The sequence below is a fragment of the Conger conger genome, chromosome 6 (genome assembly GCF_963514075.1).
Source record: "Conger conger chromosome 6, fConCon1.1, whole genome shotgun sequence".
Taxonomy (NCBI): domain Eukaryota; kingdom Metazoa; phylum Chordata; class Actinopteri; order Anguilliformes; family Congridae; genus Conger; species Conger conger.
The window spans coordinates 19189247-19250754 of NC_083765.1; the positions used below are offsets into that span (position 1 = coordinate 19189247).

Sequence of the window (61508 nt, forward strand, 5' to 3'; positions counted from 1 at the left end):
CAAAAGCTTGTTTAAACATATATTAAACTATGAGACAGTCTGCTAAGGCTATCATGTAAACATTGTAGTCTATGACAGCCTATATGCACCATAAACAAAGAACTGTTCAGATTATTTTACATTACTGTCACTGACAAGATTTTACTGTCTATATGTGATTTTTGAACAATTTAGCATAGCTCAGAGAGTGGAGTTTTTTTGGCCTATTTTGGTTTAATTCGCACAACAACTGTCAACACAATCAAAACAGTTATTCAGATTTTAAGATTTAACTCAAAAACAGCCTTCTGTGGATAAAATTTGCAAAAATGTAAGGATTATGTTCTGGATTATGCATGTGGGCAGGGGACCATACTGAGCATGTCCAGAGTGAGTGTCATCACTGTAGCTTGTTGTTGCTTGGGGCAATTGCCAATGTTAGAACTGACCTCGGTCTCGCCTACTAGTTAAAATGATTTAATGTCAAGAATTACGTTAAAATATCCTTTCATATACTCAAGTGATGAAATGTTTCTGTATCGATTAATCTCGTTTTAATCTATCCGTTATATCGTCATCCTTAACTCTTCCTTCCAACGATTTATTGGAGGTGTTTTTTGGGGAAACTGGCTAAAATTACCCATGCTAGTAACTACGCATCTTAAGAACCGTATAGCACAGTGTTAACTTCCATCGATATAGGAGAACGGAGGGTCTTATTCTCCTAACCCTAGACATAATGAAAGCATTGATTTGGAAACTAAGAGTGCAAGAGTAGACCTACTTGCTTTTGCTGAATTCTAAAGTGTAATATCCTGTCAAATATCCTAGAAAATGCACACACGTATAATAGGCTAAAAACGAGCCCAGTTCGCCATGTCTGTTATGAATTCTTTCGCGAAACAACTCAATTTAGCGGTCACTTAAAGCAATTTTTGAAACGTTTCTCCTCTGAGAATTACACCCCGAAAAATGAATCCGCCGAGACCTCACCTTCTACTGTGCCTCAATAAAATAGACATCAACCTTACTCGATCTGTGTATAATTTTTAATATATATGCAATAAATGTTCACTTTGTTACTTTGAATGACGGAAAATAATATCGGCAAATCTTAATATCCATCCGTTACTTGCAAATGATCCGCGTGCTGGCTCCACTTGCGTGTTGATTAATTTATTTCCCGACTGAGTTTGATAAAGCAATAAGGATGACATTTACTCTTAAGGGGACAATCACAGAGCCCGCCTTTTGAAATCAAGATGACGAAGTTGTTTAAACCTTCTTAAATATTAATTTAATGTAATTAATTTCCAGTCTCGTTCTAGAACACAAAAATCGTTAGGCTGTCCACTTAAATTAAAACCGATGAATCAGGACGTTACTATGTTTCGACGTTGTATTAGACAATAATGCCATTTTGTTGATGAACTATGCGTGTTTATTCTGCCTTGGTCTCCAACAAACGTTAAGCACATATTCCACAAACATACAGGCGATCGCCTGTTACATGACAATATAACCTGTGGTAAGCTACATGTTTGCAAGTGGTCCAGGCCTACTAATTTATTTGTAAACAAAACTAATAATATATAGATTGTAGGCCTAAAGGTTAGGCTGTCAAATATCATAAATGCATTGAAACAATTGCTAGGCCTACGCCAAACCTACAAAATAATGGAAATGGGAGGGAGATGCTATCTGAAGCGTTGGAACTTCTTAGAGACGACAAAGATGAATGCATATTTGAAGCTTGAATTGGAACATGATGAATGTTGCAATGGAGATGGCTGGTCGGAGTGACTTCACGCTTCATCAAACTGTGAGACTCCACCCCGCACTAATAATCTGTCAGCAGCACAGAGGACACACACAGCGGTCACTCGGATACTGCGGATTCCGCTGGCTTAGAGCTCCACACGGCTGCGCCTTCTCCTGTTGTGTTCACTTGAAAAAGCACAATGTTAGAGTGGGAGGCAAATAGACTCGTGTGATCATACACAACCTACAGTAACACATCGGGAAAGTGCTTGGAAACAAACACACATTTAATATCGGACCTCACGTGTGATCATCTTTAAATATCACTGGAAATATTAGGCTAGAAGGAACGAGCCGGTGGCAATCGCATCGCAGTTCTATTTGTGTCAGAATGAGATAATAAAATAAAATAAAATAAACGCATTTTTACGCAATATTGTAGGCATTCGATATTTTCTTCTTCTTTTTCAGATAATGTATCAGATGTAATCATATGCGTTTTTAGATTTAATCTATGGAATTTGATCCATTCGACAAAATACAATATAAAATACTGTTCAAAAACATCACCAATAAGCCTACACTGAAAAAATGCTTAATATGATTTTTCACATTATTCCTTATTTTTAAAGTTTTCTCAAATGAAAAATTGTAAGTTCATAAACATTTTCAATAGCGAAAACCTAAAAATATGGGTGTAACAAATGTATTTAACATGTATTTCAGTGTATGACACATAAATGGTAGGTATAGCCAACTATCAAAAAGGTATAGGGTAAATAATAGCCTACCATATTCTCTTGAAATGCACACTAAATATGCAAACTTGCACTCCGACGAATTGACCAGCCTATATGCAGAGTTTATGGGTTTTCATTGATTCAGTTGTTATTCTGTGTTGAACGATTATTAATTTCATATGACTGCCAATACAATAGGATATGTGGCTACTTTTCTCGGCAGCAGGTTTTAGTATCAGAATTGGTCCGTAGGATTGGCCCACACGGAATCTTTGATCCCCATTCGCACCATCTTGAGGGAGCGAATTCGTTTTTAAATTGTTGTGATTTACAGGCTGCCTTATTTAACAAAACGTATAAAAATGTTAACTGTGCCAATGGTGGTTACACATGGCCTTCCTTTGGTCACTAAAGACTATAGCTACTTTGGGGAACATGAATCTATCAATCACCCCGTTCTCTCCCCCTCGTTTTAAAACTTCCTCACGCTTTTTGTCATTTTCGTTTGTGGGCAACTGGTCCATCCCCTTTCCACACCCTATTTGTTTTGGTTCTTTTTATTCTGCTACAACGGGTGAAAGACTACAGCTTCTTTCGGATTTTAACCGAATTCCTTTAGAGGCTTTGATTTCTCTTTTTTAGCCGTCTTTGACTTGACATGTCAATCGCTGTCTTTTGTCGTATTTTCTAAACCAGAATTCCTCCCAAACACAACATCTGATGGATCAGTTTTAAAACAGGGTGCAACAACAGAGGGAAATGTGCAAAATGAGAGAGAATGTAACTACCGATTTCGTAGCTATTTTCCCAGTGAAAATTCAGACAATTTTTGAAGCGTAAAAGCAAAGGTTTCAGCTTTGGGCCGACGAAGTTATTAGAAACACATATTTTAAATAATGACGTCACAATATAAATTCATACAGCACATTCAACGGTTAGTGTGAAATAACTGAACACAATCATGCATGCTCTCTCTTCATTGCAGCCTACTTCACTTTCAATGAGTTTTCTAGCTTATGTTCACAACTGGCTTATGACAGTGATGTGTTCAGTAAACTACATAACAAAAACATTATCTTGCCATTTCGTTTTTTATTTCTTAGGAATTTATCACTTTTTATATATAGACCTAAATATATAGATATATAATATATATATATTATTTAAATTTTTATATTCTATAAATAAATCATAATTAAATGCCATTTAAAATCCACATTGCGCACGAACAAACGCATACACAATATATATATAACGAATCTATTAACAAATTAAATACTCGTCTTGGCTAACCACTATATACTTTATATTTCCATTATTATTATTATTATTATTATTATTATTATTAGCAATAGTAGTCGTATTCTTATTAGTAGTAATACTTGATATATATTAATAATGTTATTATATATTACGAGTAAATAGTCAGACTTCTGCCACAATAGAAATAAATATTCCCCTCGAACGTTCTCCAAAACATTAGCCTATAGGTTGTTTGAATTTTAGTTAGATGGATATACGTGGCTATACAAATCACTGCTAAAAATATAGGTGTACCATAGTTTGCACAAATATTAACTTGATTGAAATTAAACTGAAATGTAACGTAAAGTCTTTTTTTAGATGTATGTAGGCTACACGTCAGGGTTTTTTGTTTTATTGTAATATATAAATGCATTGCATATATCGAATAGGAACAGAAGTCAACCCGATACGAGGTTACTACAATTAGAAGCCCCGCCTATTGTCCATACAAACATAGACATTTCTTATGGTGTGAAAAAATAATAATCCAGTAGATTGCATTTGTCATGGGTCATTCGGGTAAAATATGAAGACTTTGAAAATATTTAGACCCTTACAAATTACAAAAACCTTCGGGGAAGAATAAACAATAAAAACAAGCAGAAATTGTTTTGTAATTGACATTTTTTGTTTTACCTCTGAGATTTTCCCCCAGCCTGGGAGGTGATTATTTCAATAAACACGCGCAGCTATGGCATATCCCCGAAGTGCGGTATGATCACAGCAGTTCTGCGCCAAGCAGTCTCCAATGTGATTCGGGCAAAACGGCCGCTGTGCACACATCATCAAACTGAAAAGATACAGACCTCGACGTGCGAGAAAGAACCGTAATAGAGAAAGACCACGAAATCTACAAAGACAAGAATACAAGCGATTACAACGACAGCGCGTACTTACAGATAATATGAAATCAACTTGTCTACTGTAGCCTATATTCCGCATGGTCTTCCCTAACAGAATATGTGTCTGCCCTATTTCTCAGAGATACACTTAAAGCAGTGGAAACTTTGCATCGTTCTGCACCATTTTATACATGATGAGCCGTCAGTAATAGGATTATTAAACAAAAACCGTCTCAGGCGCTGGCGTTAACCTTTTTAAATGCCTAATTAGGTTTTTGCACAGAAAAATTAGATTTAACATTGCACTGGCTGCATTTTCGGTTGATGCTAAAACAATTTAAAATGCATTATACTGCTCTCTGCCAATCACCTAAACATACATATTTTCACAAACATTAAAGATATAATATTATCTTTTAGAGAATGCTATCTGCAAGATCTAATAAACTAATTACTCTCTGCCGCTGCCTGTCTCGATTAAGGTGATAAGGGAGCTCTGTCTCTGTAATGCGCCATATGGCGCCATCTGCTGAAAGTAAGAGCAACTGCTGATATTTTGGCATGAGCGACGAGATTTTTCGGGACTGGTCGGTTGTCTCTGATTTAAAGCAGCTACGCAACTATGAAATAGTGTGCTAAATATATTGTCCTGTTAAGCTAAGTGATCGTTATGGGTGGATTATAACTGTAGTTTACTAGGCTAACTATATTAGCCAACAATGACAATAGCACCATCGTCATAATTACAAATAGCATTCGAATGTCCTTATATTTTCACTACTACTGTCAATGGCTGGTTGAAGATGCTTTATAACGATTCCCTTTTAGACAACCAATAGCGTGGTGCAATTTCATGAACGCATCGCCCTTTCGCTTCCGACCAAACTCTCCAAATTAATTTGCTAACATTACTGTGTCCAACGCGGCCGTGCACATTTGTAGCTACTTACCGTGCAATCTAGATAATTAAAGCAGAGAAAGACTGCGATAAATACATTAAACTGATTTCACACCGGAAGCGCGACGTCTCATTGCGCACTCAATACGTTACTCAACAGATTTTCATTGCATTGTTGTATCATTCCTGTAATCACCACTAGATGTTTGTCTAAAATGGAGGAAATTCTGTACATAACATTTAATGGGTAACGGGCTATTATAATATAAGGTCTTAATTGTTTTAAGCAGCTTGAAGAACTAGTCCAGCTTACTGTAAATGTGTCTGCTTCTTATGAATATTCAGATAACTTACCAAAAGACATGGCCCGTACGGGGATCGAACCCGCGACCTTGGCGTTATTAGCACCACGCTCTAACCAACTGAGCTAACCGGCCATAGGAAAACACGAGAACGAGCTCTCTGAAGAACCTCTCCATGACTCCATTCAGTTCCAGGACGGAATTATGATTCAGGTCTATCTCGCATACACCAACAATATTTTCACCAACTTGCACATCTGCGTTTCCATTCAATTCCATCCTGCCCCCAATCTTTGTGCGCGATCAGTGTGTAATGTATCGCTACGCAGACGTCTGGTGCATTGATGGCTGGCTTTTTGGTAAGCTACATAGATTCGTTTTATTTACATAGCATATTCCCGACAATTTAAATTACAGCATACAATGGTCTATCTCAATTGATCAAAACCATATTGATACAAAATACACATATTTATGAATGAGCAAGAGTTCATGATGTTGTAAAATGGCCACGGTCGCTTCGGCTGGCGTGCGCATTGGACTCTAGCTTAACACGCGAGATAACGGTGGCCATGTTCTTCCATTGCTGTCAAGGGATCGTGAAACTACGTCTTTACCAGCTACGTTGAATATTTCCGTTTTTGCAGCGCAAGCTATCCCACCCACCTCCTTCCGGTATCCCTTTACTTTTCAGTACCAACTCCAAACAACAACGTGGGTATTTTGCAATTCAATCTAAACAATTTGTTAGTAGCTAATCTTTTATTAGCTAATCAGTCAATAACTTCAAATACTGGATTTAAAGCGTGTTGACGTGACTATCGTAACATTGCTTATTCATTTTAGCAATGCTTTCATTAACAATGCTTCCATATGCTCCCACCTCCCATCTACATTTAAATGTGCTCCGATATTTTTAACCCGTTAGAGAAAAGCAAGAGTAGTTACGCTTTACACACATCATTGTTTCTGCTAAATATCGAGACCAAGCTTTGCTGCTCACATTGAAAATGAGACCCAACTCAGAAATGTTCATTCTTAGGGACGACATGACTTGCAGATAATAAAGTTGTATAAAATGTTTTGCTTTTAATCATGAAGAGTCATTGGTGAATTAAGCCCGTTAGATGAATGCATAAACTTTAAGGAATTAAAATCTTTTGAGGGAAGTGGTTGAAGACAAAATATCTAAACTGCAGGGGAATAATGTGGATGCTGTAAACATGGTGATGGGTCCTTCAGTGAAGAGGCTGCTTCTTCTTCTTCTTCTTCTTGCTCGGTGCCTCTGGCTTTGTTTCTGGCCTGTTAAAATACAATATACACATGAAAATATTCATGTTAAAATATCCAATATACACATCAACATAATATACACAAAATATACAATTAAATGGCATCCAAAATATGTAGTGGATCTAAAATAGGACATTTACAATGTTCAGAATTCAAAGATGAAACTAGCAACAATCAGATAATAGCAGATTAATGCTGCATTCTGAATCTGCTATTATCCTAAAATCATGTAAATTCTTTGATTGAGACACTGACTTATTCCAACAATGAAGAGCAATGCTTTATATCAACAGCAAAGCACATCTTTCCATTCTGTAACCCTGCAAGACAACTGGCTGGTGTTGTTCAGTGTCACAGTAAAAACCTTCAGAAACATCTCTATAGATAAAAGGACTCAAAGTTATGAACTTACTTAGAATCTTTCACTTGTGTTTTTTTTGGATGTAAAATGACAACTTCCTCCTCTTCACTGTCTGAGATGACCACAACTTCACCTGAATGGGAAACATTAGTTGAGGGAATGTTTGTGTTACTGGTGTATTTATCAGTTCCTCTAAATTAAGCATGGTAATTATGCACTTATTGAAATGTACAAAATAAATATCAAGACACTTTCAAACATACACACACACAGTCTCAATTACACACTTTTGCTTTTCATCGGCCTCTGGTTGTCCTCCTGCATCTCCAGGCGTTCCTCCTCCTCTTCATCGTCTTCATCCTCTTCCTCCCCCAGGCCCCAGGCGTTCTGCAGACACTCCCCCACCTGCACTGCCCCAGGAGCCCGGACCACCGGGGAGGGAACACGCCCGCTAACGTGCTAAGATAAGGGGGTAATATACACCAGGACTGACACACTCGCCCACTCACACACAAATCCCTTCAGTGAAGGATACACCTCAGATAGCGGCTCTGCAGATTGGGACTCGGTTGCCATGGTGACTGCTTCGCTTCCCACCTCGGCATCGCTCATCTCTATCTGAGCGCCATCGCTCTTCAGCACTGTGATGCGCTCCACTGGCATCGACTCCGCAAAGCCACACCTACCGCCCTCCTTCCTACAGCCACAGACACGCAGCATTAACACAGGCACGCTGCACTGACACAGACACGTAGGATTAGCACGGGGCAGCATTAACAGACATGCAGCATTAACACAGTGACAGTGCACGTACTACAGGTGTCGTCGTATGAGAGACTGGGGCTAGCTAGATAAATTAGCTGGTTACAACCTATTTTTATACAGTCTATGGTTACAACCTAATGAGTGAAAACATCATAGCTGTCGACATCCAATGTGAAGTGAGCTAGCAAAACACAACAGTAGGCTGTCAGATTTATTTATAATAGCGATGGCTGATGACGATGGCTGACATTTATGTCTGCAGTAGAGGGGTGCCGTTGTGGTTATGGTCAGAGTTAGAGTTAGAGTTAGAGTTAGACATCACAGTGTGATATGAGGGTCAGAGTCTGGGTCTGGGTCTGGGACTGGGTCTGGGACTGGGTCTGGGACTGGGTCTGGGTCTGGGTCTGGGTCTGGGACTGGGACTGGGACTGGGACTGGGACTGGGACTGGGTCTGGGTCTGGGACTAGGACTGGGACTAGGACTGGGTTACGGTTATGGTCAGGGTTAGGGGTGACTGTGTGATATGAGGCTCAGAGTTGGCCGTGGCTAGTAAGCTCCCGCTCCATACCTGGCTCTCCGGTCGTTTTCCAGAGCTTTGCTGATCAGGTCTGTAATCTCAGACACCTTCACACTGGCAATCTTACTGCATCGCAAGACCTTCGTGGAAATACAATTCAGAAACGGGAAACATTTTACCCAAAATTAACTACACTATTTAAACAAAATACACACTACAATTTCCTGAAAATTATCTACACTATTTACAGTTTTGGGAGTGGCCTGTAGCGTAGTGGTTAAGTGACTGGGACACGCAAGGTTGGTGGTTCTAATCCCGGTGTAGCCACAATAAGATCCGCACAGCCATTGGGCCCTTGAGCAAGGCCCTTAACCCTGCATTGCTCCTGGGGAGGATTGTCTCCTGTTTAGTCTAATCAACTGTACGTCGCTCTGGATAAGAGCGTATGTCAAATGCCAATAATGTAATGTAATGTACAGTGCCACAAAAAATAATTTCCCCGCTTCCTGATTTCTTCTATTGTTGCATATTGCACTGCATGGTTTCATATCTTTAGATAAAATGTAATGTTAGACATGAAGTGAACTGGAATAAAGAACTTTTAAATGTATTTAATAATCACCCCTGCTAAAAAGTAATTGGATATTATCTGGTTGCACCACCTTCAGCAGCAATAATTGCAACCAAACACTTCATATAATCTTATATCAGTCTTTCACATCACTGTGGATTAATTTTAGCCCACTGTTCTTTGTAGAACTGTTGTAATTCAGACGTTTGTAGGCTTTTGAGCATAAACAGCTTGTTTCAGGCCCTGCGACAGCATCGCTATTGGGGTGAAGTCAGGATTTTGACTGGGCCTGTTGTGCTTATGATGAGAGAGAAAGCTGATCACAGCTCACCTGTTCCTTGAGCAGCATGATTCCTCCACTGGACTGGATGGAGCAGATCTCTCTGTGTTTGTTCATAGCGATGACGAGCAGCCCGTCCATTACTCTCTCCTCCCTTTCACACGGGTCCACCAGCAGGTACGTCCTGCACAGAGAGGGAGCGCGCTCAATCCACGCCTCAGATCAAGGCCCCGATACACTGTGGACATTAAATACCCCACCGCAGAGAATACGGACCTTTCTGCAGAGGGGATGGGGTTAGGGGGTTAAGGGTTTGGGTTAGCACTCACCCCTGCAGGTAGAAGGAGAAGCTGACACAAATGGGCATGTGGTAGATACTCAGTGGCACAGGGTCTCGCTCCTCTGGGCTATACTGTAAAGAGCAAATAAACATCAGAACACAAACTTCCTGTTCCCAAGCATGGACCAAGCACACCTAAGCACACACGAATCACACCTGAGTGTGGACCAATCATACCTGATCACACACCTGAGCATGGACCCCTAAAAGCCCCAAAATTCAACCTGTAGCCAAAAGTAATGTACAGTCCCCCTCCAAAAGTATTGGAACAGCAAGGTCAATTAATTTGTTCTTGCTATGGACTGAAGACAATTGAGTTTGAGGTCAAAAGATGTACATGACATGACAGATCTGAATTTAAGCTTAGAACATATCACCATTTGTATCAGACCACCCAATTTTTAGGTAAACAAAAGTATTGGAACATGTGACTGAGAGGTTTCTTGTTGCCCAGATGCGTCCTGTCAGATTTATTGGTTAAAAAATAATAGTTCTGAATGTCTACTCTTGGTTTAGCCTTGGGGTTGGCCTGTGAAGACTGCATCTGTGTTAGAAAAGACGAACCAACAAGGGGAGAAAAGCAAGCCATTTTGAAACTTAGAAAAGAGGGGAAATCCATTGCACATGCTTTGGGGATAGCTTATACAACAATGTGAAATGGCGTACCGAGCAACAGACATCAAACAGACCAAGGAAAACAACAGCCCTTCATGACAGAAATGTTGTGAGAGCTGTGAGGAAAAAACCCCAAAACATCAGTCAGTGACATCACAAACAATCTCCACAGGGAAGGTATCTCAATCAACCGTTCAAAGAAGACTTGGAGAGCAGCAATATAGAGGCTATACCACAAGACTACTCATCAGTAATGAGAATAGAAAGGCAAGATTACAATTTTCAAAGAAGCATGGAGATGACCTCCCCCCATGCCCCCGAAACAAACAACAACTGAAAGAGGCTGCATTAAAAGCATCACAAAAGAAGAATGCAACAGTGTGGTGATGTCAATGGGTTGCAGTCATTGCAAGCAAGCAAGGGATATGCTACCAAGTGTTATTTACTTTCATTTACTTAAATACTCTCTGTTACAATAGTTTTGCTCACCTAAAAATTTGGTGGTCTGATAGCAAAGGTGCTTTTGGAGGGGACTGTATACTATACATACGTATATATATATATATATATATATATATATATAGATTAATTGAAAATGAAGACAGATCAGCCCACTGCCTTCCACACTTAGCAGCCTGAATCCAGAGCCCAGCTGTGCTCGGACTCCAGGGGCCCTGATCAGACACTGACCACAGTGACCTGGTCTCCCTGGATGCCCACGTCAGGCCTCCTGAAGTGGCTCAGCCCAGCGATGGCGGCTATGCTCGCAGCATCCATGAGGTTCCCGTCGTGGTTCAATACGTGCACGTCCACTCTGACCTGCCACACCTGCACAATACAGGCCCGCACCAAAGCCACTGTCTCATTAAACATAGTCAGGTGTGTACATTCTTACCTTTGACTGGGAAATGCATTACTTTGGGAGGGTGAGATATCCCAGAGAGTGACAGTCTTTATTATTCAACTTACCTTTTCACCTGAAACTACACACAGAGACTCTGTATCTATGCATTTGGAGTTTCGAAGGCATCTTTCCAGTAGTCTGTTTAACTTCACAAGTAATTCAGACTGTCTGAAACAAAAAAAAGACAGAGAAAAACTGAAAATGAACCAGTAACCTGAGTTAAATCTGGCTATTTAACTTTTCCATTGGCTGCTGATGTAAATACATGAATATACAGTACCTTCAGAAAGTATTCGCTCCCCTTAAACATTTTGTCCTGTTACACCTTAACATTTTGATGCATTGAATATTTGCCCCTTTCAGCAACATAATAAATTAGATAATAAATTTAATACATTTAAAAAACAAATGTATATATAAAAAAATTAAAAAAAAGCCTTTTATTGACAGACAATTTGCATTTACAAAAATAATCAATACCCTAGAGTCATTACTTTGTAGACAGGCCTTGGGCAACAATTATCAGGTATTCAAATGTATTTATTCTGCAGTTATAACACTGAACACAGGTGGATCTGAAATCAACATTTGTGGACCTTGATCTTTCAGGAAATTGGAATGTGATACAACAGGCCCAATCTAGGTTGTTAACACAAAGGGGCAGAATACTTCCAAAACCTCAAAAAAACTGGACTTAGAGAGCAAAAAAGTAAATAAAAATAAAATCAAGGCAGGAGGAAAATATTCTGAAGGCTCTGTATTCCTGAGGACATTAGGCACAAAAACTCAACAGGCTAGCACGTCTTATTCTTGACTGTGATCTGGTATGACAGTATTAATCCAGCGGGTATTTCTGTGAGACTGGGGGAGACGAACCTGCCGGGCTCAAAGGAGGGGGAGGCCATGGGGGAGAGTTCCAGGGACAGGAACAGGATACCCTCTGTGGGCCTGTTCTCTTTTGGGGCCACCAGCTCACAGGACACCTGAGCCAGAACTCTGATGAGCAAAGAGAGATATGAGAGAAATTATCACATTACGAATTAAAAATACTTCACTTGTTCAAGGATATAACTCTTTCAAAACTGATTTATTCAATTATTTCAATTTAATGACTGCAATGGAAAATGAGATTGCATGCAAGGACATATTTCCTGTAATTAATCATTTCCAAAAAGTGAGAATGTTAACTGTTCACCTCGTCTTTCCAAGGTCAACAATGCAGCACCCATAGTCTGTTCCAAATGCGATCTTTATATTCCTGTAATCATAGGTCTGTCTTCCGTCCAAGCGCTGTAGGACACATAAATAGCAATAACAATAACTAACGCTGTAGTACACATACATAGCAATAACACTAAACAGTGTGCTACTTCACTGTACTAAATTCTGTTACTTATGGTCTTGTTTAAGTTAAAATGATGGGCCAGATTTACTAAGCCTTTTGCAATGATTTTCACATGACACGTTCCGCCTCCAAAGAGCAGGTGTAAACACAGGTGCAAGACAACTATAGAAATAATCTATGCACAAACAATCACACTATATCAACTCCCAGAGCAAGACATAATAAAACGGATTATTAATAATAAATATCAATGATTGGAGCCAAGCAATTAAGGCTCGGTGTTTGTCACAGAAAATATTTATAAAATACTGTATTAAATTAACCAATATCTCATGCGAAGCAGTGGGAAGTGACTGAAATAACGTGCTCAACTGTCATTTGTAAGTTTAAATGATGTTCTGCTTTTAATCGCCTTTGTCCATTGCAGAAAGAGCCTTTGTTTTGATGAATTATCCTCCAAAACAATCACGGAAAAGAAACTGGGAATTAAAGGAACTGCCAAAAAAAGAGGAAATTGCATACGACTCCTGTCACAAACAGCCAGCCATACAAACAGCCAGCCATAAGAATTGCGCTTCTGAGAGAAATAAAAGATGTAGTTACTGGAACCTCAGACACTCCCATTCTATCCCGACAATAGTCAAGCTCATTGCAATGTTATTAGACATTAACTGTTAATTTCAGGCAGACTGCGACCAACACACCCTCGTCAAATGACATTTTGCGCTACAAGCTTCATGTACATACATCTGGCCCTAAGTGTCTTTATTGCGAGGAAGGCAGTTGTAAATAAAGAGCATACAGATATTTTTATCGGTTATATATAAGATTGTTCATCGGAATAATAATGTTAAAGTAGCCTGTAATTTGAAGGGATTTCATATATTAGAGGCCACAGTGTTAACATCCTAGAGATCGATACAACTGATGCTAGCTACATTGACGTTTCTCAAACAGCAATACATTAAAATGCAGTTAACCAGAGTTATCACAGCGAACCATGCCGCAGTTAGCTAAACACGGACTACCTAGCGTTAGCATACTCCTCAAACATAATGTATAGCTCTTGGGGAAATAGTCATTTTAGCCAGCTACCTTGGTGGCCAGCTGGTTAACTATATCCAAATCAAACGATTGGTCATTTAAATTGCAAGTAACCTACACCACCATTTTAACATCAGTTACCTTTTTCTCTTCTATGCCCTTCAATAGAAATTGTCGCTCGCAATTTGATAACGGTGTTTCCCTCATTTTACTAGCTATATAAATTAATAGTGTGAGTAGCTAATGAAACGTGCTATTTACTGTCTCCATGCAAGGAGCGTCGTATATTGATGACGTTCTGGCGGCGCCTTAAATGACATCATAACGATTTGGACATTAAAATTCTTCGGAATCGCTTGTCGACCTTTCAGTTTTGTATGCATTTGACTCAAAAGCTAAAATTGATTCAGTCTAATCCCATATTATCCTCTTCGTATAAGAAATATAAGCATTATAGACACTCTCATTTTTGTTTGCTCAAATAAAATAGAGCTGCGAAGATTTCTGGAGGGAATTCCAATTTTGTACAGCATCTAGCCTACAGGACTGGCCATAAACTGTGGGACAGACAAGCTATAATACACAATACCACGGTCAAGGCAAACAGAAATAACAGGTGATGGGAGATGACATATTGATTTGTATAATTAGTAACTGATCAGACACATTTTACAACTCAAATAACTTGAATTTCCATTATAGCACTTCATTTCACAAGACATAGCTGCAATGAATGGAGATTTTCTAATTGAATAGGTGATTGCAAAAATTAAAATGGCTTTTTGTTAAAGTATACACAAAATGACACAGTTGGACCTAACACACTTAAAATACATGTCAATCTTCGTTAGATATCTTACCATTGTTTAAATCTCCAAATATACACACTTGAGACGTAGGTACATTGGGTCTGTTCTGATGAGGTGTGGTGTATACAAAATGTAAAAATAATACGTGGCAGATTTTCAGATAAATAGAGATGTGAATATAACCAAGTTGTTCCAACTTGGAACTGGTTCCGATTGCAGTTTGTTAGTTTTGCCAGTAGGCAGAGCAGTTTCCCCTCGTACAGGGACCATAAGGGAGAATGCGTAAGATGCCAGCCACAGTCATACACGGACATACAAGCATTTTACTGAGAAATTACTGCAAAGTCTATGCAGGTACAATGCAGGTACAAAACAAATCTGTTGACAAGCACAGCAGTTCCTGTTTTGGCCTAATATAGTCTTTCATGCGGGTTTTATTAAACCGAGTCAAGGCCTGGAGCAAATGGATCAGGCTTTTCTGTTTCTGTCAGAATGCAAGAGTTACGTTCTTGGCTTTCACCCTGAGATACTTAGATTTGTCTTTGGGTATTTATTAACAGGTTCCTTTCATTCACTGCTCTATCGGTATAGAGGAATGGGAAGGAGGACTGTTAACTATTGAAGGGAAGATCAGGACTGTTTCACAAGAATCATGTTTTAATATTTGATAATAAAATGGTCTAAAGCTAATTATTCTATTGTATTTCATAACAAATTGAATCTCATTAATCAAGTTGGCTATTTTCAAAGATTCTTTTTTTGAGAAAAATAACAAATCTGGTAGCCAAGGATGGAGCCCTGTATGTGTGCGTGTGTGTGTATGTGTGTGTGTATATGTGTGCACATGCTCATCACATGCTGACATGCAAATACTTATGAAGTCCAACCCCTGCATTAAGTACACACAAGACTTTCAGCTGACTTTTGAAGACATAGTCATTATGATTGTGATTACGAGTATACCTAATTATTCACTTGGAAAGGATCTGCCAGATATTGAATAAAATCAACACATAATTGAAAGATTGAAAAAAATGGCTAGTGTGATACATTCATTTACATTTTACATTTTAGTCATTTGGCAGACGCTTTTAATCCAAAGCGACTTACAAGTGCATAAATCATTCCTTAGTCAGACAAAATATTAATAGCAGACAAACATAATCTTTATTCAATCTCATCTCTATCTCATCTCAATGCACAGCATGGCATCCACTGATGATACACTTCACACATAGCTATACAGGCAATATTTCACATGTAGCATCAACCCACGTATTGGACCTGGACGTTTGGTGACTGGCTTGGTCTTGGAACTGTATGTTTGGTGGTTTGGTCTGCAGCTTGAAGAGAGAGAGAGAAACTGAAGAAAAGAGGAAGTGAAATCCTCTTGTGAATCAGCTACGTCTGGAGTTACTGTCATGCAAAAATATTGCAAAATTTCTCAAACACATATTCATTGTCATGTGAAGTATGGCCTACCATTAATTATGTAATGTATATGTTCCAGATGATTGGCAAAGAATTGCACTTACTTAACATGTTGTGTAAAATAAAATATATATTAAGAAAACCTTTGTTGTTCCATATTGCCTTATAATACTGAGGCTGGCAGCAATGACAATGCAATGTATTTCATCGTATCACCAAATAAGACAAAACATTTTTGGTCATTTATTATTGAGCACTTTCAGTTTGGATTGTTTTCTTCTTTAAACTCGTCCAAGCTATCAACTTTCCCCACAGCGTAAATATTACCACTTACAGTTACGAACTTCTCCACTTTCATATTGTTATATTTATTGCATTGCTATGATGAATGGAAAAAGTAACACTCCCAAAAAGAACGACATCTCCCAGACTTCATTTCTGCTTTGCGCACGGTATTTACTCAACTGGGTGTGGCAGAGTGTAGAACTAAATGCAGAAAAGTTTTCTTTCCTAATTCTTTTGGCAGCTTTCTGCATCCCGTGGCTGAGTCTGGAGTAGGCTTCTTAGTAGACGCTATTTGGTAGGTTTTCTTGACTTGAGTAAGTAGTAAAATGAACTCAAATTAAGTATTAAACGTTTCAACTTGCGCATACATGAATAGCGGTATCTGTTGAGAATGTGTATTTTATGTGACATCATATACTGCCAACTTATACTGTAACTCATGAATGAACCGAAGTTCTTGGCGATAAAGAATGGGTTTAAACACGCGCAAGCATACATTTGTATGTACAATTACGTGTCTTTTTTAATGCAAAGAAGGGCTCAAAACGTACATGGATAACTTGGAAATGTTTTATTTTTGTATTGTTTTGTGATTCAATATCTTGTTTTCTTTCGGCAGATAAACTACGAAAATGGTAAGTTAAGCACATTCTCTTTGTCGAATAGAATGTTTGTATGTTTCAATATCGTGGCGAAAAAGTGTAGTTTAGTTTGAAAGAATTACGCATATTGTACAAAGACACCGCCCACTCACATTTCTCAGTTTTTCTTAAATACTGTACAAATGAACTGTTAACTTGATAAAAGCCCCGTTTTATGCAAAAGAGATGCTTTCATGAAGTATTTTTTTATTCCAAAACTTTCCACACATTTTACAATAGGTACTTAAATAATGAGAAGGACATGTTTTTATTAAGTTATTCGCATAGACAGGGAATCCATGTTTCGGCTTCCAAGAGTTTAAGAGAGAACTCAGGGTTAGCCTATTTTTTTTTTTTTAAGTATGAACTGATGGTGCTTAGTGCGATTTCAGAGAAGAGTAAGTTAAAACATTGCGGGATAATATGAAATGTAAGATTTTTACACCGCAGTCCGAATTCTTTGTGTAAGTATTCACTTATTCAGACGGCGGAACAGAGAGGGTTACAGATATAGAGATGGGGTCACAGTCCAGGAGTTCCCGTGGCAGGGAACTGAACACCGAGGCAGAGGAGGAGATTAGACACTCAGAAAAAACGCATTGCTCCACAATTTTTTCCGTTCAGTAAATAATAGTTGAAAATGAAGAGTAGTGCGCATGACTCAGGCGCTGGCTGCTCGCCCTTTAGGGAGGCGCCCCGTACTCTGCTCCAGCTGTTCAACGTGGAGCGCTAAGACTGCTGGGAACAATTACACGCGTGTAGTTTACGTTTGTCTTTACTATATGGGTGTGGCTGCGGCTTCGGCAGTCTTCAGCTGTCGGTGAAAGGCAGACGAGGTAACGGTGCCCTAATCACCCTTAATTATTAAACACAGTGAGCTCTTTGGGAGTGGTCGTGTCTTGATACGTATATGAATAAGAGCTGCAAGGTAGATGTAGATTTGCTGAAATGCCTTATCATGTCGCAATGGAAGTTCATTTAAGTACGCTGTCTTCTTTAAAGTTGTATTCACAGTGTCAAGGTAAATTATTCTAAATTAACGAAGGATGATAAATTGGTTTCTTGTTCAGTTCAGGAAATACAGTTCAAGGTCAAAGTAAACTCTACTCGAAACTTATTTTTCAGACAAGTAATTAAAGTACTCCACTGTTAAAACAAAACATCACAAGAAGAAACATTTACATAAAATAAATATAAAAGGGCCGACCTGCATTATGAGCATGAGCCCACAGAAAGGGCATATGCTGCACAAGAATAAAGTTACACTGTTACTGGGCTCTGACTCTCGCTCTTGGTTTTTGCATCTCAAATCCCTGAACTGTGGCCAGATGAAATTCAGTTTAATGTATGGAAACAGTAAATAGTAAATAGTTAATTTACAAATCTGTTTAGTTCTAAGTAGTTTGGCTAAGCTGGGGCTCCCCAAGCTTACTGACCCATTTAACAATCTGATTTAAAGCATTCCTCTTTTTTTCAAACCATGATATAAGAGGAAGACAAAAAAATATTCAAGAAAGCATGGTAGTAATAATACAGTAACTGAATAATCTGTGGACTTCAGTAGGACCTTGTTTCAGGTTTGCTGCTGCACAGAGCGGTGTACAGGGCCTACAGTAGGGAGTAAAGGATCGCAGCCCTGGGGAGAGTTCGTAGGGCAGCAGAGTAAATCACATTTAACCCCATTTACTGTCACCTTGGTCCTGTGACTCAGAACATCAACAGTTCATCCAGGCTAATTAGAATCCAGTTTAAAATAATCCAGATTCAGTTCATATGTGGTTGAATAGTATTAAAAGCAGATTGAGGTGAAGGGTGAGTTTGGGGGGTGGGGGGGGGGTGGGGCTAAACCTTCTAGCCAAGGCTAGAAACCTTGGAAATGGCTTGACCGGCCAAGTTCCAACCCAAATAAAGCTGCTGAAATAAAGAGAATAGTAAGAGATGTTAGGACAAAAATATTAATCAGGATATGCCGTTTCCTGCCTCTTTTAAAGCCAACAGGAAGGGTGTTGTCACCCACTACAGCTGCTCTCAATGACTAAATAACTGGCAATCTCCAAAGTTCTGATCAACAGCTGATCCACATAGCTCTATAATCGAGTGCTGAGAATCTTAAAGCGAATTACAAAATTATGATTATGAAATGGAGAAGAAATAATAAGGGAAATGAAAAACACTGAAGGAACCTGTCAGCATCTGCGAATATATCATTTAAATCGCTTATTTTTATCCACTTTTTTCCTTTCCTTGCTCCTGACCTGGAAATTGATTGCGATCTGCCATCTTTACTTCTTTTTCTTTCATCTGTTCCTAGTTGGGGCAAGAAAAAAGGAAAAAGAGGAGAAAAATAAGGGATTAGAATAAGCCCAGTGTCTTCAACTTGTCTGTTTGGACTATAAAGAAACTGTGTAGGGTCACATGCATGCACAGTTCTCTTCAAAAGCTCGGCCCTCTAGCTTTTAATAGGGCTTCATTATCAGGGATATGTGGACAGCTGGGTGTAAGTCATTAAGAACCTCAGTGCAGTTGCTCTGTGGCACAAGTATTACTACTGCCTGAATGGTGGGGACTTAAGGACATACAGTATGTTAAAGCCAATTTATTTCCAAACCGCTGATGAAAACACTACAGAGGGGCTGATCTGTAGGTTTAATTTATCCATGAGGAACTGAGCCAGCGATAGTTCCTGTTTGTGTCCCTCTGTGTGCTGGAGGCCTGAGAGCCAGCAGTGTGTGCCAGTTTGAGTACACTGTAAACACACACAACCAGTCATTAATGTGTGTGTGTGTGTGTGTGTAAATGGCCTCTCTTGTCCCGCAGGCGACCGGAGGCACTGTGAAACCCAGCAGTCCATTTGATGCCAGTTCCGATGCTGAGGTCTTGTTCAAGGCGATGAAAGGGCTGGGTGAGTTGGTGGCACATTGTGCCTGAGATCCGTCTTCAGCTTTCTGTAATTACATCATTTCAAAACGGGGTGTTACAGTGGCCATTTTGGTTGTGCAATTCTTTGCTGGCACATTTCTTAATCACAGCGTTTTGTTGTTTTGCATTGAAAGTAAACGGATGCTGCACAATAAGCTCATCACAACATAAAACAGTGTGTAAATGCAGTAAAGCAGTCACATGCCTTCTCAAGGTGGGCATTGACACTCATTACTGTATTTTATAAGTAAGGACATTTCCCAGGTTAAAACTCATAGTTAATAAGTAGGTCTTTGTATTTACAAGACTGTTTACTGAAGTCCTGTGGGCACAGCTGGACTTATCAGATATTTATAATTACTGTCCATCTGCAGCTTTGGAAGCTGGCCTTGTTTACAGGATTTCTGTGCCGTCAGACCTGATTAATCTATCCGGGATGATCTTTCCTCACACAGAGCCACTCTTCAGCAGTTCCAGCTCACTGCTGGTTTAGCACTCCTGTTTATTCAGCGCATCCACCGGGGCCCATAATTACAGCTGAGCAGCTCTGGCTGATGCAGCGTTCTGTTCATACTCTACTGCCATCTTGTTTGGTGGTGACCCTGACAGCGAATTGCAGTTCAGGAACACAAAATGAGGGTTTGATTAAAGGACTTACATAGAGTTAAAGATAAGGTGCTTTGTGAGTGGGCCATGGTCCCTATGTATAACCTGATTTGTCAGCACTGAAAAGTCCACTATCCAATGAAGAGAGATTTGTATAACCTGAACACAGTGTACTGTGTTCCCATAGGTGCTAGAATTTTGAATAGCACATTTCAGAAAGTGCTTGAATTTTAAATAAAGTACTAGTTGCTGTCAATAGTGTAATACGTTGGCAATTTCAATGAATTACTAATAAATTGGCAATGGATATGTGCTCTGCCAAGGTAGATAATGTCCTGGCAGGTTGCTATTACTGTATGTATCTGGAATCTGGCACTCATTTTTATCTTAAGGTCTTAAGGTCGATTTTTCTGGTTCTGGCATAGTCATCCTGTCATAATTAAACTTTACAAACCTTATCCATATCCAGGAGAGTGTTTTGAGCCAATTATTTTCTTGTTATAAGCTTTAGGGGCAGGTACAGCCTCAGAAATCCCATTGTTAGATCCTGAAATTGTCAAACATATCTTATTAAGAATTATAAAGATATCTTACTTGGTTTAGATTATAGACTGCAAAAAAAATGTTTGAATTAGAAATTTCCGCCATCTTGAATAAAGTATGCAAATTGGCTGATATACATATTTTGTCAGAATTTATCTTTTCAAGTCCAAACCTCGCGATAATGGAAATATGTACCTCTGAAATGATCTGGAAGATCAGAAAGATCACCAAAGATGCATTTTCAGTGGAACATAACCTTAAGGACTTCCCGGATTACAGCGCTGTCCCATACTCAAGCTCTATTGGACAGGATTCCAGCTGGAGGCTTCTTACGAAAGCAATCAGGAGCTCAAACCTCACCCCAGTCTTGGCCTCAGTTTGGAAAAGATTCAGAATTTATTGATCACTTTTTAAACGCTACATGTTTTAACTAAAACCATTGATGGTTTGATTGATTCTAGACCAAATCCATCTCTTAAGGTATCAAACCAAGTCTTCTAGTCTACAGGGCTCCTCGTCTCACTGTCGCTAGAGATGACTCTACTCTTATCCTTGGGCTGTTTCTGAGTAGAGTTTGCTGGTGATCATTGTAGTTGTGGATGTTGCTGTAGATATTGCTGTGGCTGTTCTGTGGCAGTTACTGCTCTTCAGTTAAAGCATTTTTGCGGCTCATGTTTTCCAGGCACCGATGAGGACACCATCCTGCAGCTCCTTACGTCTCGCAGCAACGGGCAGCGGCAGCAGCTCAAAGCAGCTTATAAGACCCTGTACGGAAAGGTGAGGTCAGCGAGAGGCCACGGTGCTCTTTCCATGATGATGTGATGCCTGTAGCCTCCAGAGATGCGTCAGTCTGTATGTGTCAATCAAGGGCTGATGTCAAACCCTTTTAAGAAGCCCAGATCAATAATAGTTCAACAGCTAATAATCTGGTGGTGAACCCATGTGGTAAATGTCTTTGTTCATGGTGTATTGTCTGGGTTAGTCAAAGCTTATGAATAGAGTAATGATTTAATCAGTTGGATGAAAAAAACTGTCGATCTACTTGTGCGGTGCTGTGACAATGTTAAAGGTGATGTTAATGTAAGTCATTAAGTATCACAACGTTCCAGTGTTAAACTGAATACCCAGGCATGCCCAGATTAAATGTTATTGTTTTCCTCTCTTTTCCTCAGGACCTGGTGGATAATTTAAAATCTGAATTGGGGGGAAAGTTTGAAACTCTGATTGTTGGTCTTATGACTCCACCCATCGCATATGATGTCACAGAGCTGAGGAATGCAATAAAGGTAAAGAATAAAAATGGGGTCTCCACAAATATACTGTCCTGCTCATCAGAGTCCCCACAAATATAGTTTCTCGCTCATCCGAGTCCCCACAAATATAGTGTTCTGTCATCAGAGTCTCATCAAACCTCATGTGAACCAGCTAAAGGTCAGGAATGATGTCTCTGGTTTCCTTCCAAACATTCACTTTTAGGGAGATCCACTCATTAGTGGCATAGCTGTTTGGAAAGTAGACTTTGTGCACCTGCTGGAGCGAGGTGGCAGTAGTCTCCTTCATTGCAGGTGGATGTGGGTGCTTCTTGCTGCTTTAACCTCTATCATTGTGGATGTTCTCCAGGGTGCAGGCACTGATGAGAAGGTGCTGGTGGAGATCATGGCGTCTCGGACTGCGCAGCAGGTCAAAGAAATCATCAGGGCCTATAAGGAAGGTGAGAACCGCAGGTGTCGGTATGTGTGTGTGTGTGTGTGTGTGCATACATGTGTGTGTATGTGAGTGTGTGTGAGACTGATGCTGACACACTGTCTTTCAGAGCATGGTGATGACCTTGAGGAGGACATTACAGGTGACACCTCTGGGCACTTCAAAAGGATGATGGTGGTGTTGCTGCAGGTGTGTCACTGTGCCGGTCTGTGGGGGGCGGGGGGCGGGGAGTGGGGCGGGGTTAGCTTTTCAGCTTTTTTTACTGGAGCAGCGGTTCAATGCAATTGCATATGGCACCAGTAGGTGGAGCTCCTGTCCTCTGTCCTGTTGGATCAGTGTGTGAAGTTTGTAAAGTTCAACTGTATGTAACCAAACCCAGTGTGATGCAGGTGTGTGGCTGTACTGAGTGCAGTGTGATGCAGGTGTGTGGCTGTACTGGGTGCAGTGAGATGCAGTCTGTTGCTGGCCCATAGGACGGTAGATCTGCTCTTATTTTGGAATTAATTCTTTCTTCAGGCCAGCCGGCAGCAGGGAGTGGATGAAGGCAAAGTGGAGAGTGACACTCAGGTCCGTTTGCAATACTATCACATCACACACACACATACACACACACATTTATGTAGAGATATTGCTGCCATGTGGGTGGATGTTATACAGCTGATGTTGCCCTCTTGTGGTCACTGTGGTGTACTGCAGGAGCTGTTTGCTGCTGGAGAGAAGAAGTTTGGCACAGATGAGGAGAAGTTCATCACCATCCTGGGCAACCGCAGTGCTGCTCACCTGAGGAGAGGTGTGTGATACTGCTCCTTCTGCCCCTAACCATCCTCCTCCTCTTCCTCCTTATGCTACTCCTGCTCCTGCTCCTCATTCCGATCCAATAGATTATAGATTGTGTGTGAGACCCAGTGTGTGTGTGTGTGTGTGTGTGTGTGTGTGTCCAAATGTACTGTAGTGCAGTAGATCAGTGTGTGAGACCCAGTGTGTGTGTCCCTCAGTGTTTGAGGAGTACATGAAGCTCTCGGGGTATGAGATCGAGGAGACCATTCAGAGAGAGACATCCGGCAGTTTAAAGGACCTGCTGCTGGCTGTGGGTAAGAGCTGAACTTTAAACTCTCAGGTTATTACAGATTACCTGAACGATACCTGGTTATATTCCCTACATGGGGGAGTCATCTAGATTTGTCCTGGGTTTAAATAATTGTGGGGGTGTGTAATGGTTGGTTCTATAGTTTCTTATTGTTTATGTTGCAGTAAATAGTAAGAGATTTAAAATGGCATCTCCCCACAGTGAAATGTTCCAGAAGTGTCCCAGCCTACTTTGCAGAAAGCCTGTATTACTCAATGCAGGTATGGATCTGTTCGGTTTGTACTTTTACAGAAATGGAAAATGGAATATATTGATAAAATTAACATTTTATCCAACTATAACCATGCAGCACATTTCTAAAATAACTGAAGAATTATATACACCCAGTGAGCACATTATTAGGTATTTATTATACTTACTTTTTAGACTTATTAAGTCTTCTGCCGTTGTAGCCTATCCACTTAGTGGTTTGTATTCAGAGATGCTCTTCTGCATACCACTGTTGTAATGTGTTGTTATTTGCATTTCTGTCACCTTCCTGTCAGCTTCAACCAGTCTGGCCCTTCTTCTCTGACCTCCCTCATTAAAAACACATTTCTGCCCGCAGAACTGCTGCTCACTAGGTGTTTTTGCACCATTCTCTGCACACTCTAGAGACTGTTGTGTGTGAAAATCCCAGGAAATCAGCAGTTTCTGAAATACTCAATCCACCCTATCTGGCACCAACAATCATTCCACAGTAAAACTCACTTAGATCATATTTCTTCCCCATTCTGACATTTGGTCTGAAAAACAGCTGAACCTCTTGACAACATCTGCATTCTTTTATGTATTTAGTTGCTGCCACATGATAAGCTGATAAAATATTTGCATTAACAAGTTGGTGTACAGGTCTACCGAATAAAGTAATTTCCAGTGGGTGCATTGTCATACAGATTGTAGTAATGTGAAATAGTATGACGTTTAACCCTTGTGAGAGAGTAGTGATAGAGAGCATTCTGTAGTTAGGGTTAGGGTTATGGTTAAAGTTAACCCTTGCTTTGAGAGAGCAATGCGTAGTTTAACCCTCACATTGACAGCTGGGTGTGTGATGTCATCATCAGGGAGCTGGTACTGATGACAACATGCTGATTCGCATCATGGTGTCCAGGTCTGAGGTGGATATGCTGGACATCAGGGCCAATTTCAGGAGACTATTCGCCAAGTCTCTGCACTCCTCCATCCAGGTAAACCCCACACCTGCTGCACACTAGGTCTCTGCACTCCTCCATCCAGGTAAACCCCACATCTGCTGTACACTAGGTCTCTGCACTCCTCTATCCAGGTAAACCCCACACCTGCTGCACACTAGGTCTCTGCACTCCTGCACCCCATCCAGGTAACGAGATAGAACACAAAGAGCAGTAGGGTCTTATCTGAACAGGGTTTTGTGGGAAGTAGAGTCCCACAGGGTTCAGTGCTGGGACCACTGCTCTGCATTTACATAAATGACCTTGAAAAACACTTGGGAGTAATTGTTGGTCAAAGCCTTTCTAGTCAATGCCAGTAGGATGCAGGGATACATAGGCAAGAGTATTGAGAATGAATCTAAGGAAGTTATACTCGCCTTTGTCAGATCACACTTAAGAGTATTGTGTACAGTTGTGGGGAGGTCTGTGATTGATTGCTTGTGTTGATGGATGTTTGAGGGTCTGTGATTGGGTTGATGTTGTGGGTTGATGTTGTGTTTGGGGGTATAGTGTTGATTGGTGTTGGGGGTGTAGTGTGTTGATGGGTGTTTGGGGTATAGTGTGATGATAGGTGTTTTTGGGGGTCTGTGATTGGTTGATTGTGTTCATGGGTGTCGGGGGTTATAGTGTGGGTTGATGTTGATTGGCGTTGGGGGTACAGTGTGTTGATGAGTGTTTTTGTGGGTCTGTGATTGGTTGAGGTTGACAGGTGTTCTTTGGGGGGTCTGTATTTCAGCACGACACGTCAGGAGACTACAGGAAGGCCCTGCTCCTGCTGTGTGGAGGTGATGATGCGTGAGGGGTGTGGCCTAAGAGGGGCATGGCCTGACACCAGCGCTCATATCCTATGAGCATAGTGGCTCACGTGTGCTGCCTCAGTCATGTGCTGCCATGGAAACAGAATATTACACATATTTATTCTGCAACCTTCATTTACTAATAGTGTTTAAAACTCATATTAATATGTCAATTATCTGTTATTAGCATCATAGCCTGTCCATTTTTAATGCTTGCAGTGCTCTGTGTTTAGAATGGCTTTTTTTGTTGCTCTGTTTGTTTAGTTTTTTTATATTGGCGCCCAACCTTGGGTTGAACATGTTGAATGCCCACCCTGATTTGGACCAACTGTTTACAACCACGGCTGCATTCAGTCATGTGACATTTGAGGTTCTCCTCAAAAACACGTGGAATAGTTTTTTTCTTTTGTCAGAAGAGGACACCTCTGACCGACTGAAAAACACAATGGCCAACTCATGATTGATCGGCAAGCTTTTTTTCTGCGGACCTCAGCCATAAACCCTGTCTTTAAAACACAGATTCTGCAGGAGTGTATCTTGCTGCTTTGGGATTTGAGATGTATGCAAAGTGCAAATTCAATAAAATAAGCACTGCAGTCTGGGTTGTGTGAGTCATTCCTCGTGCATTAACACATTCACGCATCAGGGGGCAGCAGTGTGCCTGTGAGCGGCATGACAGGCTGTACCATCTCCCACGGTGGGAGGGGGGTCCCCAAATGCACATTTTAGACCCCAAATTTACATTGTAGATACTATACATTGTTATCTAGAACAACTAGCACATAATACAATCCATTTATATGGCATATTTTTTTCTTGTTTTCTTACTACTCTTGCTATTGGTGCACTTGTTTCCTGTACTGCTCAGCTATTGTTGCACTAGTTTCCAGTACTGCCCTGCTATTGGTGCGCTTGTTTTCAATACTGGCCTGTGATTGGTGCACTTGTTTCCAATACTGCCCTTCTATTGGTGAGCTTTTTTCCAATTCTGTGGTGCTATTGGTGGACTTGTTTCCAATACTGCCCTTCTATTGGTGAGCTTTTTTCCAATACTATGGTGCTATTGGGGAGCTTGTTTCCAATACTGCCTTGCTATTGGTGAGCCTTTTTCCAATACAGCGGTATTGGGGAGCTTGTTTCCAATACTGTGCTGCTATTGGTGAGCTTGTTTTGAATACTGCGGTGCTAATGGTGAGGTTGTTTCCAATACTGCCCTGCTACTGGTGCACTTGTTTCCAATACTGCCTTGCTATTGGTGCTCATTCTACTATGAACATTTATAGTGGAAACATCTCATTACCTACTTTCTGAACGCTCTGATACTGGGTGTACTAATGAAGCTCAGAGCTCAGAGGTCATGTGCATTCAGTATGAGAATAATGAGCAGTCATAAGATGCGGTGAAGGGGGTTTCCTGGAAAGAAAACAAATCTTTTTCCAGGGATATCTCTGGGCAGCCTGTGCCATTTCCCATACAGCCCAGAAGGGGTCAGAGCCCCTGGTGCTAAATCTCACCAACAGTGCTATGCACAATGCTGCCACTGGGGGATGCCAAAGTACAATGTGAGTTTAAAACTTGCACTAAAAAAGTCACCCATATACTTCTACTGCTTCTGCTGACACAAAGACTGTGGCTGAAGGGTGTGCGTGTGTTTTATAAAAGTCCTGAAAGGTTTCCGTTTTCAGAGCCTGCATTTCTGCTGTGTACATGTTGTGTACACATGCTGAATATGAGTGCTGTTTGCCTTCTGTGTGTGTGACCTTATCGGTGTACGGACATTCTGAACACTACAAGAGTGGAATTTCAGCACCCTTGAGTCCTCCAGCACAGGGCTGTGTTTTACTGCAGTTCTTACTGTATTTCAGCATATCCTGGGTAATAGGAGGCACTCCAGAGGAACTACAATATCACAGTAAAACAGTGAATGTGAAATGCTGTGTAACAGAGAGAGAAACAACACTCGCACACATTGCATTCTCCTTTCACCTTTACCAGTTCACCCAGTTTTTAGGAAAAAGCTCTCAGTAAAAGGCATGTAAAGCAGGTAAGTGTAAGAGGTAAGACTTTCTGAACAGTCTGTCTTCACACCAAATCCAGTCATCAAGTTCGCCCTGAGCTAATGTGACCTTTTTGCATTGTATGCACCTGTTCGCTTTGACCCCTTCTAGTAGCAGTGGAGGAGGGCAGGGAGGGAGAGAGGTGCAATCTGCCACCCCATCCTCCCTTTACCATTGTAAGGCAGTATGTAGGATAGTTGGCAGTGTGTCAAGCATATTTTGAGGACATAAGAGACTGCAGAGATCATCCAGGTATTTTAAGTACACTACATTTATCTGAAAATTCCCAGACTAAATTTTCTCATCCTGTGTACTTTATACAATAATAGACCAGCTGCTGTAGGACTTCAGCCCCGCCTCACGTCCCCGGCATTCCAGACACACGTGCAGGAGAGAGTGCTGCTGTGATGGGTGTGTGTGTGTGAGGGGGTAGTGGGTGGGGTGTGTGTGAGGGGGCAGTGTAGGCATGTGTGTATGTGCGGGGGCCATGTAGGCATGTGTGTATGTGTGGGGGTAGTGGGTGGGGTGTGTGTGTGTGTGTGTGTGGGGTGGGCAGTGGGTGGGGTGTGAGTGTGTGTGCAGGGGGCAGTGTAGGGGTGTGTGTGTGTGTGTGTGGGGTGGGCGGTGGATGGGGTGTGTGTGTGCGAGGGGTGGGCAGTGGGTGGGGTGTGAGTGTGTGTGCAGGGGGCAGTGTAGGTGTGTGTGTGTGTGTGTGTGGGGTGGGCGGTGGATGGGGTGTGTGTGTGAGTGTGTGCGGGGTGGGCAGTGGGTGGGGTGTGAGTATGTGTGCAGGGGGCAGTGTAGGTGTGTGTGTGTGTGTGTGCGGGGGTAGTGGATGGGGTGTGTGTGTGTGTACAGGGGGCAGTGGGTGGGGTGTGCGTGTGTGCAGGGTGGGCAGTGGATGGGGTGTGTGTGTGTGGGGGGGCAGTGTAGGGGAGCAGTGGGGGGTATGAGTAATTGGGCTCGGGGGTCGTTCCCTGCACTGTTTCTGAATGGAGAAGCATCTTCCTGTTTTCTCATTTCCTCTCAGCCGGGGGGCACAGTCACAGGGTCAAAGTTCAACAAAAACTTAATCTGCTGCTACACTATTCAGTGCTCACAACAGAGCATAGTCTCCCTGTGAGGTCCACATTACACACACACACACGCGCGCGCACACACACATGCACACACACACACACGGCTTGGGGAGGATGAACATAGGCAGGACAGTGATAACAGGCCTGCTCAGGCCTGATAACAGGAATATATAGAGCCATGCTCCTCCAGAGCTACACGCTGTTATATATATAACAATATCCCATGTTCCTGGTGCTTATGAATGGAGTCCAAGCATTTTACTGGCATGACCAAAACTCCAGTGAATATACAATACATGCGTGTGTGTGTGTGTGTGTGTGTGTGTGTGTGTGGTGTGTAGTCAGCGCAAATCATATCAGTGTTCACTCAGGGCTCTACTGTGTGTATTAAATATTAATTTATATTTATATATATATATGACATGCCACCCTTATAGTTATTAGCTTATATATACAGCGGGGTCCAAAAGTCTGAGACCACATTAAAAATCTTATTTTTTAAACGTGATCCTGGATATAAAATTCGAAACATTTTAACAAATAAAAGTTACTTCAAAGCTTTGCAAGAACTACTCAATCCACAATCACTTGACCTCAACCCCATTGAACATTTATGGGGTCACTTGAAGCCAAGCATTCAGTAACATCACAAGATGCTCGTTGGAACATTGTCAAATAATGCTGGCATAACTTGAATCAATAGGTTTTGCACAAATGAGTCCATGACAGCTTGAGTGCATATTGCCAAAAGGTAGACATACCAAATACGATGAAATTCTGAAATTTATGTAATTAATGTTTTTGACCATGGAACTGCTGCTCACGGAATGTTTTTTTGTTTTTCGCATCATTGTCTTGACTGTTGTGTGTTAAAATGCCAGGAGCAGCAGTTTCTGAGATACTCAATCTACCCTGTCTGGCACCAACAATCATTCCAGTCAAAGTCACTTAGATCACATGTCTTCCTCATTCTGATATTTGGTCTGGAAAACAGATTAACCTCTTGACCATGTCTGCATGCTTAATGCATTTAATTGCTGCTACATGATTGGCTAATTACATATTTGCATTCAAAAGCTGGTGTACAGGTCTACCTAATAAAGTGATCATTGAGTGTATATGTGTTATATTTTCACACAAATTTAAAATACAACATGGTTGGACAACATGGTGTGGCCACTGCACCATTTGACCTAAAATAGATTTAATAAATTATTTTAGGCTTCTTATAAACTATCACACATGTAACACAAGTCCATATACGTTGTGTAATTTGTAGGTTGTTGTTAGATTAAAACCTAAAAGATTGAAGTCATTTCACTCCAGGGTGCACTTCTGAAGGCATGACAGACTGCACAAAAGTCTGCATTTTAAATTCTGTTTGATCTTAAAGGCTGAATTATCAGCCTTTGAAACCACAGCCAGTGGGGTGGACATATTCATGCATGAACTTGTAAATGAACTTGTAAATGAAAAATAATTCTAACATCTAAATAATATCTAAATAATTCTAATTAGATGCATGTTTTGTGTGTGTGCGCGCGCTCATGCGTGCATGTGTGTGTGTTTGTGTGTGTGTGTAATATCAGTGCTTATTATGATGGATTGGAGCATTTGTCATGAGACGTTTTGTAATTAAACATCAGATGCATCCAATCCTTACTCCTGTTTGTTCTGTGAGCTGTGACTAAATATCTAAATCTTCTCAGAGGGATGAGTGCTCTGTATGATTTAAGCACATACAGGAGGGATGAGTCTTTGGTATGTCTGAAGCATATCTCAGGGGGATTAGTGAGCGTAAGCCATGGTAAGAGGCATTAGTCATTAAAAACAGGACTGGCAGCTCTGTCCACAGGGACGCTGACTTAAAGGAGTTCTTCCTCTCATACATCTGGGCTGTCCTGTCTACAGAAACATCATATATCAGCCCTTGTGCTATGGCAAAGCAGCCAATCAGAGTAGTGGAAAACCCTCTGTTTGTTGAATGTACAGTACAAGTCTGTTTTGCAGAAGTTTCTAGAATTACAGGAACAGTCAAGACATGGCTGATGTCTGGGGCAATCTGCTGAAATGTAAAACATTTAAATGTGATTATGTGCATGAAGATCTCTACACACACGCAGGACATATACACTTTCTCTGGCCTCACGTGTGTCACACACGCACACACGTGCGTGCGAACACACACAAACACACACGCATATCACGTCATCCATGAAGCAGCTCCCCCAGACAGTCCAATATAAAATAAACAGGAACTGAATTTCAGTATAGCAGTAACAGCTGCTGTATTTACTTTCTCAAAATGCTGAAAATGAACATTCCTTTTCTTACATCAGAGGAACTGCAGGCGGTTCACAGGGAAAGTGTGAGCCTGGCTCAGACTGCAGAGACAGAGACCACCCTGCCTGGGCCTGAGCCTGTGAGTGAGTAACTGTTCCTGGGTCAGGCTTTAGAGAAAGGCTCTACTGGAGCAGTAACATACCCCTGCAGATGTAGAGAAAACCACCTGTAATGTGATAATTATTGAGCATTAGTGATAAGGCTTTTCATCCAGGTGTTCCTGATCCGGGACAAACAAGCGTGACACCTTTGTTCTGAATATTTGGCACCTCCTCAAAGTATTCCATGATGCCCTGCTCTGTACGTGATTAAAGATAATGGCAGTGAGATGGGACATTCCTGTTTAAACAGTGACACGCACACAAGTTAGGGGTTTTACAGTGGACACAGAGCAGTGAGGTAATCATATAATATTTCATCACGATTGTGCATGAGTCTAGTATCTTAGTTCTTTTTAAACACATGGCTCTATAGTTTTTACAGGGAGATGTTCCTGAAGATCATGGCTGGAATAATGACGCTGATAGCGCTCTGTTCTGGCACCTGAGTGATGTACTGCGATCAGAGTGATAGCTGTAACAGTCTCTGGTGCTATGGAGTGCCATTCTTTTACAGTACCACTGAACTACGACCAGTTTACTCCCAGTGTATCCACAGTTATTCAAACTCTTGACAGCTTTATTGTTCAGGAATGTGTGCTGGGAATAGTCTGCGAAATGCCGAGACTTTGGAGTGTCTCTGCCCTCCACCAAAGCATTACCATATTACCATATATTCATGATGCCTGCTAGGAGAAATCTAATAACATACACAGAAACTTTACCTTAGAGAGCAGGATTACTAGCCAGCTATCAGAATTGTATCTTTAACATGTTGTGGAAATACATGCATAGACGCTAAAATATTGCAGCTAGGCTCATAATGTGCATATTATTAATTAGCTCCCAATTTTAGTATTATTATACTCACCTCTGATGTTTTGTAGTTTCTGGATTTCAGGTCTTTTGACTTGTTGTTCCTTGGTGATCGTAACAACAACAAATCAACAATCAACATAACCATATAACCTGATATGTGACATATCCAAACATCCATACATGCTACAGTTGCATAGGGGTCATGTTAGGAATATTAAAGTGCTCAGATCTGATGGAGGCATGTGTATGAGTCAGTAATGTATACATTCAAAGCCAGTTCCTCTGGTAACTAATGTTTCATGGTTGTTCAGCTGGTGCATGACTTGTTAAATGTAGAACCATTTTAAAGTCAGTGCTTCGGGATCAGACAGACATTGTCGTATCAAACAAAATGGAGGCAAATTATTCAGCTGCAGAATCATATGCTACAGTATGTGTGCCACCTTTAAGGCCATCTTAGATTCATTCACACTGCCATTCTATAAGCAATCAAACAAGCAATGCAATCATAAACACCCAGCCTGGTGCTTGGTTGCTGCAGTAGCAGTAAAACTCAATACAGAGAACATAAAGGGAATTAACATGGCCACATGGCTCACACACACACACACACACACACACATGCACAAACACAAACATGCACACGCACATACTCTGTGAGAGGCAGATATTTATTTTTACACAACAATACAAAACTCAGGATGGACAGCCTACTCCATATTTACTCCAACCATTCTACTCCATAGATACTCCAACCATTCCACAGTATGATCAGAGTTCATCCACAGATACAGTCTCACACAGTGCACAACCCACAGCTGAGGAAATTGAATACATTGTTGCACCCAAGCATTTAATTGCTCATGAGAAAGGCGGTTACTAGTATGAGGAGATTGAGTTTTTGAATTATCACTGGCTTGCAGATGACCTGATCTCCTCCTTCCTCCAATCACAATGTCCTATGTTAATCAAACCTTCCTCATGTATATTTACTGAAGATCATGTTCTGGGAGTCTTGTATGCAGGATTACACTGCGGGTGTCTGTGACAGCCTAATACCATCAACTCCGCTTGGCACTAGTGCCTGAATTTAATCCCTGCTGAATAAGACAACTGTGGCTCAGAAAGGTCAAACACACAACTATCAAGCACGTGACTGTATGACTATCAAACACATTACTATCAAACACAACCATCAACCATATAACTATCAGAGACGCGACTATCAAAGATACAACTATCAAACACAGGACTATCAAACATATGAATATCAAACACACGACTATGAAACACACAACTATCAAACATACAACTATCAAACACACAACTATCAAACATGATTAGCAAACACACACTATGAAACACAAAACTATCAAACATATGACCATCAAACACAAAACTATCAAACACAGGACTATCCAATGTATGACTATCAAATGCATGAATGTCAGACACACAACAACCGAACACAATCGCACGGTCACCCATCACACAGTCTGAAAAACATCAAATGTGTCACTGGGACACATCACATGACACACAGTCCAGATCACATGACACACAGTCCTGGGGGGAATTTGGAGCCTAAACATCAGGAATAAAAGGTGAATGTTTTGGGTTGAAACTTGAAAAGAATGAGAAGTGGACAACAGCCGTTGTGTTGTATGTTGCATCATGTTGTGCTGTGTTGTGTGTGTTTTGTGGTTTGTATTGTGTGTGTTGTGTGTGTCCTGTTGTGGATTTTGTGTGTGTTGTGTATGTGTTGTGTGTGTTGTGCATATGTGTTGTGTGTGTGTTGTGCGTTGTGTTGTGTTTGTGTCTTGGCTTGTATGTGTTGTGGTGTGTGTGTGTGTGTGTGCATGTTGTCGTGTGTGTGTGCAAAATGCCATGTAATGTCTGTGTGTGTGGTGGCTTGTTTGTGTTTTCCCCTTTGTGCTCCTGGGCATGCAGCATGATTCGGCCCCGCCCACTTCCTGCTTTGGACCACCCAACCAGGATCCGGCGATGACAGCACATCAGATACTCAGATTTCATCTCTTAGGGTTAGGGTTTCAGCTCTGAGGCCAGGGAAAATTGGGCTGAGGGGCTAATAACAGAATTAACCAAAGAGATACGCATATGCAGCAATACCCAAGACAAGGAGGTAAAAAACGAAGGAGTTTGCCCCACCCTACGGAATGATGTTGGACCAAAGGTCTCCCTCGCCCAAGCAAGACTAATGGGAACAAGATCAAATCAATAAAACCTGTCATGAGTTTTAAAAGCCACAGATGTGTTAAAGGCAGTGTAGCATGGCGTCCACAAACAGCTGCTGAGTGATCGCTCCCATCCACACAGGAAGCTCCACTCAGGCGAGAACACCTGTCCAACCTGAAGCACAGGGAGGCAGGCTGGGAGAGGTGGAAAACCTGGAACACACAATCCTTCCCAGGAACCGGAGTCACTACAGCTACAAGAACTCCTTTGAAGAAATGTCAAAATCAGTGGTAAAGATAATTTTCAGTTTTTTTTCACAATTCCAATTCAGAACCTCAAAAAAACAAGGTGATGTGATTTCACTGGTGCAATCAGATTCTTTAATTGATCAATTAAGTGTGGAGTAACAGTGAACGCCAGCAGGCACTGTGGCCCAACAGGTTCAGTGTTGCCTTTTCGGCTTCTGTACACATTTTTCAAAATTGTCAATACAGCGGTTTATGTCTCCTTTCCAGGTCTGTAAATTTAATTCTGATCGTGGTTAAAACCCCTGGCATGGGTTCAATTCCACTGTAACACACTCCCTTCCCTTGCAGTCTTCCCTTGAGGGAGGTATTTCCCAACTACATTTGTGGCATGCAACCAGAAAACTTAACAGACTCTCTGCAAGGGAGGATAGACGATGAACAAACCAAAACGCCCTCGCAACCGATAGATAGGAAGTGCTACCCTATCGTAACCTCGGCTCTGAGCACAAGTATTTGCCTTTTTTTGCAAGGTGTGCTTTTATTGTTCCTGCTGTCTCAGACAGGTGTTGGTCTTCTGCAATTATTCTTAATGGGTAATGCGCAAATCTGCTGCAAAACAACGCAACCCTTAAGAGTTCACATAAGTAACCTATGGCTGCTAACCAGAAATTCATGACGAATACAAATTAGGTGCTTGTTATGTAATGTTAAGTCTGTGCAACATAAATATTCCCTGGTTGAATCTGATGTTCAACCAAATCTTAATTTGTCCTGTGCAGAAACTCGAGGTGGGATCAGTCAGTTCATGTTATGAGTCACTTCTCTACAGACTTGGAGTGGAAGCTGGCTGAGATTCAGAGTTCATTCTGTACTATAACATGGTGTGGGAAGCACATTACTGGTGTGATTGGACAACATCAACATTTTATAGAACTGATCTTTACAATACAAGCATACACAGTGAACCATGCATACATGTGTGCATGTGCATGTGTGTACATGCATGCATGTGTGTGTGCACATGTGTGTGCATGTTCTGTGTGTGTGTGTGTGTGTGTGATGGATTAGCCTATCTGTCCTGGAAGTGAAGACCACCAAAGGCACTGGGATCATACCAGAGGATCATGGAATCTTCCACAAAACTACACTCAGATGCCTGTTATGTGTCTACTAACCCAACCCTGAACCTAACTCCAACCCTCTAGCTGTCCTACGGCAGAGACAGCAGAAAGAAGAAAACCCAGAAAGCCTTCCCTTGAGGTTCCCTTCATGCTACCTGTCAGCTGGTGAGATTTCTGACAGATGGAACGGCTTAGCAGATTCCCCCAGGACATGCTGCTCCTCAGGACCCAGGCCGGCCCTCCAGCACCAGGGTTAAGTTCCCCAGCAGGCATGTGGCCCTCCAGGACCAGGGTTAAGTGCATCTGCAGACGCTGTGGCTCTCCAGGAACAGGGTTAGGTACATCTGCAGATGCTGTAGCTGTCCAGCACCGGTGATGAGTATGGGGGGAAAGCACAGCCGCTCCTGAATAGGGGTGGTGTCACAGTGGAAAGAGAGTGAATGAACGGGTGACTCAAAGCCTGCTTTATCTACTATTCTACTATATTATACAAGTCATATTCAGGCGTTTAACCAAATTAGCTCTTATCCATAGCTTACAAACAACGGTCACAACTGATGATTGTGTTGAGAGAAAAAATATTTTAACATTGTGTAGTTTTGGAAAATCATATATGGAGCGACTATGTGTACCATGATTGATGCTACACAGAATGTGATGAACAAACGTGCTCTGTCTCGCTGATCCACTCATAAGGATGCTGCTGAGACTGAACAGGGAAAAGGCCTTTTAACTTTCAACATTGAACCTTTAGTTTATGACACAGAAGAACTACCATAAGTGGAATAAATGTGGGTATAAGCCACTAACTTGGATTTGCTAAGTGGCAGCAAGTTAACTCTTAATACTGTAAGCAAACTCTCTAACAGGAAAAAGAAAACCTTGTTCACTTCAGTTTTGTCGATTAACCAACCGGCTTACAGCCAAGTGCTTAACAACAGAAAAAAGGGCAAAGTCTCTATCTTTCCCCGAATGGCTGGAAACATTTCCACTTCCAAATCCATTTTACCTGGCTCATAATATGGGGTTTAAGTATGATATCAGCCCTCTGAGAGCCTGCTGGGAATCTGTGTCATGTTCAGTTTAACCACAATTCATGGTGGACTCGGAAGTGATTATATTTTGTTCCTAGCAAAGTAAATAATTCCTAAATAATTCCAGAAATTAAATGTACAATAGGTAAGATTCTTGTGTCAAAACATTGTTACAAGACCATTGTAAATCCCTATCATTGAAAAAGGCTCACTGACATGTTGACTCACCCTCTGCCTGTGTTTGTAGTCATTAAATTTGGGTTTCAAAGTGTACATTTGTTGGGCCATCACTCTGTATCAAAACATTGTACAGCTGTACAACAATTCAAGCTCATTGGTGGAAAATTGGTTCTAACTGCCACAGCCAATGGCATGGGGGCTTATTCTGATTGTTCGTGTAGCTGCCCAAATTGCACTCCAGACAAGCGATCACTGAAACTCTGTGTACTATTGCTTATTATCCAAGCGAAGACTACATATATAGTTATAAAACAATACCAGTTTGTTATTGGTAGAAACAAGCAAATGTAGTTAGCTTAACAAATTTACAAATATCCACTTGCGATAAAATATAGGCAATACGAATATAGTAGCGATTGCACAAGTGTTGTGCTTCAGGTGGAAATTCTTGTAATAGCTTGTTGTTACTGATAGTGAACTGGTATTGTTTTCTAACTAGATAAGCAATAGTATACAGAGTTTCAGTTATCACTTGTCTGGAGTGCAATTTGGGCAGCTACACATTCCTTTTATCTATTTACGTGTTCAATCATCGGTGTTTAGCTAAACCTTTCAAACTCTCAAACTGCAAGTTACAGTTGCATCGTTTGTGGTGGACTATCATATCTTAGTTATATAGCCAGTTAGTTACGTAGCCAAATAATGTGCTTGCTCACAATATAGTTGGTTAACTAAAGTGAAAACTTCAAAAAGACCAAAAATATGAATAGTGTTGTGTAGCACAGTCAAAACTTCATAATGCCACCTGTTCGGTGAACATTTTCTTATGAGAACACTACGAAGAGACGGCAGGCTCTGTTGCGTTTGTCACTGTCAGCTTTCCAAAACAGGAGAGAACACTGAACTGTATAATAACGCTTTATAGTATGCTTTATATTCATAGACTGTGGGAAGCTTAAGCAGTGTTGTGGTCTGTGGTTGTTTGTTGTTGCAATTCCTCTCTTAACTATTAGGAGTCCGAAATTACCTATTGTACCTTTAAGTCTAACAATCAGAAGAGTCCCTATGACTGGCCTGTGGAGGATGGCCCCTCTATAGCCAGTTTTTTCTCACCACTGTTTGAGGGTTTTTCACCTCCTGTACTTACTGTCTGATCTCCAGGTCAGCTGGCAGTCAGGGCTCCAGAGAGCGGAGAGGAGGGGAGAGTTCTGCCCCCAGGCCTGGCTGAGGGTAATATGCGCTGTGGGATGGGGCAGGTTGTGTAACGTTATGCACTGTGCCGGGTACCTTCTTGCTTTCAGGCCTGTGGTATCTCTGCTGCATTTACACAGCTGCAGACCCACTCAGCCACGGCAGGCTACAGCAGTCTGCCCGAACACACTGGGGTCACAGGTCAACCTGCTTCCCCCACTATTTTATGCTGCTGTCTGATTAGTTTAGGCAGAAGACCATTGGGTCCCTCTGAGGTCAGATATAATGTATTTCTCTCCAGAGTTTATTTTAAAATATTATCCTCACTGTGTTTGTCTGACTGCAGTGAATAACGTCACTTACTGTATGTGCGCACTGAATCCCATTACAGTGTGCATTAATAAAAAGAAATACAAAGAATTCCTTTCCACAAAGTAGATAAAAACTTGCATACATATGAATACATTATATCTGACATGATGGTCTTCTGCCTTCAGCAAATCAAACCAATCAGACATCAGCATAAAACAGAGGGGGGAAGCTGGTCCATGGCCTAATGGGAGCATTATGGCTTAGCAAAAAAGGCCTATGACTTCCAAACGGATTTACATCGTACCATGAAACTATGTGTGCTTTTAACCAGGGGAGAGCTGGTGAACTCATTTCCAGCCACTCAACAGATATAGTGCTAACTGCTGCAATAACCAACTGAAATGCTTTAAAGTGGCCAGGAGTTTAACAAATTTTATGCCTGATTTGAGACACAGCCATGAAAATGCATCTTCTGATGTGAAGGATAGGGAAGTGAAATGTATAGCCAGTGCATATCCCACATGTGGAACTGGTATATGTTGATAGTTGCATAGTGTTTGCAGAGGTATGTATGAACCAGCTTCAGCTAAGAGACACTCTGTTACTGTATGAACCAGCTTCAGCTGAGAGATGCCCTGTTACTGTATGAACCAGCTTCAGCTGAGAGACACCCTGTTACTGTATGAACCAGCTTCAGCTAAAACACCCTGTTACTTTATGAACCAGCTTGAGCTGAGAGACGCCCTGTTACTGTATGAACCAGCTTCAGCTGAGAGACACCCTGTTACTGTATGAACCAGCTTCAGCTAAAACACCCTGTTACTGTATGAACCACCTTCAGCTGAGAGACGCCCTGTTACTGTATCAACCAGCTCCAGCAAAAACACCCTGTTACTGTATGAACCAGCTTCAGCTGAGAGACACCCCATTACTATATGAACCAGCTTCAGCTGAGAGATGCCCTGTTACTGTATGAACCAGCTTCCGCTGAGTGACACCCTGTTACTGTATGAACCAGCTTCAGCTAAAACACCCTGTTACTGTATGAACCAGCTTCAGCTGAGAGATGCCCTGTTACTGTATGAACCAGCTTCACCTGAGTGACACCCTGTTACTGTATGAACCAGCTTCAGCTGAGAGACACCCTGTTACTGCATGAACCAACTTCAGCTGAGTGACACCGTGTTACTGCATGAACCAGCTTCAGCTGAGTGACACCCCATTACTATATGAACCAGCTTCAGCTGAGAGACACCCCATTACTGTATGAACCAGCTTCAGCTGAAACACCCTGTTACTGTATGAACCAGCTTCAGCTGAGAGATGCCCTGTTACTGTATGAACCAGCTTCTGCTGAGTGACCCCCTGTTACTGTATGAACCAGCTTCAGCTAAAACACCCTGTTACTGTATGAACCAGCTTCAGCTGAGAGATGCCCTGTTACTGTATGAACCAGCTTCAGCTGAGTGACACCCTGTTACTGTATGAACCAGCTTCAGGTGAGAGACACCCTGTTACTGTATGAACCAACTTCAGCTGAGTGACACCGTGTTACTGTATGAACCAGCTTCAGCTGAGTGACACTGTGTTACTGTATGAACCAGCTTCAGCTGAAATACCCTGTTACTGTATGAGCCAGCTTTAGCTAAGAGAAGAATTCAGTCCCACCATGTACTGCCCATCATAGCATCTTTAATTAAACATTGCTAAGTTCCTGATCCTCTTCCTGTGTCCCCTCTGATTTACTCTCTCTGTTCATGTGCTGAGATGTTCGTGACCAGCGGAGCGGATTATAAAGGAAAATCTTTGCTGGAAACAGTCACAGGTCATGTTCAGGCTTGTCTCAGACAGACAGACGGACCGCGGGGAGAGAGTTGGGGGGTGTGCGGAGGGGGGTTTAGGGGTGCAGTTGGAGATGAAAGGGGAATGGAGATTGGAATGTGGAGAAATTTACTACCAGATAATTTAAGGAGTGTTTTTACACGAGGGTGTTGGGTTGCACTGCAGTGAAGAAAGGCAGAAAGTCGTGCACAAAACTGTCTGTAATTTGAAAGTAATGGAGTCATCTGTGCAGACATGTGTTAGGGAATGCTATCATATCCTTTTAAAGAGAACAACTGAGCATTGTTGAGAATGTTTGCTTTTGGATTCACTCTTTCAGAAGCGTTTGTGTGCTGGGCATTCATCTTATAGTGACTTCTCCTAAGTCATCCATTGTTAAAGGAAATTAATGTCCGAATGCATTGTATATAGATGTGTGCGTATGTGTGTGCATGTGTACATGTATGTAGGTGTGTGTGTGTGTGCATGCGTGTAGGTAGGCACATTCTTTTTTGATAGGATCATAATAGACGGGATCATGCTTTGCTGTGAGAATGTACTGTACAGTGTGAGCTCATAAACCTGTAATGTTTGGAAACAGAACCCCAGACACAACTACTAATGCTGCCCCTCCCACCCCAGCTACTTCATTTGATTCCCCTGACAGGGATGGGCCAGGGTTTCCTCTTTCCAGAATGGGTGGCCTGAACACACACACACACACACACACACACACACACACACACGCACATACTGCTGACTATCTGTTACCTGATCGACTCTACAGCCTGCAATGGCAGCTCTGATTATTTAAAGCCATTGCACACAGGGGGTGTGAGAGCTCAGGTAGAGTTCAGCTCCAGAATCCACCTGCAGAGAGCCAGCCTGCACCTGCAGCTCCCCGCCTGAGAAATCCTACACTCACCTGGATCCACAAACTCAGACACACTGGAGATAAGGGATCAGTTTGGGCACAGGGACTGTGTGTGGTCATCCCTGTGTCAAAAAGGCTGTTTAATAGGGAAACAGCTCTTGAAGGATCTGTGTCAAACTGTGTTGGGTCCGGCTGGTGGGCTGAGAGAGATGCATTATGGGATGTGGCACACCCCTTCCACAGACATTCCTGCCAGTCAAACGCTGCACTGGCGAGCCCACAGGCTTTGAGTGTAACAGAAGTAATTAAAGGGGGGAAGGGGGTGCGGGGTGGGGGGTGGGGTTCAGAGGAAGTGTGTTTGTTCACTGAATGCACTCAGCCATGGGAACTCTGCCCCAGGAAACACGCCCTGCTGCACACAGAACCTTTATTCTACTGGGACACATCTGTTTAACACGAGCAAACCTGCACCGACTGAGACTGCCTGTGTGTTGACTTTCCCAGAATGCACCCCAGTTGTGTAATCTCTTCCCAGCAGTCAGTGCACATGGACAGTAAAGCTCCAGCGCCTGTCACCCGGCACAGAGATGCAGAGACATGCAGACAAAGGCCAGAGATCGGCCAATCAGAGGCAGCGCTCATGTCACTGATGGGCAGACAACCCAGCCAAGATCCACATCTCTCTACAAATACACCGGACAAATCAGCTCCCCCCAAAGAGCATGGCACCATGGGAACGAGTGTTTACAATTTCCATTGGTTTTTGGTGCCAAAATACATTGATATGAAAAAAGTTGGAAGTAGGATGTATACTCCATATGTTCTCACCATTCTACTCCATACATTCTCCAACCTTTCTATTCTAAACCAACTATTCCTTTCTATTCCTCCAACTATTCCACAGTATGATCAGAGGTAATCCCCAGATACAGTCTCACACAGTGCACCACCCACAGCAGAAGAAATTTAATACTTTATTGCACCCAAATATTTAGCTGCTCATAAGAAAGATGGTACAAATGTCAGGAGATTGAGTTTTTGAATTATCACTGGAGACACTTTGGCTTATATAACTACAGTTTCAGCCATTTGACAGCACACAATTCACAATTAAATGATTAAATAAAAAATATTTATTTTAGTATTTTTTACAACATAAATACAGGAGTGTAGTTTAAGCACAGGTAAGGTACACAATTTAAAAAGAATAGTGGCAAAATTACATTTAAAACAGTGCAGTTTCATATCGTTATAGTTAACATTGTGTCTGATATCTGCTTGTAAACACATCATATTTACAATCGGCAATGAGAAATATTCGACTGCCCCTTACTCTTGCGGGATGAGAACGTTCAGGCTACTTACAACAGACTGTTAGGCATTTAGCAGTCGTCATTTTGTACCATTGTAAAAAAGAAATTACACAATGTGGCCCACGAACCACTGCAGTATTCTTCAGCGAGTTTCTTTCCATTGGGTTTGTCTGAACACGACGTAATGTCAGCTGAAGTCTGTCTCGTATCTTCAGGTTGTTCGGGTTGTTGAGGTTGTTCGGGTTGTGGAGGTTGTTCGGGTTGTTGAGGTTGTTCGGGTTGTTCGGGTTCTTGAGGTTGTTCGGGTTGTTCGGGTTCTTGAGGTTGTTCGGGTTGTTCCGGTTGGTGAGGTTGTTCGGGTTGTTCGGGTTCTTCAGGTTGTTCGGGTTGTTGGGGTTGTTCGGGTTGTTGTGGTTGTTCGGGTTGTTCCGGTTGGTGAGGTTGTTCGGGTTGTACAGCCGGCGGTGGCTCTGCCTCGCTGATCATCAGTTTGAAATGCGCGTCCTTGGGCGCTTTCTTGCACATGCCCGCTTTGACCAGCGCTGCGGCGTCCTCGCAGATGTTCTTCTGCTTCTTTAACGCGCGGGCGATCTGTCTCCAGTACGCCTTGGCGTTGGACGCGTAGGGCGCGCAGGTGGCTGGTCTGGCGGTGTACTCGCAGTTGAAACCGATCCCGCCTTTCGAGCAGACCACGCCAAGGGTAACGGGGTCCTCTTCGTTGGCCGACCACGTGCACTGCGTCTTGTCTTTGGTAGAGAACTTCCCTTTAAGAAAAGCCTTTCCGCTCTGAGCCTTGCCGTTTCCTGCGGCCGAGCTTCCCTGCTCCCTCGACTCGGTAACCAGGACCTGCTGAGCGACGCAGGCAAGGAGCAGCAGGAGCGCAAATTGTTTCAGGAACCCCATCTCCTCTCCGGCTGTGCGCACTTTTCCAAACAGAGCGAGGAAACCTGTGGATTAAGAGTATTGTTTTAAATGGACTATTATTCATTTATGTTGTATCGCTTAATCCATGAGACAAGCTAAAAGTTCTGCATTTGCTGTTGATGGTAAGTAGTTGCATTGTTTAGGTTATATTAAGTCCAACAGAAGCTGTAATCAAATTGTAAATATGCCGAACAACGAATAGCCTATATAACTACTTTCAATAATCGAATTGCAGTTGCATCAATAGAATGATGATTAAATATTTTGTCATTCATCTTTAGCATTCAAAATTGGATAATGTATACTTACCAGTTACCGAGAACGCACGTGAGGAACTGAGATGCTCGTGCTCATGTACACCTGAAGTAGTTGCATGTGCAATATATACTTCTGACCCGCCCACCCCCCGCCCGACCCGAACAACGCACTGCCGAACACATCCACGCCACGCCGGGGCTGCGATGCGGGACTCTCACGCCGATGAATCAACTGGAGGAATGTTAAGGGGGCGGACAAAGAGACGCCGGGGTAACCTGATATGACATGCCGAAACGGCTTTATCGTAAAAGTATGTTGTCATTTAGCTAACCCTGCACTGTAGCCTATCCCATGTCCCCTCCGTCAAGTGGCCAGAAAACTCCATTATGTCAGCTTTGCTGCGTTCAAAACGTGCAGTTCTGCAGTTACGCACGTGTTTCCAATTTTTTTTTCCGTTTATTTTCGAATTCATTTGTAAGTACACATAGCCTACACAAAAGTCTATAAACAAGCCAATGTCTACACATACAAGATTTTGCAGCAGATGCTCTTATCCAGAGCGATTTACAGGGTAAAAGAAAGTGTTGCACTTCATTAAAATAATCTAATGTATTGCCACGTTTATTTTTAGAAATAAGCTAAATGTATCGCATATTTTACTTGACCATGCTTTTATAATAATAATATAATAATAATAATAATAATAATAGGCCCAATCATAATAATAATAATAATAATAATAATAATAATAATGTATTGTGTCTATTGTAAAACATTACAGAACAATGAACAAATAATAATAGTATATTTTATCAATTTAACCAATGTTACAAGAAGGTCAAATATAAGAAAAAGAAAAATGTGAGAAACAAATAGTATGGAATAGATAGATAGAAACAATAGAATAAAGCAAGGTGAAATCGTTTAAGCAGTTGCCAATAACTAAATAACACGCTAAATATCATTTAATTGAAATACATAAATATGTACCTTTTAACATTCAACTGAAAGAGATTTGTCACTGTAGAGTAGTACCAGCTCGGTGTTTTACTAAATTGGAAATTTGTCCTGTAACACATTAGTAAATAAATGAAACTGCATTAACGTGTGTTGCAGTATCTGTGCGCTCACCATGGCAACCTCGGGAATGCAGCCCATGTTTGAAAAAAACAGCGGCGCATAATGAACCGTAGGGCCTCTTCTTGGACGGACAGAATGCCTGTGGAGCGGCACTCCAGATCCCCCACGTGATCATTGCATTGTTCAATATTTCATATAGCGTCTTACTGTGGACAGAGAAACGAGGTTGTTTTTCTGATCTGAGTTGAAATTGTACTTCCCTCTAGGGTGTTTCAGCGAACTTATCCCTGGTTATGGGTATGCACTTTGTTGTACGTCGCTCTGGATAAGAGCGTCTGCCAAATGCCAATAATGTAATGTAATGTAATGAGTTACGCCCCTTCACTTAATTTCTGTGATGCATGACTGCAGAATTGTCGCGGTCTTTATGGCTTGGGAAATGGACACCACTAGCCTACCTGTATTTACACGTTGGCTATTTATTTAAGCGGTATTAAGCTAAGATATTTTAATATTTAGAAGATTTATTTCCTTGAGATATATGGGGTTTTGCATCTCGGCATTTAGCATCGCGCTATGGATACTGTACAGCATTGTTCATTATCGTTACAGCTGAGCCCTGACAGAATGCAGATCTCAGACTGCTGCAGTAATGCGTTTTCTTTTTAGATGAGTGGTGTTTGATTAATGCAAGTGGCTTTGACAGTTTAAGTGGATGAATGTGACGAAAACCACAGCTCTCATAGGTTCCTTTAAAATAACCTATAGGACGCTTGGATATCCTCCGAGTGGGCACTGAAGGGCCACATTTGTTCTGGTAAAGAAAGATCAGAATGTACTCTGTATTAATGACTTTTAGCCGTTTCAGAGAAACGCAGCAGGTCCGATTATTATAGACCCTTCATAAACAACTTTGTACATAATCTGTGGTAATTACTGGTATTTAGTTTTACTGGGGAAATGACCTGACTTCTCCATAAACTAGCTGATCTCAGACCTCAAATCCAGATAAATATTCATGTCAGCTCTACCAAACCCAATTCCATCAGTGGAAACTGCAATGCAGAATTGAGTCTCCAGGACTAAGACTGACAGCACAATAATAATAATAATAATAATAATGATGATGATGATGATGATGATGATGATGATGATGATAATAATAAGCTTTACTAGCATCTGCGCTTATATGCAAAGCATTAGCTGAATCTTCACAATCAATGCAAATGTACATGATTTCTCAGAGGTCTGGACATTACGGGACATTTTAAACAGCTATTACCACACACAGTTACTGCAGGGCAGGGACACAGATCTGGACCTCAAGGGTACTGCTGGTTTCTTTTTACTTGATACGTTAAAATATTCTTCTTCCACTGATTGGCTGGAAATGTAACTCATCTGGTGTGGCTGGTGTAATTCAGTCCTGAGTAGAGGGGAATAATGGAGCCAGCTCTCGTGGCCTCGGGGGCTGGTTTGAATTTCCCTGCTGTAGGGAACAGCTGGTCTGACTCAACCTTTACAGCAGCGCCACCTGCTGGCTCTGACTGAAGCTATAGAGGTGGCTTTCACTGGATATATTAACGAGTCCAGAGAGGTCGGTGATTCATCAAGGACATTCATTGCTTTATGTATGTGCAATTCACCTCTCTCTCTCTCTCTCTCTCTCTCTCTCTCTCTCTCTCTCCCAAACTCTCTGCATCTGCATGTGCAACAGTTATTATTTTTATTTTTGTAGTCATCTTCAAGTGGGAGACCAACACTACCGCACCTGAACACACCTTGTTCTGTGAAGGCTGTTCTGTGCTGTTAAGCATGTTCCTGTTCTCTTAGTTTGTGTTTCTGTTTGAGCAGCTGTGTGGGTTGGGCTGCTGAATGGCCTCAGTCATGCACTAATCATAGAAATAGACATTTTACTGCAACATGTGTAAGCTGTGTAAATCACACCTGAAAAATGCATTGCATGAACAAATGCTTATCATTTTGTGTGTATGTTCTAGCAGTGCAGTAAAATGTGATTGATACATAATCTGAGTTGCCAACTCTCACACTTTCAGGCTCTGTCTCACGCTGTCACATTGTGATTTTATACATACAGGGCGATGTATAAAAATGTGATTTATTTCAGAGGGGAGCATCTAATCTCACACCAAGACAGCCCTGAAAGTTGGTAAAGGCATTACTGCTACAACAATACAACACATTAGCCTGTCTATGATGATATTTGACTACTTTAGGACTATTTATGACAAATGTATGCCTATTTATGACAACTGTAGGACTGGTTATGAGAAATTTAAGACTGTTTATGACAACTTTAGGACTGTTTATGACAAATTTAGGACTATTCATGACTGCTTTAGGACTGTTTTGAGAGCATTGTTCCATCACTTGGGACACTTTGTCCCATTTTCAGCCAAAGCTTTTGCCCCTAGTCAAAGGACAGAACAGGAAGGAGATCTCCATTGAAAGGGTGTAATGACATCTGTATTTATTACATGTGCATGTACACATCAGGCAGATTTTATTATTTAAACCAGAAGTACAGTAACCCAGTGGTAGTGAAGTGTGCTTGTCGCACTGCCACACCGTTTATTCTCTTCAGTTAAGATGGTTTGTGGAAAGCACAGCATATACAAACTGGCCTTGTATGGGCATTGTTACTGCAGAGATGTACAGACTGTCTATGGAGCGATGATCGCTCTGAAGCAATATCAAAACTGTCCAAACAAGCCAGGCAAATTTAATCCGATACCCCTAACACACTGTGTTTGCAATGTATTTTTTCAAATACCATTTACTCAAAAGCCAATATCTTAATTTACACGCTATACATACAGTATATAAAAACAGAATTCCAGAGAAATGGTGATCAAACATATAACAGCATCATACAATATAGAGAACTGTTGAGAAGTTTATTGACTGCAAATCGAGAAATCTGAAACTAATCAGCAGATGGTCTCCGGATCCCTTCCTCCCCATAGTTAAGGCACAAGTGCATGTACTGACCACAGCTGTGACTTATAAAGTCTTCTTTAAACCTACAAAACAGAAAACATTCTTTAGCATCAAAATGCTGTTCAGTAGAATACCAAACAAATCAATGGGTATGGTTAATCAATGATAAAAGCTAAATAAACTGAACAGAATTTCATAATGACAGAATTACATATAAGGCACACTTTTGTTCACCTCCATATAAAACAGGACTGCTGTATCATAGTAGGGCTACACTTAGCTTGTCTGAAGTGCACGTTTTCTAGCTCTTGACGAACACTGACTTGCGGATGCCGACAGAAGGCTAGCTCAGCTGGTTAATTGCAGAAGGGTAGCTCAGCTGGTTAATTGCAGAAGGTTAGCTCACCTGGTTAATTACAGAAGGTTAGCTCAGCTGGTTAATTGCAGAAGGCTAACTCAGCTGGTTAATTGCAGAAGGCTGGCATAGTTGGTTAAATGTAGCTCAGCTGTATAGGTGTGGAAGGCTAACGTACCTGTTTAAATGTTGCTCACCTGGTTATTAGCGTTGGAACCAGCTGATGAAGTAGGTGCAGACCCCCTGCATGGACTTCCAGCAGTACTCCTGCGCCATCTTGACGGCGCGGCTCTCCCCGGTCGGCTCTGTGGGTTTGGGCGTGGTCGAGCCCTTGGTGGGCTTGGGCGTGGTCTTCCTGGGCTGGGGGGCCTTGGCCGCTGGCTTGGCGGGCTGGGGCTTTTTGTCTGCGGGTTTGGGGGTGACGGGTTTCGGGGCGGCAGGTTTCGGGGTGATGTGCTTGGGGGTGGTGGCGGGTTTGGCTTGCTGGGGCGTCTTCTCGTAGGTGATCTTCGCCGGGGTCTTGGCAGCGGTAGGTTTGGGCCAGGCGCTGACGAACACCATCTGGGCCTCCTCAGGAGCCTTCTTACACATGGTGGCCCTCAGCACCTTGGGCCCCTGGCAGGCCTGGGGCAGCTTGCGCAGCTCCCACATGATCTGGGTGAAGTAGTGGCGCGGGTTGGTGCTGTATGCGCGGCAGAAGTTGGGCTTGCCCTGGTAGTCGCAGTAGTAGGACCTGGCCTGGCTGCGGCAGGAGATGCGCAGCTTGGTGAAGTCTCCCTGGCCTGACACGTGCATCATGCAGGCGTCCTTGGCTTTGGAGCTGAAGCGCACCGGGTCGTCCCACACGCTCTTCTTAGCGCTGTCGTTCTGAGCGGCCGCCGCCCACAGGCAGCAGGCGAGGATCAGCGGGGTGCGCAGCGCGATCGCCATGGTTACTGCGGTGGTAATGGCGGAGTCTCCCTGCCTGTACGGGCTGGGGGTGAGGGCCCCGCTCGTACTTATGGGCCCCGGGGACAAAGAGGGCATTCAGGGCTGAGCCTGGCCCCTCCTGCAGGGGGGGGAGGGGGAGGGGGAGGGGGGGGGGGGGTGTAAAGGTGCTGTATACATCCTAAGCACTGCGTTTAAACGCTCACCCAACATTATATAAGCTGGCCTAACGCATAAATGCTCCATTCACTATTGATGCCAGGACTAGTCTCATGTAAAAAAAACAGTCACAGAAAGCAATTCACCTGGTACAGGCTGGTCTTTCCACCAGCGTCCAGCGAGATAGTTAATTTATTCCAGAACAGCAGTTTATTGGTGCATAGTGTAAGGTATAATTATGTAAACTGTGTTAAAATGGAGAATCTAAAGAATGATAGAATGAGAATAGAGCAGGAAAAGCTTTAAGCATTAGGCCACTGGGCCAGTGCATGACACAGAGAGCGGCCGGCTCACCAGGTAAAAATGCATTTAAAGTGAAACAGAACATGCTTTAAGATTATGGAGCCGCTTATTTGGAAATATTCCACATGTGTCCCACGGAGCAGGAAACAGAGAGGCTGGAAGCTGCAGACTCTCAGAGCTGCAGACCCTGAGGAGTTTTATTATTTCAGCAATCAATCCAGCCACGCGGAGAAGGGGCTCCTGTGACTGACACGGGCCGTATGTAAACACTGGAAACCCGTTCGCTTCGTTTGGGGAATCAAAGGCGGGAGGGGGTTGGGAGGCAGGGGGTTCATGGATCTCAGCCAAGTGGAAGGGCCGCAGCCAGTTTCATTCAGGGGAAAAAAGCCCTTTAATTGGTGCAGGGCGATAGGACAACGAAACATCACGCCACGCTGCTTTTCACGAAAGATTTGTCAAGACAAGTGGGGTTTCTGTAACTGATCTATTCATGGAGATTGAGACTCTACAGGAAATGTCTGACAGACATACATGGCTCAAGGGGTGAGGAGCTTTAGGCTGAATGATTGAGTTTGATTTTTTTCACCAAACAAAGAAAGTGAAGTGGGTTTTGAGCGTGGCACCATTCCTTGGCTGGGGCTATTCAGTCTAACATGCAGGGGAAACAGAGTTGAACTTTACTCAGGTCTACACCAGGATCCCACATCACTAGATGTCAGGGAGTGCAGGGGTGCGCAGTCCTGGTTTTTACATCACAGTGATGGAACCAGTGCTTTTACACAGAGGAACAGAGAGGGATCATTGTATTCTCAGCCTCATTTCCCCAGACGGCAATGTGGGCCATAAGAGAAAGAGGAGCATTGTGGAAGATTGTGATTTCAGTAACCTAAAAACGCAATCAATCCGACATTGGCTCAGGCGGTAAGTTGGGCAGTAGGAAGGTTGCCGGTTCAATCACACCCTGGGTGTCGAAGTGTCCCTGGGCAAGACATCTAACCCCTAAATGCTCCTGATGACCTGGTTGGTGCCTTGCATGGCAGCTAATCACCATTGGTGTGTGAGTGTATGAATGGGTGAATGAGAAGCATGAATTGTAAAGCGCTTTGGATAAAGGCGCTATATAAAGGCCAACCATTTACCATTCTAAAAATGGAGGTTCCTAGGAAAAAATATGTTTATTGAATGTTTCTGCAGAGTAAGAATTATAATAGATAATTACATTAATATTAAATCACAAAGATCATCTTATTATATTATACTCAATCTGAACAAAGTGCACATACCTTTATTTGCATACTACAATAAAGACTATAATGATTATTTTACATTACTTTACTGCTAGTAATTCATATATGCATATAAAGAACAAAAGGATACAGCATTGAATTTTATTTTAAAAAATGTTTTTCATGTTAAACACTTTGGTCTACAACTGAGCTTTCCTGTGCAGGCTAAGTCACGCCTGTGTAGCCCGAGTCACACCTGTGTAATATAAGTCATGCCTGTGTAATACAAGTTATATCAGTGTAGTCTAAGTCATACTTGTGTAATATAAGTCATGCCTGTGTAATACAAGTTATATCAGTGTAGTCTAAGTCATACTTGTGTAATATAAGTCATACCTGTGTAGTCTAAGTCATGCCTGTGTAATATAAGTTATATCAGTGAAGTCTAAGTCATACCTATATAGTTTAAGTCATATCTGTGTAGTCCAAATCAGGCCTGTGCAGACTAAGTCAGGCATTTGTTTTCTAAGTCAGGCCTGTGTAGTGAATGGATGGATATTAATGGTATTTCATATTTATCTACAAACTTTCAGAATGACGGACTGTTCCCAAACTTGAACATTCTACAGGTGATTGGACAATGAGCACTATACCACACTGAATTGGAAAATTTTTATTATTTTTATTCACACTTTTTACACATTGATTTGTCCAATAGTACAATTTACCAGTGTGTGCTATCACCTAACTCATAAAGAGCTATTTCACAAGCTGTGTATTGCTACACATGTCCGACATTACAAATGCCTATTCTTTAACAGTCACTGCTCAAAACATTATCAGCTGAGGTGTTTAACAGTCACTGGTACAGATTACAGAGTACACCTGCAGAAGCACAGCGATGCCAGGGTATCTTCAGAGCCTGTGTGTAATAATACCCAGTGTAATAATATCCAGCGTTATATTGGTATAATATACACACAGTCTCCCCGCCTCCCACAGACAGTATCTCTCTGATGTTGGTTCAATGAAATTTAACTGTACATGCCTGCTCCAACACAGCCAGATGCTGTGTGAGAGGGATGTATGATTCCCATGTAGTCTGTAAATGTGAGTCTTGCGTCCTAAGCAAGGCTGCTACTGTGTGCCAGACACACAAACACACAACAAGGTTTATAAAACAAATATTAACAAAAAAGATATAAAACCTCCAAATCTTTGAAAGCATATAAAATGTTCAGCAAATGTACGCAATTGCATATGCAAATGCAAATTGTTTTATAAACAATTATGATTTGAGCTGTATTGTGTAGTTGCCAAGGAGAGTGCTATTATAATAAGTTTCTTCATCCAACATTACACATCTAAAAAAGGACACTGTTAAAAACATGGTAATAGAAGAGTGAGGATGGCTTGTGATTGTGTGTGAGTGAAGTGAGATGGGGACGTTGTATTAGCCAGGTGAGATAATGTGACCAGGTGGGGGTGAAATCCTCTGAATGAGAGCAGCTTCTTTGGTAAAAGTTCTGGAAACTTCCAGATAATCTGATGAAAATAAAATTAAGAATTTGAATATGAATGTACAATATTCCATGATGAATATAAGACATATATGTGTGAAAACACATTCGACAGACTCACCATCATCAGAGCTTCAGCTCCAGTTCTCTGCCCCACTGTGTGAAGAAGGAGCGGATTAGACCAGGAGAAACGCCACAGAGGAAAGCCAAGCAACACAGTAACTCTGTGTGCACGTGAGACGGGGGGGGGAGCAGGTAGAGGGTTTTTCTGTCTGTGGCACTGTCTGGCTTTCAGTGGCTTTGAATACGGTCAGGAAAGGGCCTTGCTGGCCATACTCACTCTTCATACACATCCTCTGTGTCCATCCTGCGGTAGAACTTCGCCAGCTTCACCGAGAAGATTATACTGGGGATGAGGAACACGGAGCAGCAGCCCAGACCGAACCAGAAGGTGTTCTAGAGAGAAGAATTCAAGAGAGGATGAGATTACAGGAAACCCACCAAACCAAACACTCACTAAACCAAACAGCCACTAAACCGAAAAACAAATTAAAGCACTAATTAAATAGTGTTTTAGTGTGATCAAATACCATTAAATAATACAGTCACAAAATCAAACACCCACTAAACCAAACACTCAATAAACCAAACAGTCGCAAAACCAAACGATCTCTGAACCAAATGCACGATGTCAGTCACAGAAATACAGCTCCCTGCAGAGGTTATAAACCGTTTGCTGTTTAATTAATCATGTCTGCGCACAGATGTTAAGTAGCCTTTTTACGCACATGAACAGCACAAATGCTAACCCCAGTGGCCAGAGATCGTCTCATCCTGTTTTATGTGAGTGAAAGTGGTCACACTCAAGTTTCTCCAGTGAGGAATCATTCCGGTCTTCCTGTACCACCATGCTGAGCAGCGCTGGGAATTCTGTCTCCCTCACAGCTGTGTGTAGATCCTGTTAACTGGATCTCTTCCAGGATCTGGGACATTTTAATCTAACATGTCCGCCTGTCATTCCAAAACTGCTCCGGCGCGGAAACGTCCTGCTGTTAATGATACAGCCATGGGGGCTACGTTCACTGTTCTACATGCTACATTCCTCAGAACCTGGTACATTCACTGCGCTATGTTCACAAAGATATGCGGGACATGCACATTACTTATTATTCTCACATGTGCTACGTTCATTAGCAAATGCAATACATTCAGTTGCACATCCGCTACATTCAGTAGCTCTTCCGCTACATTCATTAGCACATGTAATACATTCATTAGCACATCTGCTACATTCATTAGCCAATGCAATACATTCATTAGTACATCCGTTACATTTATTAGCACACTACGTTCTTGGCTGCAGTAGTAGGCTTTGCTTTGGGGAGGCTTGAATAAAAAGAGCCTGTTCACACACACATCTCTGTTTAAGTTCCCACATCTCCCCAGCCCCAGACAATTTTTCATACACATTAACCACCGCACCATGTGTGTGACCTCTGACCTCACACTCAGTCTCCACCTCCATAAACAGCCTGGTTCCGCCTGGAACGCCTGGGACCCCACAGTGAACACTGCGCGAGTATGTGGGTGTGTGTTTGTGTGGGTCCCCTGCCCTGCACATCTGATCAGGGCGGGGTGTGTGAGTGTGTGCGTGTGTGTGGGTGCTCTGCCCCGTGCCTCTGATCACGGTGGGGTTTGTGTGTGTGTGTGTGTGTGTGAGTGTGTGTGTGTGTCTGTGCCTGTACACGCGAGTGCTTGGCCCCTGGGGGGCTGCAGAAACGGGTTGAAAGGGTCTCTGTGTCTCACCAAAGAGTCCACTATGAATCTGCAGGCCACAATCTGCACGCTGTCCAAGATGTTACTGAGTGGCTTGCAGGGAGCCACCTCCATGTCCAACTGCAGAGAGTACAACATTCAATACGTAACACAACATAACATATAAAATGTAGCACACATGTTAATATCATATATACACCAACAGAACAAACTGCAGGATTATAACATGTAACATGCATGTTAAAATCATAGATACAACACAACAAAACGCGAAGGGATTATAACATGCAACATGCATGTTAATATCATGCATACAGCAACACAATGAATGTGATATAGAATGCACACATATTAAAACTTGATATATACTAATTGTAGAACAGTACCACCCATGTTAAAATCTTACACACAATAGCACATATTAGGATCTTACAATGCCACATGTTATCACCTTAGATACACGTTAAAGTCGTATGAAGTGGAAAGAGGATATATGTGTAGTGGAACTGCTGAATGCTTACGGAGATTTTGACCCAGTCGATGTACTGTCCGAAATACCCCCCAACATTCTGCATGTACTTCAGCGTTTCCTGTACAAGGAGAGAACAAAACAGCGTGTATGTTTAGCACAGCCACATCCGCACGCACACACATCTGTGCGCACACACATCTGCACATCATTACATTTAAAAACACACACACACACACACATGTGCACATGCGTACATCTGAAAACACACACGCACACACATCTGCACATGCGTACATTTGAAAACACACACACACATCTGTGCACACACATCTGCACATGCGTACATCTGAAAACACACACGGAGACACACATCTGTCCACACACACATCTTCCCATATGTACATCTGAAAACACACATACACACGCACACGCATCTGTGCACACACACACATCTGCAAATACGTACATCTGAAAACACACACACACACATACACACACATCTGAACACACACATATGCTGTACATTTATTCACTGCTGGCTTCCTGTGATTCTAAAGGGACCAACAGTGATTGCCATTCCATGAGAATGACTCAGTATACTCAGTTGCTGTGCTACATTACTGCACTGCACTCAGTTGCTGTGCTATATTACTGCACTGCACTCAGTTGCTGTACTATGTTACTGCACTGCACTCAGTTGCTGTACCTGCTTGACCACAAATGATGCGTTCTGGCTGATGAGATATTCTGCTGCGTTGATGGCACTCAGGACATCAGTAACTGTGTCCTAAGAAAGGAAAACAGCAGTGTGCGGTTATATAATGATATGTGCAAAAACATTCCATGGGTTTTATTTACTTATACAACCTCAGATCCTTATAAAGGGATGAGATCCTCAAACGCAGTAGTGCTAATGCCAAAGAGCAGCGCTATCTTCTACAGATCCAATAAAGAGTTCCATCAGGGGGTAAGGTCGTAGTTACTTATGGGGGATAAGGTTTTAGTTTATCATGGGGGGGTAAGGTTGTGATTTATCATGGGGGGTTAAGGTCATAGTTTATCATGGGGGGTAAGGTTGTGGTTTATCATGGGGGGTAAGGTTGTGGTTTATCATGGGGGGTTAAGGTTGTAGTTTATCATGGGGGGTAAGGTTGTGGTTTATCATGGGGGGTAAGGTTGTGGCTCATCATGGGGGGGGGCTGAATACTCACAGGGAGGGTAGAAGCAGATCTCTGTAGCTGCCGAATGCTCTGACTCAGAGTGCTCTATAACAAAGAGACAAACATTACACACATGGAGCAGATACACATACACACACTCATACTCAGGCATGCAGACACACAGAGACACACACTGCGAACATGCTTACCCTCGCTCGAACAAATTTCTGCACAGCCATTTGACAGCGGTGGGAAAGTCACAGAGGAAAGGAGATGAGTGACCTCTACTGGAATAGATGAACAACTGCAGTTTGTTGTAATGAGTGTTGCAGAAGCAAGATTGGAGACACTGATGAGCAAAGTGTCAGATATATCTCATGAAAATGGTTAGAAGTGATGGTTACAAAGTAAAAGCTAAATACAGTTTGCATTTCTCTGAGAGTGTGACAAAGTTTTCTTTGGATAATTTCTAGAACAATCATGACTGTGCCTTTCTGTAGCCATACCAGTCTTTCTGAGTAGCTCTGTTAACATAAGCTTCATGTCTACCGGCCAGTGTACTGCATCTTAATGCTGGACTGACATCTCTATTTCTAACACAAAGCTCACAGACTGGGTTTTAAACTGAGGCTGCTATACCCAGACAGAAGATTCCTAGACAGTTTCATTCTTCTGAGAGTCAGACTGTTCTGCTTCTCATTACAACACTTCAGGCTACAGAGCCCTCAGAGGTACCATGCTGAGGTTTCCCAGCAGGCTCTGGGGCAGCGGTACTGTGCTGAGGTTTCCCAGCAGGCTCTGGGGCAGGGATTACCATGGCCTGCTCCATGGGGATGACCTGCTGGCTGTGGATCTGCCGGATGCTGCTGGCGTGTCCCTTCAGCGCGTTCTCCAGGGCGCCTCGTGGCTGGGGGGGGGGGGGGGGGGGAATGAGACGAATCAGCTCCCCCACACAGGCACGTGAGGGGGATGAATGGGGGTCTGTTCAGGAACCTGAGCCCCATGGTGGAGTAGCACATTATACACACACCCTACAGCCCTCTACAGCCCCATTCAGCTCTGCAACTAGCATGACGGCACACTGCTGACTTTTAGAAGAAAGGTACAAAATGAAAACTAAGCCTTAATCAAACAGAGTGATTTACAGATATATACTACAGCGGAGATTTTGGAACCCTGCTTTAACCACTGTGGGGATACTCAGTTATAGAACAGTTTGATTTTATTGATTATTGATTTTATTTATTTGTTGGATTTGTTTATTTAACTGGACTCACCAGCTGGTCTGCCTGAGCCTCCAGCTCATTAGCGAATGAGAGCAGATCCACTAGCGTTGTGCCTTTGTTCACCTGTAAAGTGCACAGAAATAAACTCACACTCATGTACATGCACAGACATCACCTCACATTAGCAAACATACGCAGGCCTTCTGTATGATACTGAGTTTGAGTCATCTGCTGAACGTTTCAGACTTCTATACGGCTGTTATGTGAGTGATGTATGTGCAGATGACTGAATAAGATATCAGGGGCTCATTCCAATCACTTATTTTTCTCCTCCTTTTTCAGTTCCTAGCTCCACCTATCGGAAGAGGCTTAAAAAAAAGAAGTGAAGACGGGGAAATCGAAAAAACATGAATTAGGCAAATAGAATGTCCTTTCTCCTTCAAATGTCAGTTTGAAGCCACTTCGGTTACAGTCGTGGCAGACGGGGAAAGGTGGACCCATAGGTCGATCATTTACATATCAGGCTTTCCAAAAAAATACTTCCACAAAAGATGTGCTCGTGTTTCCTTGCTCAAAGGAAAGTTCAGGAGTTCCTAACTTCTACTTCTAGCTCCTAGAAGGAACATTTAACGGGCTGGAATGACCTTAAAGAAGGCGGACCTGAATAAATTTCCTAGTGAGGAGCAAGGAAAATAAAAAGAATGAGCCCCAGATCTGCATCAGGGTACAGTGTGTAGTGTAAGTGCAGACGTGTGCATGCTCACCTCAGAGAGGTACGCGGCGTAGTTGATGTCGCCCACGCCGGTGTTGGTGAACTGCAGGAGGTTCTCCCTCCCGGCCGCCTCCAGCAGGACGATCCCCCGGAAGTCCACCTTCACCTCGTTAAACAGCTTCGTCAGATCCTTCGTGTACTGAAAAAAAAACAAGCCTTGAAATAGGCATCACTTTATGGAAATGAAATATCAATGTAATATCAATGTATTGTAGAGTATCAATGTACAGTAACATATCTCAATCCCTGGCTTTCACTCACCACACTGTTATTCAGGAACATGTGGACATTGAACAGATTATCCAGCTTCAGAGCAGAGTACAGGCCTCTGTTTTCTTTACAGCTCCTGAGAGAGAGAGAGAGAGAGAGGGGGGGGGGGGGCAGAGGTCCATGTCTGGCTTAGTTTACTGGTACATGGTCTTAAAGTTCTCTGCTAGCTTAACTTATACATGCTCTCTATGGTGAGGCTGAGATCTAGTTTGGCTTACCGGTACACGCTCTCGATGGTGAGGTCCAGGTCTGGTTTGCCGAAAAGCATGTTTGGGAGGATGTTTCGTGCATTGGGGTTCACCATAAACGGAGTGTCTATGATCTGTAAGAGCCACACATCACGCTGGTCAGTAGTATCAGGGAACAGTAGAATATCATGATTAAAACACAAAAATGTTTTTTTCCCTTGGTCTTTAGAGTGCAGGGTCCACAGTGTGCATGTTAACTGCTTTGTGCACGTGCCCCTGCAGTTACAGCAGCCCCTGTGTCCAGCGTTATGTAAGAGTTATGTGTGGAGCGTGTGTAAGAGTTATGTATGTACAGCTATTTACAGGATGCCAACATCAACAGCCCTGATGAGAGCAAGGACGAGGGCTATGAGACAAGACTCCATAAAATCCTCCTAATATATGTTTCCTCACACCCCAGAGAGAATCTAAAGTGCCCTGTTTTGTAATTGCACTTTTTCAAGCATTTCAGTTAAATAAACAGTTTCTGGCTGTTTTGTTTCACTGTGGTCTGCGTAGCATGGATTCTGCAGGAAACTCTCTCCTTAAGGATCTTAGTTTAAATGTAGTTTTTCATTGAGTTTAATGGGACAATTGAAAAATGATCTGTTGGAAGAAATCACAGCAACAATAACATAACAAAAGAATAAGGCTGCTCCAAAGGAGTGGTCCTATTACTGGTGGGAGGTGATTACAACTACAATTCCCAACTACTGCTACAACTACAACTCCCAAGCACTACTACAGCTACATCTCCCGACTACTGCTACAACCACAACTCCCAACTACTACTACAACTCCAACTCCCAAGCAATGCTAAAACTACAACTCCCAAGCACTGCTACAACTTCATCTCCCAACTATTGCTACAACCAAAACTCCCAACTATTGCTACAACCAAAACTCCCAACTACTGCTACAACCACAACTCCCAAGCACTGCTACAACTACAACATCCAAGCACTGCTACAACTACAACTCCCAAGGACTGCTACAACTACATCTCCCAAGTACTGCTGCAACTATAACTCCCACGCACTGCTACAACTACATTTCCCAAGTTCTGGTACAACTATATCTCCTAAGCACTGATACACTTCAATTCCCAAGTACTGCTACAAATACAACTCGGAAACACTGCTACAACTACAACCCCAAAGTACTGCAACAACTACAACTCCCAAGCACTGCTACAACTACAACTCCCAAGCACTGCTACGACTCCAGTGCAGTGTTATAGAGAGACTGACTTGCCTTAAACAGCTGCCTGGTCTCGAACGGCTCACAAACCAGCTTTTCCACATTGCCCCCGATGACAAAGGTGGTTGTGACCAATCCCATCAGCACCCAGGAGAAGATAAAGCTGAAGCCAACGCCACTGAAGCACAGAGCAACACACACACACACACACACACACACAGAGGAAGGGCGTTAGATCACATCCCACGCACTCTAACTCTCTCTCTCACACACACACACACACACACACACACACACACACACACACACACAGACATTCAAGCACATGTGTAATTGGATATTGACAGGCTGTTTTGGTGTTTGACAGGGTAGTTTGCTTGGTAGTGATTGACAGGGTGTTTTAGTGATTGTCAGGGTAGTTTGATTGACAGGTTGTTTTGGTGATTGACAGGGTAGTTTGATTAACAGGGTGTTTTGGTGATTGACAGGGTGGTTTGATTGACAGTGATTGACAGGTGACTCACGCCATGAGCAGGATGCCGCCGGTGTTTGATAGGCAGCCGCGGGTGGTGGGCGTGGCGTGTTTGTCGTAGCCGCAGGTCCCACACAGCACACCCAGGAAGTTAAATGCCACGATGAGCACCACCATGCAGCACACCACCACACAACCGATCCACCTGTGGGGGGAGCCAGAGAGCAGCCTTCCAGTACATACTCTCAGCTCTCAGCCTTACAGTTCAAACTCTCAGCCTTACCATACATACTCTCAGCTCTCTTACAGGACACACTCTCAGCCTTGCAGTGTATGCTCTCAGCCTTACAGTACATACTCTTAGCCTTGCAGTAGATACCCTCAGCCTTACAGTGTATACTCTCTGCTTTATAGTACATACTCTCAGCCGTAAACAGTATATACTATCAGCCTTACAGTTCATACTTCCAGCTCTCAGCCTTAAAGTAGATACTCTCAGCCTTATAGTCTGTACTCTCAGCACCACCACACAGCCCATACACCTGCAGGGGGAGCCAGGGTCTCTGTGCCAGGGTCACATGAACAGAGAACATGCTGGGGCTACATTATAAAAGGACACAGTCTGTTTAAACGGTACTGCAGTCAGAGAGCACAGAGTCTTCCTCTGTCTACACCCTTCTCTCAGAGAGCTGTTCTTACAGCACTGAGGGGTCACACTTTACAATCATGCTACATTAATTGACATTAACTAATGTAATTGTAAGCTAGAATGAGGTACAAATACATTAATTAAGCATGAAATTGACTTTTCATTGGTTCATGTATTTGTTAACTACTAACTAACATATTAGTTTGAATATTTACACATCCTATTTCATCCTATGCTTTGCTAATGTGTACTATTTTTATTCCAATATGAATTGGCATAAACAAACATGAATTAATGATGTGCAAACACATAAACAAACCTTTCTATACTTTTGTGCCACTTCATGTAACCTTATTGTAAAGATTTACCCACTAATGACACGTTTTACAACACCGGCACTACAGCATACACAGAGCAAACACAGCCAGGGGAGTGTTACAGCACTGAAATACAGATCCTGAGAGATATCACGGCTGATGGCAGGGGAGAGTTATAGAACTGAGATACAGATCCTGGGAGAGATAACGGTTGATGGCAGGGGAGAGTTACAGAACTGAAATACAGATCCTGGGAGAGATAACGGTTGATGGCAGGGGAGAGTTATAGAACTGAGATACAGATCCTGGGAGAGATAAGGGTTGATGGCAGGGGAGAGTTATAGAACTGAGATACAGATCCTGGGAGAGATAACGGTTGATGGCAGGGGAGAGTTACAGAACTGAGATACAGATCCTGGGAGAGATCACGGTTGATGGCAGGGGAGAGTTACAGAACTGAGATACAGATCCTGGGAGAGATAACGGTTGGTGGCAGGGCACCTGTAAAAGTCCATCTGGTCTATCTGCGGGTAGAAGGCCTCCATCATCATCTGCTTCTCTGTGAGGAAGAGAGTGAAGTTGGCCAGAGAACCCTGGATGGGGAACATTTTGGCGAAGGCGGTGATGTTCCCCCCGATGCTGTCCAGCACACTT

At 42.4% G+C, this 61508-nt stretch overlaps 4 protein-coding genes and 1 non-coding gene across 6 annotated transcripts in view; 1 reads left to right on the top strand and 4 right to left on the bottom strand.

Moving 5' to 3' along the window:
• Positions 1–5888: 5888 nt before the first annotated feature.
• trnai-aau (transfer RNA isoleucine (anticodon AAU)) lies at positions 5889–5962 on the bottom strand. Its single transcript has one exon. It is a non-coding gene; the product is annotated as a tRNA-Ile (tRNA).
• A 929-nt stretch (positions 5963–6891) lies between these two features.
• Positions 6892–14157, bottom strand: exosc9 (exosome component 9). The gene is made up of 12 exons (XM_061246026.1): positions 14005–14157; positions 12670–12764; positions 12351–12470; positions 11540–11642; positions 11261–11398; positions 9945–10027; positions 9667–9799; positions 8816–8904; positions 8017–8178; positions 7769–7932; positions 7533–7614; positions 6892–7129 (listed from the first exon to the last, which is right to left on the bottom strand). The coding sequence occupies exons 1-12, from the start codon at positions 14068–14070 to the stop codon at positions 7066–7068; spliced, it is 1299 nt and encodes a 432-aa protein (XP_061102010.1). The 5' UTR covers positions 14071–14157; the 3' UTR covers positions 6892–7065.
• A 2396-nt stretch (positions 14158–16553) lies between these two features.
• On the top strand, positions 16554–26510 carry LOC133131096 (annexin A5-like). Of its 2 annotated transcripts, none has more exons than XM_061246231.1 (13): positions 16554–16683; positions 17008–17023; positions 19847–19931; positions 21780–21874; positions 22270–22383; positions 22718–22808; positions 22911–22990; positions 23318–23368; positions 23498–23591; positions 23797–23892; positions 24090–24148; positions 24992–25114; positions 25854–26510. In XM_061246231.1, the coding sequence occupies exons 2-13, from the start codon at positions 17021–17023 to the stop codon at positions 25914–25916; spliced, it is 954 nt and encodes a 317-aa protein (XP_061102215.1). In that variant the 5' UTR covers positions 16554–16683; positions 17008–17020; the 3' UTR covers positions 25917–26510. The 2 variants fall into 2 exon arrangements, with proteins under 2 accessions (XP_061102215.1, XP_061102216.1); XM_061246232.1 differs by having other exon boundaries at positions 16603–16702.
• Positions 26511–48382: 21872 nt separating this feature from the next.
• Positions 48383–49204, bottom strand: LOC133131498 (fibroblast growth factor-binding protein 2-like). The gene has a single exon (XM_061246881.1). It carries the CDS (start codon positions 49202–49204, stop codon positions 48383–48385), a length of 822 nt encoding a protein of 273 aa, XP_061102865.1.
• Positions 49205–52649: 3445 nt separating this feature from the next.
• LOC133131499 (prominin-1-A-like) overlaps positions 52650–61508 on the bottom strand; it is a 27445-nt gene continuing 18586 nt past the window's right edge. The window contains exons 13-26 of the mRNA XM_061246882.1: positions 61356–61508; positions 59941–60093; positions 59471–59594; positions 58208–58311; positions 57981–58065; positions 57712–57858; positions 56999–57070; positions 56536–56628; positions 55931–55948; positions 55773–55826; positions 55268–55348; positions 54611–54679; positions 54120–54209; positions 52650–52769 (exon numbers count right to left, since the gene is read on the bottom strand). The exon at positions 61356–61508 is cut by the window's right edge and continues 7 nt beyond it. Coding sequence (XP_061102866.1) covers positions 52650–52769; positions 54120–54209; positions 54611–54679; positions 55268–55348; positions 55773–55826; positions 55931–55948; positions 56536–56628; positions 56999–57070; positions 57712–57858; positions 57981–58065; positions 58208–58311; positions 59471–59594; positions 59941–60093; positions 61356–61508 — 1363 coding nt within the window. The remainder of the gene's footprint in view (positions 52770–54119; positions 54210–54610; positions 54680–55267; positions 55349–55772; positions 55827–55930; positions 55949–56535; positions 56629–56998; positions 57071–57711; positions 57859–57980; positions 58066–58207; positions 58312–59470; positions 59595–59940; positions 60094–61355) is intronic.

Coding starts and splice junctions, on each gene's coding strand:
- LOC133131096 (XM_061246231.1), top strand. Junction 21,875..22,269: donor ATAAGACCCTGTACGGAAAG/GTGAGGTCAGCG, acceptor TCTTTTCCTCAG/GACCTGGTGGATAATTTAAA. Junction 24,149..24,991: donor GCCTGTATTACTCAATGCAG/GTATGGATCTGT, acceptor TGTCATCATCAG/GGAGCTGGTACTGATGACAA.
- LOC133131498 (XM_061246881.1), bottom strand. CDS start 49,204: ATGCCCTCTTTGTCCCCGGGGCCCATAAGTACGAGCGGGGCCCTCACC.
- exosc9 (XM_061246026.1), bottom strand. CDS start 14,070: ATGAGGGAAACACCGTTATCAAATTGCGAGCGACAATTTCTATTGAAG. Junction 11,399..11,539: donor GTGTAGTTTCAGGTGAAAAG/GTAAGTTGAATA, acceptor TGTATTGTGCAG/GTGTGGCAGGTCAGAGTGGA. Junction 8,905..9,666: donor TCATGCTGCTCAAGGAACAG/GTGAGCTGTGAT, acceptor ATTTCCACGAAG/GTCTTGCGATGCAGTAAGAT.